At 41.3% G+C, this 72,089-nt stretch overlaps 2 protein-coding genes and 1 long non-coding RNA gene across 4 annotated transcripts; 2 read left to right on the top strand and 1 right to left on the bottom strand.

Annotated features, from left to right (window-relative positions):
• The first annotated feature begins 954 nt into the window (after positions 1-954).
• On the top strand, positions 955-13,564 carry GCM1 (glial cells missing transcription factor 1). Its single transcript, XM_067565529.1, has 5 exons — positions 955-1,053; positions 5,337-5,589; positions 7,912-8,024; positions 9,527-9,655; positions 12,774-13,564. The coding sequence occupies exons 1-5, from the start codon at positions 955-957 to the stop codon at positions 13,524-13,526; spliced, it is 1,347 nt and encodes a 448-aa protein (XP_067421630.1). The 3' UTR covers positions 13,527-13,564.
• A 20,833-nt stretch (positions 13,565-34,397) lies between these two features.
• FBXO9 (F-box protein 9) lies at positions 34,398-71,864 on the bottom strand. 2 transcript variants are annotated; one of them, XM_067565459.1, is made up of 14 exons: positions 71,681-71,864; positions 65,545-65,622; positions 64,536-64,685; positions 61,642-61,699; positions 49,584-49,683; positions 46,514-46,644; positions 42,333-42,447; positions 41,019-41,137; positions 40,629-40,719; positions 39,485-39,580; positions 38,514-38,607; positions 37,208-37,362; positions 35,719-35,823; positions 34,398-35,443 (listed from the first exon to the last, which is right to left on the bottom strand). In XM_067565459.1, exons 1-14 carry the CDS (start codon positions 71,681-71,683, stop codon positions 35,422-35,424), a joined length of 1,317 nt encoding a protein of 438 aa, XP_067421560.1. In that variant the 5' UTR covers positions 71,684-71,864; the 3' UTR covers positions 34,398-35,421. The 2 variants fall into 2 exon arrangements, with proteins under 2 accessions (XP_067421560.1, XP_067421561.1); XM_067565460.1 differs by having other exon boundaries at positions 34,398-35,823.
• Positions 48,220-50,909, top strand: LOC137164597 (uncharacterized). The gene is made up of 3 exons (XR_010923137.1): positions 48,220-48,549; positions 49,587-49,695; positions 50,786-50,909. It is a non-coding gene; the product is annotated as an uncharacterized lncRNA (long non-coding RNA).
• Positions 71,865-72,089: the final 225 nt, after the last annotated feature.

The raw sequence follows: 72,089 nt of genomic DNA, 5'->3' as shown, positions 1-72,089 counted from the left end.
ATATATTTCACCACTCAGCATGCTGCATCTGATCCTTAGCTGGTATAAATCAAAGCAACTCCATTGAAGATAATGAAGCTATGACAGTTTCCACCAGCTGATAATTTTCAGATTTACCTTCTCTCTCAGAAATCGTAATGGTTTCACCCAAGAAAAAAGAACTGTTATATGTGTGTGCTCATTGCTGATGTGGTGGTATGCTTAGCTGACACTGAAATAACAACTGGAAAGCATAAGGAACTACATCTAAAAGATATGGGATACCCACAATCATTTTTAATTAACATGCCAGATTTTCTTCTCTTCTACTAGTTGAGATAGGAAAGTGCAGGAAGCCTGCCCAGTTCCATCCATTTTTGTGCATTCCGCACCCTTCATGTAATTGATGGCCTCATGGAGATGCATGCAATTTTTGAAATGGCAGAGGACCATTTCAATGTAAATGACCTGACAGAGTCACCTATTGCACCTCACCTTTGTAATATACAGTATGAGAAAAACCTAGTGTGTAACCAACAAGAAAAAAAGAGGCCTTTGCAAGCGCTAAGCTTTTCAGCCATTCTGCCTCTGAAAATATAGGGCCTGATTCTGATCTCACATACAAAGAGGAATAGGAGTGGAGTTACACGAACATAAATTTGGTCTCAAAGGAGAATGAACAAAACAAAACTATCGATAAACTCCTTGTGTGCTTTCAGTTAATGAGGCCTCCATAAGATCACATTCTATCTCGAAGCTATATTTTCCATTGCTTTGTCTGCTTGCAAAACTTTTAATGGAACAAGTTTTTCTGGCAGAAGAACACTGATTTTTATCTTTAATGGGCAGCCTCTCTATCATTTAGCTTCAGGAAACAGCTTCCTCGTTGTAAACTGCCTGAGAGTGGTGACAGCTAGTCAATTTCAAAAGAAGTCAGTGGAGATTTGCTTGCTAAATTTGGGAAGGAATTCAGAAATGCTGAAAGCTGCAGATGATATTATGGAACAGGAGGACTCTACTTCTCAAAATGGAGAAATGACAAGCTGGGATATCAATGACATCAAACTTCCTCAGGTACGTGGGTATGTTTTAGAAGGTATTTTAGAAGTTCATCCAATCATAGAATGCCTTCTGAAACATCCATATTTTATTATCTTTCCTCATTTGCCACTGCCCTAGTATCCGTGGTCTAGATGGCAAAATGAGATTCTCTGTTGAACAGCTAGAAAATTATTCTATAAAACATTTAAACATTCATACATTTAGCCTTGAATTACACCCTTGAAAGAGCTGTCTGTGTGTTATAAGAAATAGTGATACTGTAGTTTCACTAGCTTTATAGTCCACTGGTTGGATGAAGCAGCCATTTAGTATTTTATTTGATCTTCTTTGTTGAATGTCTTATTTACTGCATACCATTCAAACCCTGCTCTGAATACATAATTATTAATTTTCTCATTGGCTTAGGACTATAATATCTGAGTGCTGCATAAACACTAATGTATTTATTTTCACAACATCACTCTGAGGTGAAGGGATGTTATTATCCTATTTTACAGATGGTACCTGAAGCACAGAGATTAAGGTCAAAGGTGTCCAGTAACTTTGGGTGCCTAGGAATTGATTTTTCAGAGTACTTTGCATTACATAGTATTTTATATGTTCAAAAAGCACAGATGCTTTTCAACTGATTTCAGTTGCAGCTGTGAGTGCTCAGCACTTCTGCAAATCAGAGCCCAGGTTCCAATTGGGAGCCCTGAAAAGGAGTGACACGATTAGTGTCCATGTGTGAAATGTTTTGTTTATGTGACTTGCCCAGATTCACACAGAAACTCTTTTGGCAGAGGCAGGGATAGAATTCAGTTGTCTAGGGTGACCTGCCACTGTCTTAACCACAAGACCATCCTCCTGCATGCCTTTGCCTCATTCACTTCACACCTTCCAACTTCTGCAACAAATGAGGCAATGGACAACATCCTAATTACACCACTCTGATTCATTCCCAGAGCACTGCCAGTCTGTGCATTGATGACACACGGGTTCGGTAGCAAAAATAAAGTCATTCAAGATGATGTCATAATGCAGAGGTACAAGGGGGACAAATTAGGGTTGCACAGACCATTTCCTAACTTCTGAGTGCTTCTTTGCAGCCTTTAAGTTCTTTTAATGTAGTGTTGTATGTATGTAATTTCCTGGGTTTTAAAGAAGAGCAAACTGAAAGAAGTGAAACTCCATTATGTGGCACCATATTGACACCAACATGGGTCATCAACGTTCTTGGAACATTCAGATCCAGACCTCTGCCACTTGAGCCAACAGAATAATTTAGGACACTAGTTGGTTGTCATCCTGTATGTGGACCAGATGCTAGAAGGGCATGATGGATCTGTTACTAGAAAACCCACTTTGGCTATGGGTTTCAGAGATAATTGTTGGCAGCAGATGAATAGTGACCCCCAAGCTCTTTATCCCAGTCCCAGTTTCCTTCTTTGTGCTCCGCATCTGAGTCCCAGTCTTTGACTATCTCAGCTTCAAGTCTTGATCTCCCTTCTTCGGCTTCTCATCCCAATATCCCCCCAGGCTTCTTGTCCCAGACTCCTTGCCTAGCAACTCAGTCCCTCACCCCTCCAACCCCAACTCCTCATCCAATCTGTCTTCCCCCTACTCCCACTCACAATCAGTCCCCACCCAGTCTCCTTGACTCAGTCCCCATCCACCCCAAAGGCTCCTTGTCCAAATCTACTCCCTCCTCCCATAGGTCTATTTCTTGTCCCATCTGCATTCGTGTCAGGAGGATCCCACCTCCACACTGCTTAGGTGCCAGCAGATGGAACACAGAGAACACAGAAGAAACAGTCTCCCTGTTCTCAGTTCCTGAGCCTGAAGCCACAGCAGCTCCCAGCAGCTGGAAGCAACAATTGCAGGGAGAGTCTCTATCAGCCACTGGATCCCTGATCTGGAACATGCTCAGTGCAGATTAAATCTTAGGAGAATTTAGCTGTCAAACTCTTACAAGTCTCTACTGAGCATTTGTGAACTGAGTACAGCTGGCCATAACTCAGGGTTTTCAGTTCCCAAAAAGTTTTGGTATTTTGGAATTTGTTTTTTTTGTTCTGAACTGAATCAAAAACAATTGTACCAAGGCTTTTGTGCACCAACAAAGCCTGAAAATTTTCATTTCGGAAGCACAGAAACATATTTCCAAAATTAAATATGTGAAATCGACATTCTTGTCAGTTTCACTGCTGCTAGCACAAATAGACAAAAATGTCACTTTCATTCAGCAGCTGCCTGGCTCCCACCAGGCAGCACCACCATGCAGTTTGTCACAGAGCTGGAAAACAGGGTTTCCAGATTCCTAGGCCAGCTGGCTCCTGGGCCTATCCACTCAGGTGTCCAGTAGACCAGGGAGCCAACTGGCCTGGGAATCCAGAAACCTTGGGCCCCCCCCCCTCCCCCCAGCATGCAGCTGTCTGCCTGGTGGAGCTACCCGACAGCCATGGACACTGGAAGCAAGACGCAGGATTTCCTGGCACCCAATTCTTCAGCAGGCAGCCTGGAAGACCTGTGGGCTTATCTACACAAATATTTAGTTCGTGGAAAGCTGGGGTATAAATCAATCCCTCACAAGCCAGCTGCCCGCTAAGTGTCCATGAATGCTGCTATTGCACGTTAACAGTTCGATAGTGAGCTTTGACCTACCCTGCTTTGAAACAGGAGTAGATTAACTTAGCTTGAGCTGGGGTTCACAGGGCTTCCAGGCTCCTTGCTACGAAGCTGCGAGCTGAGCTGCGGCTCGAGTCGGGGCACCCAGGGCTTTCAGGCTGTCCGCTCCAAGCAGGGAACCTTCAAGCGCTGACATGATGGGATTGTCTAGAGCCTGAGCTGGAGCCCAGGTTTTCAGAGTTCTAGGAGCCTTGCTCCACAGCAGAGAGATGGGCAGTACTGCTACAGAGAGGGGAGCGTAGCTGCCAGGAGAGCTCCAGCTGGGGCTGTTAGTCTCAGGACTTTTGTGCTTGGGGCTTCTGGAGCTGCCAGGCTGTCTGTGGAATGGGGAACCTGGAAACCCTGCGATCCCCAGTGCAGGGCAGTCTGCATGGCATGGCTGCCCCAGCACTGTGGACCCTGGAACGTGGGCTCTGCAGCAGCCCTCCAGGAAACCGGGTTCTGAGTAAAGTTTTGAGTAGTTTTATCAAATCTGTAACAGATTCAGTGAAACATTCACTCTGCTGAGCTGCAACTTTCTGATGAAATCTAGATTTGTCGGAAAATTTCTGGCCAGTTCTAGAATCAAGATTTTGTTCAAAGGAACAGAACTTGTCAAATTTGGGGAGTTTTTTCACAGGGATGGCAAAGAAATATCCCTGGTGCTAGTCTTTCACAATAGATCTCCCAGTCGCAGAGCTTCTGTGCTATTTTTGTGGATCGTAGTCTCTTCTGACCTTTTCTCCTTTCTTTACTTTCATTAAACTCAAGGGAAAAAAACCAGTGCTTTCCTGAGACTTAGTTCATGTTGTCACCAGTCTATTTCCCATGAAGGCATTAGAGTGGTTAGTTGGTTCTTTATAACCTATTTACATTTTCTTCTTGTACTGACTGTAGCCATTGTGTCAATGTCTGGCTGGTCCCTTGCTAAAATGTCATTATTTTTATGTAGTTTTATATTTGTTGTTTACCATATAGATTTTGCTCAACCTGTACCAGAAAAATAAGGTCTGACTAAAATGTTATAGATTTTTTATTGGTTTTTTGTTTGTTTTAAGTTACTATAGAAATCTGATGTGAGAATTAACAATTGACCTGAACAAAAACTCTGGATCTGGAGGCCCAAGAAACTTTCGGGTAGTCTGGATACGCTTCAGTGCTCATCCTCTCTCTACGAAGAGTCAAGCTGAACCAAACCCAATGGTTGGCTCTGATTCTAAACTTTGCAGCACCGGCCCATCTGTGGTGAAGTAGGCCATGGAGCTTATAAGAAATTAGCAAGCTAATAATTGTCTAACTTTGAGGGCTGTGAAGGGTACTTTATTTAAAGTAGGTGGCTTACAGTTATCATGGCACCCGGCCTTCCACTCCTGAGACTGCTTTGCACCTGGCTGGGCCCTGGAACAAGTTAGAGCAGCCTGAAGGCCAAAGGGCTGTCCTGGCAGCTGGTGAGATCAGCGGAGCAAAGGGGAACTGGTCCCTTTCCCCGCCATCCCCAAGCCTATACCGAAGGAATCCTCCTGTTACTGGCTAATCTGTATTTAGGCTTGCTTCACATGGCCAGAGTGACAAGGATCTAGTCTATTGTCCTCATACTAAGAAACTACTTTCTTTCCTAGCCTAAAATGTGGCATTCTTTGGGTTCTTAACAGGATGTGAAACAAACAGATTGGTTTCAGGAATGGCCAGATTCCTATGTAAAGCATATCTATAGTTCGGATGATAAAAATGCTCAGAGGCATCTGAGTAGCTGGGCAATGAGAAACACCAATAACCACAACTCTCGCATCTTAAAAAAGTCTTGCCTTGGAGTAGTGGTCTGCAGCAATGACTGTTCAGCCGCGGATGGGAGGAAGATATATCTGAGACCTGCTATATGTGATAAAGCCAGGCAAAAACAGCAAAGTAAGTATGACTATGTGGAGATGGCAACACCTACCTTGGTTCGCTTGTTATTAATACTTTAGTTAATAAATTATCACAAGATCATAGACATTAAAACTGGAAGAGACTTATTGATTATCCAGTCTCTCTCACTGCCATTGCAACAGTATTCCCTATTATTAAATATAACTTGCATATTTCGGAAGAATTTTAATGAGTATTGATACCTTTTTGTTTTCTACTGCATTTGGCTTCTCAAAACTTTCTTTTGCAGCTGGCTAAGTTTTAAAAGTCAGCATGTACTGTCCATTTTGCTTTAGCTAAAACTTGATATCCAGCTTGGTTCAGATGAGTTTGTAGTATATTAATCTGCACAGGAACCTCACTTCCACAGGAAAATATTTTTACTTAAATGTGACCTCCAAAGGAAAATAAATGGGCTGATTTTTTTATGATGTAGAAAATAATTATTTTTCTAAAGAAAAGGTATTTGGGTTTTTTACTTATTTTTGTGTTAGAAATTCAGCTCCTGTCTATGTCAGAAGATTTTATGATGACTGGAAAATTACTGAAAAAGTGACAACAAAAGCTGAGAGATTAAAAATTGAGTAATTCAGAAGGGAAGAGATTTTAGCTGGACTTGTTAAAATTCTTTTTTGATTGTTTCATTTTGTTAACGGTGACTAATGAACAGTTTGGATAAAGAAAGATTTTGTTAAAGACTTCAGTTAAAGCTAGGCTTGGAAGGATTCAGTTTCATTGGTAAAAGTCAGTAAACATTGATTTCACAGTACACACACTAATTGACAAAAAAAAGCCTTCAATAATAATCAAAACTTACAGATAGGCAAAGTAAGAAAAATGCCGGTTGAGAACTTATTAGAGTTTGATTTAAGGATATTTACTTTGCATATTTTTACATGTGATGTTATGCCCCTGATAATTTTGCACAACTGTGAAAATTTAAACCAATAAAAGAATTTTAAAAATGCATAATCTATATTAGCTGTCAAAATTTACTTACAAAAATAAAAATCAAATTCTGCCAAATTTAGTTGAAGTGATGGACCCCATAATAAATGTCCCTGTGCTCCCAAATAGGTCCCCAGCCAAAGCAGGGAAGATCAGGCCTGGTCTACACTCTCACCGGCAGTATCTCCCGTCGACATACTTACATTGACGTACCACGGTGTCTTAACGGTGCTGTGTCGACGGGAGATGCCATTCCATCGACACAGCCTTACTCCTTTCAAGGAGGTGGATTACCGGCATCAATTGGAGAGGCCATCTGGGGATTGATTGACCGGGTCTACATGAAATTCCTGATACTTCTGAGTAGAGCTGGTTGAAAATTGGCATTTCTGTTTCTCACGAAATTCTGACATTTCAAAATTTCCTTTCTTCCCAAATCACAATGAAAAGACAAAATTTCAAAATTTTCCACAAAATAGAATTGCCAAAAAAAACCTGGTTTCAGAAGTATCTAAATGACTTAATCAAAATTTCTTGTTTTGATAAGGTTGAAGTACTTTGCTTCAACTTTATCATTTCAGAATATATTATATTAGTTGAAATGAGGCACTTGAACGCACAGTCAACCTGTGGGAACTCATTGCCACGGGATGTAGTGAAGGCCAAAACTATAACAGGGTTAAAAAAAAGACTTTATGGTCCATCAATGGGTATTAGCCAGGATGGTCAGGGAAGCAACCCCATGCTCTGAGTGTCCCTAGCCTCTGATTGCCAGAAGCTGGGAGTGGACGACAAGGGATGGATCACTTGATTATTGTCTGTTCTGTTCCCTCTGAAGCACCTGGCATTGGCCAATGTCAGAAGACAGGACACTGGGCTACATGGACCATTGGTCTGACCCAGTATGGGTCTTATGTTCTATGATAAATTTTCATTGAACGTTTTGATGAAATTGGTGCAGTCTGATAAAATGTTTATTTTGTTGAATCAGCATTTTCCAGTGGAAAATTGTCCTATCAGAAAATTTTCAACCACGCCTACTTCTAGGTAAATACCCTCATTGCTCAGCCTTTCAGCCCTTTTTTTATACTTCACTGAAAAACTGAAGTAGGGCAAAAAAATACAGTTTTTATAAATATCCTTTGCAGGTCACCTTGAGCTATAAAACAGGAGAAAGGTCACTATTTGCCAGTGTTGATTTTCTAGATGTATGAAAGGTTTTTTTGCACAGTTCTACTCAATGCATCTTCTGAGCCCACAAGCACCAAAAGGTAACAACCTATTGCCAAAGAACCATTTTCACAGAGAGGATTCATCTGACTGTTAGATCCTCTGCCCAGATGATAATGTATCCTCCTCCTCTTGTTCCAGGGAAATGCTGCCCAAACTGCAGTGGACCTTTAAAGCTTATTTCCTGTCGAGGCCATGGCGGGTACCCTGTCACCAACTTCTGGAGGCATGAAGGGCCATTCATATTTTTTCAGGTTGGTGGAAAACGGTTTGTATTTGACCAATTTAAAAAGGTATTAAATCAGCTTAACTAAAGACATTTATTTGTCCTAACAAACAAGGATCTTATATCATCGTTACTTTGTAAGGCATCATACTTTTCACATACAGCCTCTTCCAAAGCACATCAAATCAATCGGAGTCTTTCCATTGGTTTCAGTGGGCTTTGGATCAGGCCCACGAGGGTATGTCTACACTGCAGCTGGGTAGACAGACATGCACTAGGTTTGCTTGCGCTAGTGCACTAAAAATAGCAGTGAGGCTGGTACTGCACAGATGACGGCACTGTCTAGCCACTCGAGTACAGACCCAAGGGGGAAGGCAGGCTTGTACTTAAAAGCCACACAGTTGTTTTTAGTGTGCTCGCTCAAGCAGCGCTAGCGTGTGTCTATCCAGGCAAGGAGACCCTCTCCCAGAGGCAGTGTAGACATTATCGGATAAAGGCCTGACCCTTCCAGCTTCAGAAATGCTGGGTTACGGTTACAACCTTCCCAGGATCCACCGTCCAGGAATAAGGATTTCTTAGAACAGTAAGGAGTCAGTGGCAAGCATTTGTCTGTGGTAGCCCATCATATACACACTGTACTTCATTAGCATTTATACCAATCGCGCAAACATTTAGATAATGGGCCAGGTCATGACTGATGTAAACAGATTTTTTTAAAGCTTTACTCTAACCCTTTGAGAAATGTTCAGAGTTGGAGTTTTTATTTTGTATGTATTTAAACCCCTGTTACCATAATACATGAGTTCCTCACAACATTTAATGTATTTGTCCTGACACTACCCTGTGCAGCAAAGTAGTGCTATTATCCACTTTTTACAGATGAGGAACTGAGGCACAAAGAGGATAAGTGACTTGCCTAAGGTCGCAGAGGAAATCTGGGGCAGAATGGGGAATTGAACCTTGATCTCTCAAGTCCAAGTTCTGGACTATCGTTCCTCTTCTCCAGCTCTTTGTACCTGCTGGGGATGTGATCTAACATTTACTTTTAACAACTATATCATATTGAATTTACAAACATGCTTATATCAAAGATATAGAGGTGGAAATTGATTTTCTGATTAATCATACCATATATACAGTATATTCTTAGTTTTGAAAGATATATGTATGTTATTTAGAGAAAAGAACTAATGGAACTGGCTTCTCACACATACTATAGGGAGGGAGGGACGCTTCCCCCACACACTTTAGTTCTGACTGGCAGCAACCCTGCAAGTCCTGTCTCTCTTGAGAAGAGCCCTATCTGTAAATGTTGTGCAATTGTTTTGTGATTTCAGCAAATGTCCACCAGCATCAGACCACCCTCTTCTGTTTTGCTGAACTGAATATACCACAGGAGGTGAAAAGATCTAATCCACTGGGCCACCCAGCCCCTATGTGGGATTTAAATATGTGCCATAAGTCCTGCCCTCTTAAAGTTACTGCATGGACTTTGTTTTTAACTTTAATTTATCCCATTCCTTTCTAAAGTCCAAGGGGGCCCATGATCACCCAAGACCAGAAACAAAACTAGAAGCAGAAGCAAGAAGATCAATTCAGAAAGCACATACAGCTTTTTCTCCCACCTCTCCAAGACTAAAAAGATGTCGGGAGGCTGAGGTAACTTTTATTATTAACCTACAAAACACAGAGGGCTCAACTGTCCCTTGTCCAATGTGCCATGCTGCTCAGGCTACCTGGACCTTGGGTCTGGGAGACAGCAACCTCTACACATGGAATAAAAACTATGGCCAGATTCTCCCCCCCTTAGAAAAAGCCACAGGAGAGGAGACATCTCTCTTTGCAGCTGCCCTCTCAGAACTCTCCCCCAATGGTTGTGTTGTGGGGGCTCTCGCCCAGCAGAATGAGCTGGGATTTTACCAAAATAACCTGCAAATCCCCATGATATGTGTAGCTATCAAGGATCCACTAGAGGCGTAGGATTATCGATATGGAAATTGTGCAGTAACTCCAGGTTCCCTTGTGCCATCCCCACCTCCAGATATCTATCTGCCAGTGTGATGCTAAACGGGAGTTGACTTTCCCCACTTGCTGTGTAGATCCTACCAATGATGTAGAGGAGGCGTCACAGAGAAGTTAATGCCACCTCAGCTTGAGTTCAGGTTTCTATGAATTCAGCAGGGTTGGTGGGAGTTAATGTGCATTCTTCAGGCCTTGGCCCTTTCTGGCCCCCTTCCCACATGGGCCTTTCTACACAAATATGGAGAGCTCTCTGCAGAGCCAAGAGGATGATGTTACAGAGATGGCTGCTCCCTGCCCTGACTGTGTGGCAAGGGTGAGACCCACAGGCACAGAGGGCAGTGTCCATGCACAGATCTCATGAGTGTAGTCTGGCTCTGAGTAAGGAAATCGGGTCGGTCAGCAGAGCTATCCCTGGTGTGAATTTATCGGCATTCTCTGGGAGAGGCCACTTTACAGATATTGCATATCACAAATCCCCAGCTGCATCTGCCGTTTGGTGGGCTCAGGTTAGTGACACCACAGGTTGGTGTGCTTGACATCGATACTCCTTCTGGCTGCTGAAGGAAGGTATGAATGATTTTCAGAGGGAGCTAACTCCCTCCTGATCTCTCAGGTCTGTATGAATGTGTGTGGGGAACTGGGGAATCCTTGAAGCTCCAAAGACTCTTAGCGGAATGGAAGCACAGATAAAACAGCAAAGGCTAAACCAACCAGAATGAAACACTCCTGTGGAAGATCTAAGTTAGTTTTAGTGATAATATGCTGGGGGAGCGGGCATGACAAAGTGGAGTTCAAGAGTGACTCAGTGGGAGATACTGACTTCTGAGGAAACAGGAAGAGAATACATGAAGGCAGCTAGTGTCTGATACAAGAACAAGGGGATGTAAATTTTGAAAAAGCAAATGAGTCCTTGTGTAAAACTCTGACAAATACTCTGTTCAGAAACAGCTATTCTCCTATAGTTTCAATTCTGTCCTTATTTGCATAGGTGCAGTTCTCACCCATGTAACGAGTTTGGGTCCCATTGCCATTTTTCCCGTTTGCCTGTTCTAACTCAAGCAAAACTCCCACTGTCCACTTCTCGATTCTTCTCCCATTAAAGTCAATGAGGGTTTTGACTCTTAAATTCAGTGGGAGCAGGACTGGGCCCAAGACTCCATAAATACACGTTGTTTGGGCCAGATCCTCCACTGGTGCAAATCAGCTTAACCGCTCTGTTAGTATTCTGGCTCCTTGTTCCCCTCAAGCTCATTTGTTTTTGCTGCTTTTTCTCTCCTTGAAATCATGATCCACTGTCACATGCTGACAATTCCAACAAAAACTACCGGTAGTTGTGAGATCACAGAGGATTTTGACTTCAGATGAAGAATAACTTGCTGAAGATGAAAAACTCTCAAAGAAAAGATCTTGTTATAACATGCCAGGAAGGAGAAGTATAGAAAATATCTGATTTAGAAATAGAATAGTTTTAAATAGAATGTTTTCAAACTTTTCCATGTGGCATCAGCTGGTCTTCAACTAAGGCAGGGCTGGGCCCTAAAAAATGTACAGTCGGTGGAATTTCTTCATACAGAAAACTCCAGAATATGTCAAGGGAGTTTTACTATGGCTGGATTCATCAAGTCATAAAGTTTCAATAATTAAAAGGATGCAAAAGTTAAATGACAAAGAACAGAGGACTGTAAGCACTAATCATTAAATATACATAAAAGAAGGTGTTCTGCAAGGAATTAAACCTTGTAAAATTATAATCCAATAATTAGAGTATTTAAAGAGATTGCAAAATACCCAGAAACTATGCTTAGCAGAATACTTCTAGTGTGCTGCACCTTCGTTGAATGAAACTGACATTTGTAGAGCTCAGTTTTAAAGAAATAAAAATGTCAATTAAAAATAAGGGGAAAGACTTTTACAAACATCTGAAGAATAATATTTATTGGGGTAAAAAAAAAATCCACTTAAAATGTAACAAGCATTTAAAAACATCCATCCTATCCAATTACAGCAAAGCTCCACAGAAACAAGTAAATGGGATTCTGTGATAGTAAATGTATTAAACAGCAATTTCGTTAACAAATATTATTTTGATATACTCTGGTACCTGCTTCTAGGTATATTTTCTCATAAGTCATTGAAAGGACTTTGGAGGCTGAACTATCTATCATACTTATATGGCCCCATCACCATCGCATCCGAACACTCTACCTTTAATGTATTTATTATTACAATCCCCCTCTGAAGTATTATTATCTCCATTTTACAGACAGGGCAGAGTGATTATGTGACTTGCCCAGGGTCACATAGAAAGTCTATGTCAGAGAAGAGAACCCAGATCTTAAAAGTCCCAAACTAGCATCCGAACACCAGCCATCCTCCTCCTTTCTCTGAACTCTGACTTTCAGTTGCTGTTTATCATTACGGGCCCCAACCCTGTTCCTCTATTATGGATAAACAGAAACTAGTTCAAAGGAAGAGACACCAGACTTGGATGGGTTTCTAGACCTTTCAAGCTGAAATATCTCTTATACTGTACCATCAGCCTACAAAGATTCACCATTATAGATGCCTACCATTAATTTAACACAAGGAGAGAAGAAGTATGAACTCAGATACCTTTGATATTCTGACTGGATCTGTTTTTCTTGTTTGTATTAAGAGAATTAATCGGTCTGGGTTAGTTACAAAGGGTTTTTTCTTTCTTTTTGGTTTTTTTATTTGTTTTGTTAATTATTACATTTCATTTTTATTTCTTAAGTCCCTGACAGGTGAGATGCAAAGTCCAGAAACTTTGCCTTTACTTCTTTCCAGTCAGGAAGACTACATATCACCCTGTAGTTTTAATGGACATTTAATAGACAAAAACCCTCAAGAGCAAATAATAAATAATTGTTTGTCTCTTGCAAAAAATCATGGTTTTGGAAGATCCCCTTACCTCACAGAGCACTGTCAGGATATAGGCTCTAACAAATACTATGAGAAGTGCAAAGAAATTGGCAGCAGGGAGTGTGATAGCAGAGATCTGTCTGGATCTTCTGTCTGCAGTATGTATGCTGACTATGGAGAACTACAACCCTGGAATAAGAACACTGCCCTCGAAAGGAATCCATGTACTGACAAGTGTTGCAATGATTCTGCTTTATCTTTGACTGATCTGCATTGTGAAATCGTTTCTTCACAAAACTGTATGGACTCCAGTATCCAACATGATCCTAATATACCGCCTACAACAAAAGCCAGCTACCATCCGTTGAGGTCTAACATAGGCCTGTCTGGAGACGATTTTTATGAAGGGAAATTGTGTGTGAATTACAACAGCAGCTACATCCCTTCCTCTTTGTACCATCTCTCTCAGGAGGAGCCCTACCTCATTATGAACTCTGTACATCACCATCAGCAGCCTTCACCACCCATGAAAAGCAACGAATGGGACTTTGAAGAAGAAAGAAAATACACCAATCTGGATTACTGCAACAATGAAATGTTTTTTAGTCTCTATCCTTTAAGATGATCATGTTTATAATTTCCCCTCTTCCCAGCACCTGTAAAAGTGGGCCAGATTCTTTGCTCTGTGTAAAGTGAATGTAAAATGCTGCCTTTCTGATTGGGTACTCCTTTACCCCTTGCTCTACACAGGCATAAAAGATTGCAGACGGGCAGATAAGCAGGCTCAGGGAGCACAGTCACCCTGCACCTCCCTGGAGGCCTTTCCTCTTCCTTGTGCAGAGGGAAGGGGAGCCATAATCCAACCCAATTCAGTTTATCCCCTACACCATTCCCTGGGGTTTTTTATCTATTCCGTTTGTGGACCTGTCCATTCATGGTACCTCACTGATCTCTTCTGTCACTCTTGAACTGTTCTTAACATTAGCAATTTCTCTTTTGCAAAACTTGCCATACTTTAGTTCAAGGCTGCAACAGTCCTTGAATATGTATGTCCCTTATTCCACCCCACATTTAAACTATGGTCAACTTGATTTTAATAGGGCGCAATCTGTGGGCAGCACTCATGAAAAATCAAGCCAAGTGTTAGGTGCCTAAATATGGATTTTGCTGCCTACCGTTAGAGGACCAACTTTGAAAATTTTGGCATAGATTTCTTTGAGCTTCCCTTGGAACTTGTATCTTTTCAGCAGTTTTATAATTTCTGTAGCTCTTTGGATTCTGTTTCATTGCTCTCCATTCTACAGCAAGGTGCATGGTATGCAGCATGGTATTCCAGAGCTCTGGACTAAGATGGAGTTTAGCAGTGATCACTAGATGACACTGCTCTGGACCCAGATACTCTTGAACTCTGCAGAGTTCAGATCTAAATCCACATTTCATGGTTGGCTCCTATTAATATAATGGACTGAACCAAAACCCTGAATCCAAACACCTTTGAGCTTAGAGATCCAGATCCAAGATTTGTAGTTTGAGTCCATCTCTACTCTCTAATCTAATAAGCAATGCCCGGACGATATGTTATGATGTGAGATACTGTAAATTTTTATTGGTACTAGCCTGGGTCAAGAGTATTACAAAATAAGTGGCAGTAAAAATTTTATAGTATCCCATACCATGCGATACTTGGTGTCTGTCAAACAGGTTCAGGCTAATCATTTGTCTTTTGTTTGCATGTTTCCTTTCTTTAGATTCTCTTTGCCTTTCCCACTTTGAAGTATGGTAGTTGCTATGGAAATGATACCCTCAGCAGTAAGGGTGGAGTTTAGTGACATTTACAAGAGCAGGATACAGTATATTTATAGAATGTTTCAAAATGTATATTGCAGTTTGTGAAATAGAAGGGTCTGTAGCAGCTTTCATGACCAGGTATGTTGTATAAATCTAATATATAGCCCAGTGTGGTAGTCATCTTTTTAGGTGTTGGCTCATTCAGCAACCTCCTCCTTAGTTGGTCAACCATCATCACCCCAACATATAATTTTGCACGTTTTATTTTTATTATTCATCAAGTCTATCTGAAGATTTCTATGCTAAATTTCATTCAGGATAATGACAATAGCCACATTTATATTCAAGTAGATAAAAAAATTTAAGAAGGGTTATAAAAACCTCACTCTGAAGGACATACCCCAACAACTAACTGATGAGGGTTAGGAAGGAACGTCTCTTGAGCTGGTTATTCTACAGCTGTCTCTGCTGGGAATCTTCTTCAGAAGCTTCTACTGCAAGCCCTTGCCAGAGACAGAATACTGCGCTAAATGAGCCACCGGTTTGATGCTGTATTGCAGTTCCTTCTCACATCTGCTATATTTGCTAAGTCTTTAGTACTACTGTTTTACTATAATTAATACTTGGTACTGATACAGTTCCTTCCATCTGCTGTTTTCAAAACACATCACAATATTAAAGGATTAGATTTCAGAAGATGCCTGAAGGGAAGTATTATTATCCCCATTTTACAGTTGAGGAAACTGAGGCACAGACTGGTTCAGTGATTCCCCTAAAGTCACACAAAGACTTCCCAGATCTGCAAGCTTCCAGTCCCATTCACTCAACCTTTTCATACTCCTGAGATCTCCTGGGTTGGCAAAAATTCCATTTTCAGTATGATCAGAACATTGGAGTAGTACGCTGACAACTTTGTAATTACTGGCTCATGGTATGGAAATACCAGTCCCATGGGTGACCCTGGTAAAGCACCATTTAATAGTGATATATTTTGCAAACAGAAACATGTATTTCCTTGTTTCTAATTCCTTACAACCAACTCCTAAGTAGTTGGTCAAGTACATTTAAATTTGCCCACACTGATAAGAGTCCGGGGGGTGAAAATGGGAGCAAAATCTTTATTATCCTGCAACTAGAACAAAACATACTAAATGTTAAAATTGTTCTAATGATATACAATAGAAAGAGAGGCATCATGAAGACACCTGTTTGGTTTGCATTCACCAGGGAAGATCACAGCACAAGCCCTCTACAACTTACTGCCTATTACAAAAAAGTGTTTTAAAGATGCATGGGACAGCCACATTGTTAGTAAATGCAGGCAGCAGAAATACAAGGAGGTTAGGGACATGGATGTTTTTCATGGGACAAAGCTGGGTTCCAGTTTACTGGGTGCTTCTAAGATCAAAGCATCTAGCTACAGAACTACGATTGAAGCTTTATTAAACATGGTTATGTTGAAAGAAAGCTCTCCCTGCGCTGAAATCCCATAGGCTTATCCAAGAATGCATTGGATTCAGTGTAAAACCTAGGACGGCTTCTTTGGGTTTAGTCACTTCTTTGGTTGCTCCAAAGCAAGTTCTGGTCAGGAATACACAGGAGCTCTTCTAAGGACATTACAAACACTATCTCTATTACCACAGCACACTGTGTCACGTGTTGCATGCAGTCAGACTATGAGTATCTTATAGATGCACAAATCTTTCACAACTTTTTAATCTTATGTAGCATTTAAAGATGAGACCTTAAGGACCAACGTATTAGAGGGATCTATCGATCCTAGATGTTTTTATGATGCCTACTACTATATTATGAGTGTCTCACAGTCTTTTATATGCTTATTCTCAAAATACCTCTGTGAGGTAGAAGTACCATTATCCCCATTATATACATGGGGAACTGAGGCACAGAGAGACTAAAGCCTATATCCACAAAGGGACTTTGGCATCAGAAGTGACCCTAGCCATTTTGCCAGCCAGGCAAATGCCCCATATCCTACCCCTGAGCAGCTGAGGGGAAAAAAATACACATCCCAGCCAATCAGACTGGAGCAGAACTAAAACAAAGAAAAAGGCTGAGTGGAACAGTAATTCGGTGCCCCCTGGAAGTTGGCATCCTCCCCTAAAACCAGTCCTGCTTGGCACTGAGCACTGTGACACCTAACTTGTAGGCCTCTTGAAAAATCCCTGAAATCCACAGAGGCTGGGTTAGGTGCCTAGCCTCCCTATACAAGGCATGGGGAGAGAGAGCCAGTTCACAAAAGCCAGCATGCTAGGCAAAGACCCTTCTAAAATAGCCAATGGGAGGTGCTGACCGGAGAGGGTGTGTTCTAAACCCCGCCCCTCTCACCGAGCTGCTAGGTGCCTACGTCTGGATTGCAGGGAGGCACCTAGCTCTGCTTGCAAGTCCACAAATGGGAACCCCTCTCCTGGAGTCAGGCGGCGAGGCACCTAAGGCATTTCTTGCAGGAGAAGGAGGTGGTGTTGCCATTTTCCTTTTAACTTGTAGTCCAGGGGTTAGAGCACTCACCCAGCATGGGGGAGATCCAGGTTAAAATCCTCCCCTCTGCCTGATACGTGGTGAGGATTTGAACAGGGGTCTCCGACACCTCTCAGCAGCAAGTTCTAACCACTGAACTATGGGTTATTCTGGCGGGGAGGGGCTCCCTCAGTCTCTCCTGTTAAAGCTGTTCCATTTTGGCTCCATCATTAAATAGTCATTGGAGCAGGGGCACTGGGCACTGGCGCTCCCATCTCGCCGGTGGTGCCCTAACCACTAGGCTACAGCGTCATTCTCATTCTCTCTCCCTGGCCCAGGGAGCACACCGACCAGATCAGGCCCTGAAACACGATAGGCAGGTTTGAGGATCCTGCTGGGGCTTTGGTGAGAGATAAGCACCCTGACGCCTAGAGCAAGACAGCATAGAGCACGCCCGGAGGCAGATATGTAGGCCCCTAAGGGACTTCTGCACCCAAAATTTAGGCTGTAAGTGAGATTAGGCTTCTACAGAGTTAGGCAGCAGCTGAGCAGGGATTTTGGTGGACCACACTGGTGCCTAAAAGTAGGACTTGGATGCCTAAATCTGGGGTTTAGGCACATAAGTCCCTTTGTGGATCGAGGCCTAAGTGACTTGCCCAAGATCATGTAGGAAGTCTATGGCAGAACAGGGACTTGAGGCCCCATTCCTAAGCTAATACTCTAACAACTGGACCATCCTTACTCATCTGGTATCTATTTTGCACCTGAAAACAATTGCAGATGCAGCTGGATGCAATCAGGTGATTGGATTCTTAAATATTCCTAAGTGCATTTCTGAAATTTTTGGAAAGAAAAAAAAGTATGTATCCATTTGCTGCTTACGGAAGGGAGGCCATCAGCACCGGTGTACTCTATCAGGTAGCTTGATCAGAATATTTTACTCATCCCAGCCTTTGAAAGACTGGCTTTTTCCATTCCTCCTGGAAATTGTGCTAACCCCCAGTTCACGTGGTGGTTTATCTTTTAGGTAATTGTGCACAGGGGATCCGGATGGGACCATCAAATGTGTTTCACTTTGCAAGCAAAGTTTAAAGTGACCCCTGCGGTGTGTTTCAGGAGTGAAAGGGGCTGGTTCCAAAATGAACACCAGCTAGTTCTTGGTGGGAGGGTGAAGACTGGAATACGGGGTTCTGAGCAAGGTAAAGGAAAAGAAGGCTGGGACGGTCGCATAGTTTTTTAAAGTGGAAAGGACAGAAAAGGCCGAAAGTAATTGAAACATAATCACTGGAAGCAAAGTAGAGAATGGTTTTTATTGCACCACGTAAGAGCATTCTCAGTGGTTAGGATCCTGATCCTGCCAGATGCTGTGCACTCCAGCCCTGATTAAGCAAAGCACTTAAGCACATGGTTAACGCTAAAGATTTCAAGAACTGCTGCAGACTCCAAATACAATGGGGCTTTCTTGCAGGAAGATTCATCTTACCAAGGACAATCGAGTAATGTTGAATATCAAACCTACTCATTCTAATGGTTCATTGCTCAGGAAGACATAAGCAGGCCACTTTGCCTCCTGACAATGCAGGTGCCACTTCCTGTGGCATCTCTTTGTAGAGCCAGGTGTGATATTTAAGGTTGGCAACTCGTCCAAAGCCATTGTGTAACATAAATACCTGACAGTTACTGCAGGGGATAGAGTGAGTGTCCTAAGCTGCTCTTTCTGCATTGAATATAAAGGGAGAAGGTTTTTCATTTATTACTAATGGAGAAAAAATGTTTGTATTAGAAAGGTTGATGGGTTTCTTTTAGGCGAATCTGGTTTGCATTTCTCAAAATCAGTCACATCAGTGGTTCCCAAGTTGTGGCCCGGGGGCCAAAAGTGGCCCGCGGGGGCTTTCAAAGTGGCCTGTGTCTCCCCTCCTGCTGGCTGAAGAAGGGAGCCGCTGCCTAAGGACCCAGGTGGAGCACGTTTCCGTGGGGCTAAAAGACCGGTGCAGGCTCCTTGCTGCACCCAAGGGGATGGGAAATCAGCGCTCCCCTCTGACTGGCTGTAGTAGGGAGCATGGCAAAGCGCTCCCTCTGGGTCCATAGGCGCTGGGGTCCCTGCAGAAGCCAGAGGGAGGGGAGATCAGTGCTCCTATCCCCCAGCTCCAGCAGAGAGCAAAACACTCTGCCTGGGTCCGTAGGTGCTGTCCCCCTGGCAACAGAAGGGAGTCACTGCCTAGGGACCGAGGTTGAGCGCACAGGGCTAGAGGACACGTGTGGTTTCCCTGGTGCAGCCAGGGAGATGGGAGATCAGCGAGGACTCCTTCCATCTAGCTGCAGTGGGGCAGGAGACTGGTGATCCTTCAGGGTTGTGAAAATGATATCTCTGGCCCTCAAGCCAAAAAGGATGGAAACCACTGAGTTACATTATGATCTGAACTTGCCATTGTGTGTATTGGTAACTGTATGATAAACAACGTATTATTAAGTCTACTGTATCTGAGGCTTGCCCAACATACGTGGGTCTCTGAAGACAACTAGTCATAAATAAAATGAACTGCAGCGCTGGAAATTTCCATTCTTTGCCCATAATGTTTTTTGGGGGGGTGAGGAGAGAAGAGACTAAAACTGTTAGGCAAGGGTCCAATCCCCCAAGGTCCTGGAAGTTTGCAATACATTTGCAATGAAGAGCAGGTTCCTCAGATTCCATATACATGAAGCACGAGTACCATGTCAACCCCAAGAGGAAGTTGTTCAGGCCAGAAACTCTGTGCACTGAACTGTTGACCTCATGTGAATCTACCAAAAATATTATAAATGGCAACATCTATGCACAGAATTAAGAAACAATCAAGTGTTTCTCTCACCGACTCTGCAGCTTCTCCCCTAATCTTTATGGAGGCAGCCCTGTTGGCCCCTGGAATTGTATGCTTATTCCATCACCCCCCAGGCACACTTAGTAAACAGCTGCTAGGTGTGAACAGCTGGGACATAATAAATGTCTAAGATTAATGTACAGTAGTGTGTGTCATTAAAATTATTTTGAAAGCCTATAGGTTTCTCCTGTCCCCGTTGCTCAAATCCCAGACACAGTAAGGCGGGCGGGACTCTAGCCTAAGGAATGATCTGAGGCTGGAATCCCAGTAATCACCCAGTAATCTGTTGGTGGTGCCTGGTTCCCTGGAAGGTAGAAACTCCCCAAGAGAGCTCAGCAGAAGCTGCAGTGAGTGCGGGGCTTGTTACACACCCATTGTGGCAGGACCTCTCTGACAGCAGCAGCAGGTGATTGTTTGCTGAGGGGAGGGGGGGCTTGCCTGTTGGGAAGGAGGTGGATGGAAGGCTGAGAAGAAGGCTGGAGGGCACTGTGTAGGAGACAGGGAGATGATTGGTTTGGGGATCACTGACCTCTGCGACTAGGCATGGTGAAATCTTTGCTGGCAGGTGTGAGTGAGAACTGGAAAGAGACAGTGAGTGTATGGGCACATACTGGGTGAAACCTGGGGTGAAGAGTCAGGGCCTGGTTTAAGTGGGTATAAAAAAAAGCAAGTCATTGAAGTTATGCCAATTTACAGCAGCTGAGGTCCTGGCCCTGTAGTTCCCCAACCATACAAACTTCAGCACCGCCTCCAACCTCACTCTGACCTGCCTCATTTTCCCCACGGTAGGTGCTGCTGACAGCCCTACACTTCACCACCAAATTGCTCCCTGACCTCCTGCTTACACCTCAGAGCCCCGTCCTCTCTGGCAGGAGACGTCTCCGGAGGAATGGAAGCTCCAGGCCCCACTCTTCAGGAGCTGATGTCAGTAGCGAGGTGGGGTAGGAAGAGCAGCAGAACTGACCTCCTTGTCCCATGCTGGGGAATAGTTTCTGGGTCCAAATAATTACTCTCTGGCTCTTTCTGCAGAGCCTAGCTGCTCAGCCAAGCATCCTCTGAGGTATTCAGCACGTGAATGCTGAAGGCAGGAGCCAGGCCAAGTTGCAAAGATCTGCAGGGAAGTGTGGGCCATGCACAGGTGATACACACTGGTTCCCTGATAGTGTGGCATTTGCAACCCCAGCAGCGCATGCTGGAAGAGCAAACTGCCGTATGATATTAAAAAAAAGCGAGGTGCTACAGCTCAATTGCTGAGAGGAGTAAATCAATGAAATAAACCAAAGTAAAACTTAGCTGAAGCTAATTATTTTTGGAAGCCTAATTAGCTGGCAGAGAGCTGCTCCTTGGCAGGCTGGGTGTGTAAGTTAGGACACAGGAAAGGCAGCACACCTTTGGAAAAGGCAGGGAAATCAGAGACTTACACAGTTGATGTAAGTGCTAAGTTCTGCTTTTTGTTTGGCTTTTAAAGTTCCTTAGTTAACAGTAGGTTTGTTGCTACTTTAACCGGAGGGGGCGGGGGCGGTGTCATGAGTCATAAAACAGCCCTCCGCTAACCTGACCATAAACATACAAAAACCTAAATCACAGTGGTGTTAAAGTTGCGGCCACACAACAGTCTTCTTGACTCTTCCTGGAACGCGGGCCTTCACAACCCCAAATGTGAGACGACCAGCCCAGGCTCAGCTAAAGGCTCTCCCTCCTCTTCTCCCCATAAGTATTAGTACTAAAAATTAAAAAATCCCAAACCAAATCTGCCCCTTTAAATGATGTTTCTCACACAACCCAGCCTTAACCTTGCCTTCTCCTTGGGCTGATGCCAGCATCTTGTGTCATTCTTTTGGGAGTGGAGAATATTTGCCTGATCCTCAGGAAACTAATTTTAGGAAATCCCCTAGTGCATTGTTAGCTGCACAAGTACAGTTAAAGAGGCTGGAAACAGGAAGAGCGGCAGCTCAGTGTAATGTCTGTCAACCAGGAGCAATTACTTTCCATATCAATGGTCTCTTTAGGCCGTATTGAGGGGCCTGTTGCATAGCATGAATAGCTGAGCTGGAGTTGCGGAGGGCACAGGGTATGTTTTATTAAGGTACAGTAGACGCTTGTTTGCAGCAACAGCTTGTTGAGTCGCTACCGCTGACAAGCAATGTTTCCCCTGGGAACACTTTCCCTACCGTGAATTGTCCACGCGACAACAGCAACATAGCCGCCACCTCACAGCAACATTGGTGACATTATGACGTCACAGCCAGGGGCAGAGCTTGGGGGGCATGTAGGGGCATTGCCACCCCAAATTGTATTTCTCCACTCCCATCTGGCCCTTCAGCACAGCTGCGGGGCACGCAGCCCTCTGTCCATTGCCCTGCCTGACAGAGCCTGCACGGAGAGCACATGTAGGGGCAAGCTTGAGGGGATGGTCTGGAAGAGAAGGATTTTGTGGAGGGGGCAAGCTGGGGCAGGGGAGCAGCAGAGGTGCAGCTGGAAGGGTTCCTCCTTCCTCAGCTTCATGCACTGAGCTGTCCCCTTCATCTGGCAGTGAGGTGTGGATATGCTGTATTGCAGTGGGGGGGAGGGGGAGGTGTCAGGGAACCTCCCTTACCAGGGCACTGACATGTTGCCTTCCCCCCTCCCATCTCTGCTGTCTGTGCTAGGAGCCACTCCTCCTCCATCGCACACGGTGCTCCGCTATCCCTCACCAGGGAGAAGCATGCAGCACCCAGAAGGTGCATCCTCAGCCTTTCCCTGGCAGCCAGCCTTGCTCAGGTGTTTTGCCAAGGGGGGGGGCACCCCTGCCAAACTCAGGGTTCCCCTGCCCCATTCCCCCCAAACTTGGGGTTTCCCCACCCCCCAGTTTTCTCCCCACAATGTGGCCCCCCCACCCCTTCTGAAACACCCTTGACGCTCCATATTCTTTCGCTTTCAGTCAGATGACACGCCCCACAACAGCTGCTGGGGAGCAACATAGCAAAGGCGCGCCGATGTGTTGCTACTAATGACCATCTGTCTCCTGTATGGTGATGATCCCCGTTTCTATTGCCATTTCCACAGAAGCAGGGTGACGGTTGTGTTGTGTGAAGCAGCAGCTTACCAGAGCTTGTCCTAGGCTGTGTAAATGTGTAATCTGGCTTTTCCTGTCACACTAACATTCTTGCTGAAGCTTTGTGCGGCGCTGTTCATAGATTCCAAGGCCAGAAGGGACCACTGTGATCATCGAGTCTGATCTCCTGTATAACAAAGGCCGGAGAACTTTTCCAAAATGACTGCTGGAGTATATCTTTTAGAAAATCATCCACTCTTGATTTAAAAATGGTCCGTGAGGAAGAATCCACCACAATCCTTGCTAAATTGATCCAATGGTTAATCACTGTTAATTTATTCTCGTTGTTAAAAATTTACACCTTATTTCCCATCTGAATTAATCTAGCTTCAAACTTCCAGTCACTGGATCCTGTCATAGCTTTCTCTGCTAGACTGAAGAATCCTATATTAAATAAGTGTTCCCAGTGTAGATACTTACCGATTGTAATCGAGTCACCCCTTAACCTGCTCTTTGTTACGCTCTTTGAGTTGATCACTAACCCATGTTTTCTAATCCTTTAATCCTTCCCATGGTTCTTCTCTGAACCCTCTACAATTTATCCACATGCTTCTTGAACTGTTGACACCAGAACTGGACACAGTATTCCAGCAGCAGCCACACCTGTTCCAAATACCAATGTAAAATAACCTCTCTATTCTTACTTGAAATTCCCGTTTGTGAATCCCAGGATTGTATTAGCTGTTTTGGCCACAGCATTGCTATAACAGGGCAGTCACCCTCTTGAGCACCTCCGAGCAGTGGGGTGCAGAGTCACAGTTCTTTCTCACCCCTGGTGCCCCCTGAAGGCTGACCTTGGCAGGTCTTCTGTGGTTTGACCCTCCAGCCAAGTCACCATGTGCAAATGAACCCCTTCTGGGGTACTAAAGAGTGCAATAAACTAAATGGTCTATTTGACCATGCTAATGTCTTCAGACCCAGCTCTGGATCCTTAAAATTCAGCACTTTGTTCGGGCTCCCAGATAAGCCCGGTCCCCTTTTGGGGTTTATGCCACTTTACCTGTGGGGGAGCCCTGATCTGCCCTTTACTCTAGGTTCTCTCCCAGGGACCCTGCACACAGCAGCCACATACTGCTTATGCCAATCCCTCATTGCTATTTCCCTGGGCCTCTTTCTACCTGGGCCCTTATTTCCAGCCCTATCTCAGGTTCTCCTGTAGCTCCAGACCAGAGAGGCACACCCTTCTTTATTTCTCCAGTCCCAGCTGGGAACTGACTTGCCAGGCTCCTGCACCTCCTTTTATCTGGGCCTGCTGTGCTCTGGTTGGCTGTTGCTAGCCCTTCTGGTCCTTGGAGGACCAGATCTCTCTAGCTCCCAAGATGGCCGTTCTAGTGAGGTCTCTCTAGGCAGGACCTAACTTTGTTGCTCTTTTGCTTCCACCTTGCTGTTTCCTGAGGTGGGGTGAATCAGAACAACAGGGCCTCCAGCAGGGAGTCAGGAAGGCCTGGCACATCCCATTACAGTTGCACCAGGAGCTCATGTTCAGCTGATTATCCACCATGATCCCCAAATCTTTTTCAGAGTCACTGCTTCTTGTGATAGAGTCCCCCCATCCTGTAAGTATGACCAGCATTCTCTGTTCCTGGATTTGCATTTACAGTTATCCATATTAAAACACATATTGTTTGCTTGCACCTAGTTCAGTAAGCTATGCAGATTGCTCTGTGTCAATGACCTAGCTTCTTCCTTACTTATTCATCCCACAGTTTTTGTGTCACCTGCAAACTTTCATCAGTGATGATTTTATATTTTCTTCCAGGTCATTGATAAAAATGTTAAACAGCATAGGGCCAAGAACTGATCCCTGCAGGACCCCACAGGGGTCAATGAGGATTTCCCCATTTACAGTTATATTTTAAGATCTATCAGTTAGCCAGCTTTTAATTCATTTAATGTGTGCCATGTCGATTTTATACCTTTCTAGTTTTTTAATCAATATGCCATGTGGTACCAAATCAAATCTCACAGAAGTCTAAGTATATTATGTCAACACTATGATTTTATCAACCAAACTTGTATTCTCATCAAAAAAAGGTATCAAGTTAGTTTGACAGGATCTGTTTTCCATAAACCCACGCAGATTGGCATTAATTACATTTTTGTCTTTTAATTCTTTATTTATAGAGTACTGTCTCAGCTGCTCCATTATCTTGCACGGGGTCAGTGTCAGACTGACAGATCTATAATTATCCAGGTCATTACTTTTTAGATATTGGCACAACATTAGCTTTCTTCCAGTCTTCTGAAACTTTCTTGGTGTTTCAAAACTTATGTTAATGGAGTACTTCATGGTTTCCTAACGTTTAGGGATTTGAAGTTGTACATTCCAGAAGGCGATGGGGAGGAGAAGGCAGTGTTGTGCAGCAGTAATCTTACCACCAATGTTTCTTGTAAGTGAATACATATTTAGCGCTTTCCTTGTAAGTCAATCCCTCTGGCCATTTTGCTATTGAATCCCTTGCTGTTTGTGGTAATCTTGCAGGGAATACAGTGCCCAGAACTGAATGTAACATTCCCAGTGTGGTTGCACCAAAGTGACCTACTTTCCTCAATCTCGTTCGCAGAGGTTAACTTTACCATAACAACTGACTCAAACACATCAGATAACTAGGAAAAACATGTTTAGGAAGTAAAAAAGAAGTATCCAGAAGTAACAACCTGTCTGGTGCCATGCACAGTTAGATGATATTTCATTTACACCAGCAAGGTAACTGAAGAGAGGACCACGTCAGGGTAGAATATTGACCGGTCTCAATACTCCGTTGTCCTTCAGGCAAACGATACAATATGATTTTGTAGTTTTTCCTCGAAACAGTCTCTCCATCCCCTTCATCATTGTGCTTATGATATTTATCATCTAGTCTTCTCTTGCACTGAGAGGTGAATGGAGATTTCTAGAGCACAATCAGAGGAAAATATTGTTAGAATCCTGGGACAATAGCTCAGTTTTGTGACAAAATTCTGCAGCCGTACAACTGCAAAACACAAGCAGTCTAGCACTTGAAGGCTAGTTGAGAGACAAGCGTCTTAGAAATTCACTTAACCTTTCTGTGGGTCGAATGTTCCAAAGTACCTAAGTCATGTAGAAGCACTATTCTCCCTGGAAGTTAAGGGGGATTGGCGCCTAACTTCCTTAGGCTCTTCTGAAAATCCCAGCCTGTGCCTCAGGTTTCTTTGCTGGACTGATAATACTTCCTACCCACCCCTGGGCGCTGTGAAGCTTCACTCATTTATATTTGTCAAATGCAAAGAGATCTTCAAGGTCAGATGGGGCAACAGAGCAAGACACATTTTTAGTGTAAAATAATCAGAAATGGTGTTTCTGAAGCTCAAAGATCACCAACAGATTAGCACAAACAGAATGCCCTTAAAATGAAATTTTACACTAGACAATGTGGTAATCATACACATTTACTGTCCAGTGTATGCTCTTGCTATCATAAAAGACCTCTTAATTAGAGCTCCTTGAAAACAAAGAAGAAAAACCTGATTCAGAACCTCCCTGTATAGTTACATACCCAGACAAACCTTCATCTTGTCTTCTGTAGTTTTTCAGGTTCTTCAAGATTTTTTTTTAATCTGTCTTTAAAAGACCACACTACAGAAGAAGGGAGCTAGCTTCAGATTGAGCAACTTTACTTTTTGGCAAACTTCTTATTCGTATCATACAGACAGTTAAAAGAACAACATTCCCACTGTTAGTACCATGAGAGCTGGTCAGGAATTTTTCAATGAAATATTTTTTCATCACAAAATGCCTGTTCATCAAAACTGACACTTTTCACGGAAATGTATTGGTTTGGTTGGAAAGGTTTCTTGAGTCCCAAAAAGAATTTCTGGAAGGGAGGGAACAAGGGTGGGGTTGGAAGGAAGGAGGGAAGAGGACAAAGAGAGAGCGATTGAGACAGCCCACGTTAGAATAGCCAAGAGCTTGGTGGTCAGGGCATCCACGTGGGATGTGAGAGACCCAGGCTGAAGTCCTGCCATAACCAAAAGCAAATTGGCTATTCTGGGGTAAGTCAAAAGGTCTAATTTTCATTCCATTTTGCAACAAAATCAAATCTCAAAAACTCAAAAATGTTTTTGCAAAACTGACTTTTTGTTTTCTAGTCAGCCCTGAAAATTTTTGCTGGAAAATGAAGTTGGATTCAATATATCTTTATCTTAATGTTCTTTACTTTAACTCACCAGATTGCTACCTGTTTAGACACTGTTCATTATTAATAGGAACAACTAATAGTAGCTTTATGATATTGGACTCTCCCTCTTTTATGATATTAAATTGTAGGAGTTGAGGGGATGTAAATCCAAAGCCCCAGTATTCATGTTTGTGTTTTCTTGCATTGACATTGTTGAGGGCTGATGTTGCATTGCCCAGAATAAAGTCAGGCTCTTTTAATTAATTTGACCTGCAAGCTAGGCATAGAAGATGCCAGTTCAGGGCATCACACTTTAAGAATTATGTGAATTAATTGGAGAGAGTTCAGAGGAGAGCTACAAACATGATAAAAAGTTTACAAAACCTGACCCATAAAGAACGGTTTAAAAAAAAGATTGAGGGGAGCCCTGATAACAATCGTCAGGTATGGAAAGCGGTATTATAATGAGGACCGTGATCACTTGTTTTCCATGTCCAGTGAAGGTAGGAAGCACTAGAATAGGTTTCCAAGAAAGGCTGTGGAATTGCCATCACTGGATTTTTTAAGAACTGGTTAGACAAACATCTGTCAGGGGTGGTCTACGTGACTGTGACTGTACCCTAGTGTAGGTGGTTGGGCCTAGATAACCTCTCAAAGTTCTTTCCAGCCCTGCATGTCTATGATTCAAAGTGATACAGGCCTCTGAAGATCGTGACAGGTGTGAAGATATTGGGACAGGTGGTAACTCTGCCTTGGGTATTCACTGATTGTGGGGGCAGTTATCTGGGAGCTTTGTGGGAGAATACACCTAAGTGCATTAAGAAAATGGAAACACTTGAAGGAGCAATCAGCCTGATAGTGAATCACCCCAGCAACGTGTACTAATCCTTAAAAGAGACAAGGTGGGTGAGGTAAGATCTTTTATTGGCCCAACTTCTGTTGGTGAGAGAGACAAGGGTTTTTTACATAGAGCTCTTCTTCAGTAAGGAAAACATACTCAGTGTGTGTCAGCTAAATACAACGGTGGAACAGCTTGTTTAGCATAAGTAAACACATATTTCAAGGGACCATTCAAGGTGAAGTGGCACTTTAGTACCACTCCAGTCATAGGGAGAAGAGAGCTGGTGGATTGAGGGCGGAAAAGGCAGCTGAGTAGGGGTGTTGTTAGTGGGTTATAGATTGTTGTACATCCAGTGTCTCTGTTCAGTCCATGATTTTTAGCGTCTAGCAAAGTTATGAATTTAAGCTCCCAGATACCGCTTTTAAAGTGTTTTGCAGGGTGACTTTTGGGGGAAGGATTTGACAACCAAGTGTCTGGGCTGGCGGTCCTGCTATTAATGTGATGTTGTGGGACCAACATGGTTACAACAATATTATATACTAATCCTTATGCCTATTAAGCGTTTACCCATGTTAGAGAACAGCAATGAAACTTAGCGTAACTACAGCTCCAGCTAAAATTGTTCCTAACACAGTTTGGCATTAGTCGTGCTGGGTCCTTGTGTTCACTTGGATCTTTCAGACACAATTCCCCACCGGTGCTACTCCACCACTGCTAGTACCAGCATAAGATGTAGTGAAGCCAAGGCTCAAGTGTGCTCGCGCATTTTTTACCATCTCTACTCTGGGCATGGTCAGATGACATGGTGGTAAAAACCTGAGGCCTCCTTATGATCTTCATTGCTTCTACCACTGGTGAAAAAGTTTGAATTATGTGGCTGAGAAAGTCTAGTGTAGACTCTTTTGGCGGCCTGCTCTTCTGCTCCCATCCCCCGCTGCATTAATTTTTAAAAACTTTTGCTGTGACAAAGGATTTCTATTTATTTGCTCTTTTGTATTCTGGTTCCTCAGCAACTCTAGCATCTCTTCCCAACTATGCTTATTGGACCTGATTTGCCTCTTACGCTGCAATTTGACAATGGTGTCACCCCCACTGCCTTCTATGGCAGTTTCTCATACTTTATACTACTGCAAAGGAAGAAATGTGCATTAAGACTGAGTTGGACTGACCCAATACTTGTTGAGCCATATGCAAAGTAAAGCATGGAGACCTTAGTGATTTCTGTAACTGGCTTAGCAGGAAGGCTTCTGGGGAAGGACTTGGCAACCTGGGCTGGCAGTCTGGGCTGGGAGCTCTTGCTATTAATGTACTTAGAAGAGGATTTGGGCAGATGCAGGGAGTTGGAGTGTTTTATATTTATTCCCTCCAGTGAGGAGGGCTGATAAGTGGGGAAGATGGTAGTTCTACACTCAGGGGGTTGCAACACCATGAGTACCCTAGTGATGCATCTTGCTATCGAGCGGAACACTTGGCACCTGCCTAAGGTTAGATCAGAGGCCATAACTTGCTGTGTTTATCGTTGTTAGTGGAATATTCAATTATTTTCAAAAACGTTGTGGGGGGGAGATGAACAAATGCATTTACACTTTCTCAAGCACAAAACAGAATTTCAAAGTTTGGTGCGCCACCTAGTGGCAGCGAAACAATATGCTCGAGTTTCAGTAATGGCTCAGTCGGGAAACCACACTGAGGTCAGTGTCCACGACTGGATTGCAGTGGATGATTAAAATGAGACACTGCCAATTTTAAAGGCGTGTATTGTAAACAAACGAATTTCTTTGCCAGTAACTTAGTTATTACAGATACACAAACGTAAACTTTATATCAGTCACTATTGATGGGGTCTGTTCACTTTCTGCACATCTCTTAGCCTAGCCAATCAAATAGCAAAGAAGACAGTCTCACTTTCATGACCTCAGCGTGCAATGTTTGAGCTGTAAACAATCTAGGGGGTATTTAGTTGTTTGTAAACAATCTATGGCTGGAAACAGTTCTTTTAGATTACATTTAACTGGATAGTAGGGTGTCTGCTCTCCCCACTCTCATACCTCAGTACTTTCCAGGCATTGAGTCGCAGAACACCTGTGTGGTAGAGAAGTATTATTATCCCCATTTGACAATGGAATAGAGAGGCATCAACATTAAGTGCCTTGCCCAAGGTCACACAAGAAGGCTATGGCAGAGCTGCCTCTAGATTCCCTGTCCTGCAACTTAACCACAAAATCGTCCTTCTTGGCAAATAATGGCCCATGACCTATAGCGCCTAAGCCTTGCTGCATGGGAAGAGGTGACACGTATGTTTTCAAATGCCACCATCTTTCAATGGATGAGTTTTGCTATCAATAATGCTGTGAAATAGTGTTCCTTTATTTCCTTGAAATATAGCTAGTTACCTTTTTGACAGTGTCCCTTTTAAAGAACAGATTTAGACTCTTTCTGCCTGATTCTGTGCATTACGGTAAAGGGTTTCTAAAGGTATTTCAAATGAAATAGACATCTAAAACTATCTTGGGCTAAATCCTACAAAACCAGCAACATTCATTCATGTCCAAAGACTCCATTTAATGGTAGCTTCCAGCTTTTCTCTCCCAGCTGAAGCAATGGAATTGCTATTTCCCAGGCCTAGCAATTTTGAATTGATTTTAAAGGCTCAATTAGGGTCTACATAACAGCCCCACGGCTAAATTCCTAACAAGATAAAAGTTTACAGCACAGCATCAGCTGTTCTATTTCTTTTAGGTCAATTATTGTGTAAGAGGTTATTTTACCATGAAAAACAGCCAGACTTATCCTGGGGCTGCAAAGCTGCGATTCAGAACTAAATGGAGCCTATACAGTACTAGCAATTTACATTTTACATTTAATTACATGCATTAGTTACCTTATTAAAGTAGAACTAATTTTTAAAATCTTACAGCTCACTGGCTTTTAGTTTTCTTTTTCCATTTATTTCAGCTTGGGCAATGAAAATAACTAGTCAATTTCACTTTTGTTTAATTATTTTCATGTTCTCTTGCACTGGTGAGCTGTTGTAAATTACATACATTGCAGGGGAATATTTTTGGAAGGTTTTTTTTTTTTATCAAAACTGATTCCACTGAAACTTTTTTTAAAAAAATGATGGATCCATTTCTGTGGATCTATCTATTCTGTTGCTTGCTTTTAAAAACTTAAATTGGGCCCAAGTAGATTTGATAAGCCCTCTGGTAAAATGGTTTCCTATGGATGTTTTTCATTGACAGGATCTATGGTTTATCCAATTTCAGAAAGCTTTTGCCTCTTCATGCAATAAATTTGATTTGTGATACATGATACTTGAATTAGGCTTTGAAATGAGTATATATTTTATGTACAGGTAATAACTTAGAACCACTACCCAATTCTTAACATTTCACAAAGCTCTACTCAAGTATTAACTAACTAACCCTTGAACATCCACTGAAGCAGGGTAGCACTGCACATTTTACAAATGGAGAAACTGAGATAAAAGGATGAGATCTTCAGAAGAGCTCAGCACTGGCCTAATTCATATCCCATTGATTCCAACAGTAAGTGGCCGGGCTGAGAATTTAGATGGACCTAGGCCTGAATTCATAAAAGGACTTAGGTCTTGTGATGCCAAGCATTGCAGTGCCTGTTAGGCGCCTAGAAGAATCACAGGAACACCACAATCTACAAAACCTGAGTGAGGGACCTAAGAACACAATCCACAAAGCCAGCATGCGGGCAGGGAGAAGGAGGGGCAGCATAAGGCAGCCACAGGTAGTTGTGGACAAATGTGCCCTAACTCCCCTCACATGAAGCTAGGTGACTAACTCTGAACTAGTGGTCCATGAAGTGGGGGAAGATGGACACTTCACTGCTTAAGTCATGTGTGAGGCCTGAACTGGTAGGCCATCCATGTCTACACAAAAGAGGTGGGGACAAGGGTGGTGCAGGATGTCCAGTGGTTAGAGCACGCACCTGAGATGGGGGAGACTATCAATTCAAGTCCTTCTTCCACCTGATAAGCAGAAAATATCCTTTCAACAGGGATCTGCCACCTCTCAGGTGAATGCTCTAACCCAGAAGTTCCCAACCTTTTGGCTCAAGGGCCTCAGATATCATTTTTACAACCCTGAAGGGCCACCAGTCTCTGCCAACAGCTTCCCCTCCCCCCACTGCAGCCAGAGAGGAGTTCAATGAGGAGGGTACATGTCCTCTAGCCTCATGAACTCCACCTGGGTCCCTAGGCAGTTTCCTGCTGCAGCCAGGGGGACGGGAGATCGGTGCTCCCCTCCCTCTGGCTCCAGCAGGGACTCCAGCGTCTATGGACCCAGGTGGAGCGCTTTGCCTTGCTCCCTGCTGCAGCCAGGGGGAGCACTGATCTCCTGTCCCCTTGGTTGCAGCAAGGAACCCCGCAGCAATGCGCTCCGCCTCGGTTCTTAGGCAGCGGCTCCCTTCTGCAGCCAGTGGGTGGGGAGTGGCAGGCTACTTTTGGACCCCGGGTTGGGAACCACTGCTCTAACCACTGGACTATGAGCTATTGCGATGTGGGTTTCCTTCAATCTCTTCTACCAAAGCTGTTCCACTTTAATTAATTAAATATTGAGCCATCATGCATGATTCTATAATGAAGTGCAATGGTGCCTAAATCTGGGGATTAGGCACCCAGGCACTTTTGTGGATCTGGGCCCTCACATTGAGGGCTGTGCTCCATCCATTTGACCACACTATATCTGTCTTCTAAAGGATATGAAGTATGCTGACTGTATAACAGTGGGACTACTAATTTATTTTATTCTCTATTAGATCTGTCAGAAATAGGGAAAAAATGCACTTTGCAGTAAACTGTGAACAACAGCTAAATTCAAGCGTGTTGGAGAAAGTTCCCAGACCAGGTCAACCAGTTGAGATTCAGTTTTCTTTGCCCCCTGTAGTAAAGAATTAAGTATAAGCTTCCAGGCACTATAAAAATCCATGGTCTTGTTCCTTTCTTGTTCAGAACATTTTTCTGTAACAAAATGCTGAGAAGTGTAGATTTCCTTTAAGATATTGAAGGCACGTGTCTTTGATCAAAGCACCAGAAATACATTTATAGGCATATGCAACATGTTCTTTATCACTGTTGTAACAGTCCTCCCTCTGTTACACCCGCTTAGCATATCTTGTCATAATTCAGTTGGAAAACCCATTAGGGGATGACCCGTCTGGGTAGTATGATATTCAAATAAACTTGAAAACTACGTGTCCCTTCACTATGTTGACTATATTTACTATTGACCCCAACTGCTTATTTAGCACAAAACCTTGAGGGTCAACTGTGTTGAAATACTAGCTGTAAGAGCATATTGCCTTAATAGCTGGAGGCTATGCAATGGGACCTTAGAAATCTGTTAACAGAAAAAAATATTAATGTGTGGAATAAAAATATAGGACCAGTGAGAATCTTTGCTCAAGTTACATATATTTTTAATACTAGCATGTGAACAAATATTAGTAGCCTTTGATGCTGGCAAACCACCTTGACCTTCCCATATTACAAAATGAGGAGTGGAGGGGGCAGAACTGGCCATTTTCCAGCTAAATGGGGAGAAGAGTCCTGGGGTTTTCTTGATACAGAAAAAACTGAGAACTTCTGATGTAAAGTTGCACTAGTGATTAGATTCTGAAACTACACCAGGACCTGATTACTTTGCAACAGGACATCTGCCAGGCTTGACATTGCCCCCAGACTTAAGCCTCAAATGTATATGTACAAGAAATCTAAAACAACAGATCAGAAGCAGCAGGCAAATGTCAGATATAGTGTTTTTAAAGCCTCCGATTGTAAGCCTCAGATTGATTTTATTGTACAGGCTAAAGACTCAAATAGCATCAGGTTACATACATAATTACACAGTGTGTATGTGCATCAAGCTTGAAGTATCACTAAGCTACCAAATCAAGAATTATTGTTGTTATTGACTAAAAGTTGGTATCATCTTTAACCTTATTCATACAAGTCAAACACTGATAATTCTTTAAACACAGATGGCATTTGCAGACCAGTTAAAGATAATCCCAAATCAGAGGTTTAACCATACCCCTAACAAAACAATGGATAACTTCATAACAGGCCCTCCTAGTTTATGTACTTGATGGAACTTCATTAATTATCTTGAAGACCAAAAACTTTTAAAGCAACTGACATTTTTACTTCTCTCAATTGTGCTATAACACAATATATTCCTTACTGAATATAGTGTATAATATAGGCGCGTTACTGAATGTAGAATGTTTTACTACGTGAAAAAACTGAGAACTTAAGAAATAGCAGTTCATTTTGTTTGCAAAATGTTAATTTATTAATGTATTTTAACTGTGTAGCTCCATGCAAGGGTACCCTTTACAAATTATGGAACAAGTAAAGTTCTTTCAACAGATTTTTTGTACTTGCATCCTCTAATTCCTAGTCAGTATTTTGAAATGAGCAGTTCAGAAGGTAAATTTATAAGGAATTCCTTTAAGAAATCTTACATGAATTTAGTAGAACAAAAACATTTAGAAGCTTTAGTTGTCTGAGAACCCAAAGTACATATTTATCATAAGCAGCATACAGTATCTGCACCAACCCCCCAAGCTATATATGCAGGAAAAGCCGCATACAGCACCTGCACAAAAATCCAAGAAACATATTTTATGATAAACAACACACAGTACCTGAAAATCCGTAGCAGCCCCTGAAGTTAACTTAAGTATGACAAATGCCCAATGAATTTACAGTTTCTGTAGCAGGGCTAGATGAAGGATTATTAACAAAATGCAAACATGTTTGAGTCCTGTTCTCATTTGCACAATTCAATCTGAATTAAATTCAGCACACTGGTGACATCTGCACTGTGACACCACCCCAGCAGAACCATGCATTCCAGGAGCCCTTCCCTGGACCACAAAGGAGAAAGCCAACCATTTCCCCCATATGGCTGGCTTACTCCTGACAGCAGTCTGCCATCCTGAGATGGTAGACTCTAATGGGTTAATATCACCATGGTTCAGCTGAACTTTATGGTTGAACTTCTCACTTCTTCTTCAGGTTTCTTTGCTCTTGATTTGCTTTTCATAAGACTAATGTTTGCACTTAATTTGTCACTTCTTAAAGGCAAACAAAATACATTTACTTTAAAGGAAAAATTTATTTTCTCGAGTCACACACAAACAGATGTAGGACAACTTATTTCACATTTTGAGTCTTCACCAGAGCGTGCACACACTAAGTCACATGTACAATAAGTGTTTTTCTATTACAGTTCTTCCTGGACTTAAATATCATTAAGGTGCATAGGCAGATGAAGACTCATATTTTAGAGAGAATGGTTCATAAATCTGTATGAAAAAAATGACATGGTAAAAACATTTTTTATGTTATCAAAGTCTTTTCACAACATAAATGTGTTTAAAACAATTCATAAGCTTGATTTCAAAACAAAAACCCAGCCACCCTAAATCAAATAGAACATATTACCAGTATATATTCTTCCAAAAAGATTCCCAGAACTTTAAAATAAGTTTCAAATATATACACATTTATAACTTAAGTGCTCATTTGCTCTAATCTTTTATCCATGCAAGAGTTGTAAGAGGAGAGATGTGTTTCTTACAGAGGCTTTTCAGAAAATGCAGTAAAACTCTTCACTCGTGCAAAGAACAAAGGGGTGTACATCTTGTCAATGTCAAAAGCGGAGACTGCAGTCTCACCAGTGGATCTACAAAGAATGTTAAAAAAGTGAGTTACCTTTGCCAAATACAAACTGCCATTTAAATCCTTTAATATTGTATTTAGGGGAGTGATAAAGGGTAATCCACCAATATTTTCATAATGCGAAGTGTGTATAAAGCCACAGACACACAAGCTAACCTCGTAAATATAATGCTACTTTATGTGGAAAGCATGATTTGTATTTTGGCTATCCAGTACATGATCAAGATAAGCAATGGCATTCCACACCGCATTACTTTGCACTTCTGTTATAGGATTCAGAATTTGGAATAAAAGGAGGAGGGGTAAGCAGCCATAGCTAGGAACGTTAAAATGTAAAATGAAAATACCACCTTCAGTGAGAACCATGAGTCTAAACTACAGTAAAGTGGTATCATACCTTATTAGCCTATTCAATGCTCAGTGGGTTACATTCCCAGTTCCCTAGCACATGCGGATAGCCTCCTCATCTATAGAAATTGATTTGTGCAACACTCTTGTTCTGCACCAGTGTGAAATTTGTTCTTGGGGAAAAGTCTAGAATATGGGCTATGCGCCCTGATTTGTGCATTTAAGTGGGACCTAAATGGTGTGTAGACCTTGTGCTGATCCACAAGTGAACTCCTGCAAAATACATCACAGTGTAAGAGTTACAATTTTTCAGGATAAGTAAGTCATTCATATTTTCAACCTGACACTTCCCCAAAGTGGGATTTTGTTTTGTTTTCCACATCACAAAGACAATTATTCTGCTCGTTCCTGATAAATTGCAGGCTCACTGCATTAAGTATTGGTCCTATGCAAAACCTGAGCAGAAAAGCTATTTATGGAGAAGTACGGAAAGAGTTGGGAGGCATCATTCTCCCCTCACAATCCAGCATGAGGAATATCTGGGTAGCCAGGCTGCTACTATAGTCAATAGGCAAGACCAAGCCCTCTGTGCCACCACAACTTGAAGGTGTGGGTTAGTGGGTATGCCACTGGCCATCTGCCCAGATCTCTCACAGGCAGACACAACAGTTAGGTGCATTATTCCACAACACAGAGGGGTTTGGAAAGTATCCTTGCAGAGGCTCTTTGCAGCATTTCTTGCATTCTGGGATTCACAAATCTTACCAAACAGTAAGAACTCCATGCCTTCATATTTAGGATTCTTTCCCATACTTTACACTGCCAAAAATTAGTGATACTTTCAGTTCTTAGAATGAAAAGCGTACTAACAAAATACCAAACCAAGACCACAATTATTTTATTTTCAAGTCATGTGTTTAAACCACAGAACTCTTAACATGTTTTACCGTTTCCTTATTTAGCACTGGACAAACGAATGCTTCTTGCCTTATTACAAGCAAATTTCTTTCCTCACTTTTATTCTAAGTTTATTAACTTACTTGTAAGTTATGTGACAAGAATGATGCATCCAAATAAGCTTGTTGAATCTCTGGTGGCCACTTGAACACAGCTGTAGTCCTACATGAAAACTGTGCTCTGTTTCTTGTACAGGAACACGGCGGAAATACCTGTATTTGTGGTAGTCAATTGGTTTCTGTACAATAAACACAAGGTTTAGTGACACACAAAGAACATACAGCACTACCATGGTTTACCATAAATAAGGGTGAGGACAGATCCTGAAACTGCAAAAACTCCTTGCCTTCATATTTAGGATACTTTCCCATACTTTACATTGCCAAAAATTAGTGATCTTTTAAATTCTTTGAATGAAAAGCATGCTACCAATGCCAAATCAAGACTATAATTATTGTACTTTCATGTCATTTGTTTAAACCTCAGAACTCTTAGCACATTTTACCGCTTCCTTATTTAGCTCACATCCTACACTGTGTCTCATACGTAGGAAACTCTAGAATTAAGTAATAATATTATTTGGAAAAATAGTGTTTAACTTATACCAAGCTACATATGGAGGAAGCTTTCGTGGAAAATAAATTTTCTCAAACTCTATACAAGGTTTGAGAAAAACCCAGACTAAGATAGCTGGATGTACAACACCAAACCCTTGTGATTATTTTGACACTACTTACTATAGGTCTTTCTTTTTTTGGAAACATCTCTTGTTGAAAATAAGTTTTTAAAATGATTCCCAGTTAAATTCATGACAGGTATTATTTAGATTCATTTATTTAATGCTGCAGAAATAAGTCTCACACGGATGAAAGGTGATGTCAGAAAAGAGTCCTTGCTGCTCCCCCCACTTTTTTCTTCTTCCTCTGGCTTAACTGTCATGCCACCATCTTGTGAGTTGGGGATACACACATCTTTTTTAATTTAACAAGGCTGCTATAAATTAATACAGGTCTTGTGTAGCAACCAGGCTTGAGGAACAGTTTGCAGAAGAGAGTTTACTGAGGGAGAACTGGTGTTCAAAGGTGAACAAAGTCATCTTACAGCAAATGGGCTTGGCATGATATGTTGATGCAGAGAGACTGCTTTCTTGCTTTAGAAAGTTAATATATTATTAGAAGGAGACAAGTAAGTTGTTAAATTACCACACACTAGAGCACTTGTAAAATATATCTGACATCACTTTGCTGCATCAAGTTCATTAGTGAGTCTCTGGTACACCTCCATGTGCTCTTTAAAGACACAACTGTGGGAAAGCCTTTAAGAAAAATAATCCCACTCTCCTTACCTTCTTGTTCTCTCATTTCTTAGTTTTTTTATTTTGGTACCCACCTCTTCCCTCTTCTTCATTAATACAGCAAATACTTTGGTTTGATTGTCCGTATCCTGGGAGAGGCGATAATGGCCAAGCAAGATTGCATCAGTTCTGGAAGGTTAAAAGGGATAGCATCAAGCATGTATTGTTAAAAACTAGTATTCTTACCTAGGTTACAAAAACACCCTGGTATTAAGTCTGATAGTTGTAAGAACTGGTTTTCTGTTCATTACTGTTTTGTGTGACTATTTTAAGGATGTGAGCTTTTGGGCCCGGAAATGCTTTTTATTTCTGTGTTTTGTAAAGCATCAGGCCTGTTATTGCTGATTGAATAATAATGTTGTTCATAAAACTGTTGTATTTCTCTTAGCTAGGACAGGGTAGACAGACTAGTCAGTTTATTTTGGCCAATTTCTAGTCATTTTCACTTTCAAATGACTGCAATAACTCAAAACTACATTGTTTTGGAGATGCAAACACATTTCCACAATAATTTAACAAACTCATTGGAACATTTTAAGGAGGAAACACCTTCCTTGACCCCGTGAAACGAATACATTTCCTTGATTCCTTCAACTCCCTTCTAAATGTTCATGTCTGTTCAGATAGTCTTTCACTGTTTGCCATCTTTTCCCCACTTTCTTTTCTTGAAAAAAATGCTGAAGTCACAAGATCAATGGTGTAAATCTTCATGGCTCTTACATCTATTCCCTCAGTTTGCCCAGACATTGTCCAAGGCCTTGATCTTACACTCAGATGTCCGATTCCAGGATCGGAGTCTTAATTAATAAGACCCCCTATAAGCAGGGACTCGGTGGTTTTTTATTTCCCTGTAAAGAACTATGAATATCTATGGCACAATAAAAATTGCTCTTATTTTTACTAATTCTAAATTTAGAGGCTTAAATGAGTGACAAGTGTCCCTTTTCTGTAGGGTAAAAAAACAAAAACAAAGAATGATGCAGATAAATGTGCAATTTCAACATACCTTGTATTTTTAGTCCGTAAACGAGGAACAATAGATTGAGGATCTTCAGGGGTTGTTAGCATCATTACTTGACCGTCTGGGAAGAATCTCATATATCTGCAAGAATACAATAATACAATATAAACCTGGAAAAAGAGGTAGACATTCTATGTTTTCTTATGGGAGCCCTTCACATAAAGGTGTAGAGCTTAGGTGCTAATTCTCAGCATTTGAAAACAGATTATTTCACGTATTTCCAAAAGCATAGAAACAGCTCATGAGAAACCAAAAGACCTGGTCTGGGAGACCACGTGACCAAACTATGCAGACTTTTGCAAGGGCGCAGAAGTTAAGACCTTTTGTTCAGAGAAAGAATGTATGAAAGGAGCTACTGACCAGAAATCAGGATAAACCTTAGATAAACTTTGGGAACCTTTTTCCTACCCAGCATCCACTGAGATAAATGTAATTAGCTCTTAAACATATTAATCTGAAGAAGTCTGTTTGATAGTGTTTCTGTACCTTAAGTATCAGATTTGAGATGCCAGGATCAGATACCAGATCTAGAAAGACAGGTTGATGCTTTCTAGATCTTATGAATGACCCTGAGATTCACTGGTATCCCATAGCTCATTTTAGACTCAGGAGGAAACAGGAGAGTAGAACAACTAGCTATGTGAATAGCAGAATAAGAAGGCTAAGAAAGACAGCGAATGAATAATTGGAAAGTGTTCAAAGGCAGACTGAAAAACCCCAGTCTTTAAATCTACCTGCACCTGGTTATGAGTAAATTTAAAGGCAATTCTTATTTAATCACTTGTTTTTTCTTTGCTGAGTACTATTCTGATGGACACAAAGGCAGAAATGATTTGGGGAGAGGGAGAAATCTGTGGCATCTTTCAAGCTCTAGTTCTACCGACATGAGCAGAAGGTGCAACTGAGGAGGAAATCAGTTTCTCAACCTATCTCCATTGACCAGATCTAACAGTATTCCTTACGTCCTGGATCATGGAAATACTTACACCCAAGTAACTTTACACACATAAGTAGTCTCACTGAACTCAACAGAACTACTAGTATTTGAAGTATTCAGATCTGAATTTGAATGAACAGTACTTGGAGAGAGGGAGAAATACTTCACTCACTCAGTTTACTACAGTTCTACCTGTAATATTCCACTTGGTGCCATGCCCTATAGAAACCATCAAGAGACTGCTCTCCTTGACGTATGTATGTTGTCTTGCTGATATACACACCTACAGAAATGAAGCAAACAAGAAAATAAGTACCTAAAATGTAAGCATCTTTTAAAAGTGCATAAACATACAAGATTAAAAACTATGGATGTATAGGTTTTCAGCTACATTTTTATTACCTAAAGAGGAAGAAGTTTCTTTTAAAGACGATCTGCTTATTTAAAACCAAACTGAATTCAGATAAGGCCTAACATTTGTGGCACTATATAATTAGATAGAAATAAAAAATTATGTGACTTTTTTCTAGCAAAATCACACTTCGTAATGAAGACATCTCAGTTTCCAAAAATACTCCTTACCATCAAATCGAACACGGGGCCTTTCCAAAAACATTTCCCTCCAGGAGGTATAAGGAACAAGTTTATTGCAGCTTCTGCCCCAAACCCTCAAACAGGCTTGGTGCCAGATTTCAGGATCCCTAGTGAATACACAAAAGCAAAACCCACAGTTTACAGCACTTTGCTGAATTCCGATATCAAGGAACAAAATACGAGTGGGAAACTTTAAGAATGTAGTGGTAGATGGGGTCTGGATAGAGCTAAAGACACTTTTCTTAGACTCCTTAATTACTAAATTAATTATTAATCCACAAAGAACTTGGAATCATTCAGGTGCTAGAAAGTCATTTTCTCATCACAAAGTACAGCATATGATAATCACAATAAAGCACAGAACATGCTCTGTATGTCGCCCTGGCACAGCTCTGTGATGTCTACATGTTGATCAAAGTCACGCTACTATAATTTTGAGACTCTGCAACTCCATTTGACAATATGTCCTGTCTTTTGTGAGTAAAGGTATTCCGTGCTTATAAACACCATTCAAAAATCACCAAGACATACTAGTTTATATTAGACTAATAGCTTCCTTCTAGCCAGACATTTATACAATAATCATCACTGGTATATTCGAGCACTTGATTATTAGGAGTTTAACATGGGACTTCTTATGAATAAGGAGAGCAGGATTTACCCCAGTTTAGAGATTTAGAAGCCTAAAAGCAAAAATATATTCTTAACACAGGCAGCTTTGCTCTATGGATTTACTAGAAGTCTTCATATACCAATACTAATAATACCAAGTTCTTATACAGTGCTCTTTTCATCAGCAGATCTCAAAGCACTTCATAAAGGAGGTAAATATCATTATCCCCATTTATAGATAGGGAAACTAAGGCACATGGAGGCAAAAAGACTTGGTCAAAGTCACCAACAGGCTAATGGCGGAGGCAGGAATAGAACCTGGGGATCCTGATTCCAAGTCCAACGTTCTTTCCACTAGGCAGGGTTTTTATACACAAAAATATACTTTTTGGCAATTGTAACTGTTTATATGACAATATACAGTGTCTGCTCACGTTGTTAAGGTAAATTTAAACAGTATTCTCAAGAAAATGACAATTTGATTAAGGTAAGTACCACCAGGAATTTTCTAATTCCCACTCTGACTTTTCCTAACTAAATAAATGTCTACAACTATAATTTTATACTAGTAACCATTTTAAACATTAAGCTTAAGATCTGTCTTATTAGTTCAGCACAGAAAAGCTCCTTGTTCTCCAATCTTAAAATCAGAAGGTGAATCTCACTCTTTGAATAAAGTTTCAACTATACCTGGCACAAATGTAAAATCCTCTACAGACCAGAGAGAGCTGCTCTAATGACCGTAGGTCCAGATCACTGGAAACCACCCATCGAAAAATGTACATTAGCACTTCCATAGGTAGCACTGTAAACAGAAAATAATTAAGTGACCAGGACATTACAATAATCATTTCCCTGATCCTATTTTTGATAGCTACCAAAATCCTGTTCTTCACAGGAAATTAGAGAACAAGTTTGACCGGGACTAATCAACCAAAAACCTTACATAAAAATACATGATACACGGTAAAGAACTTCACATAATATACAAAGAAGACATGACATGGTAACAAAATATTTTTAGATGTGGTCTTAAAGATTACACAGCTACATATTCTTTCAGGGGACAACAGGTATATCAGTTGGTTTTATGAAACAATTATTTCTCCAGAGGCTTTAATATATAAAGAGTTCTGTGTGCACATCAGACATATAAAGTAACGTTTTATTTCTTAAACAACTTTTTACATCTTGTGTGAAAACCCAAGGTGTGATGCACTCAGGCATCAAAAGCTAGGCAAGTCAGTGCTTGGATGGGACACCAGTAGGAACATGTATAACCTGCAGGAAATAGTGCTGATGAATCAATACTGTCAGTACTGAGCCAATGGAACCCAGAAGGTGTCAGATGGCATAGTATTGGAGGACTTCTTTCCAATGACAAATAAATAAATCAAGATCCTGACCACAGTTACAGACAAGTGAGATCCCAGGAAAATTCTCATAAGAGTAAAAGATATAATAAGAAAATCCTGGGGTTTTAGCCAGAATTCCATCTACTAGCATTCTGCTTCCCTAAATTTTCTCTGCAGTTTCAATTGGATATAATCTTTTTTACTGCTTAAGCTTTACTGTTAAGAGAATTGCTGTATGCTGTTGAACAGCTGCTGCTTTCTACTGCCAAGTACTGAGTGATTCCTAAATAACCTTAACACCTATTTCACAAGGTAACTGTGAGATTTATTTAGTCTAAACTGATCTGCTATCCTTTAGTAAAAACTCCTAGAGAAGTGTAGCTTTCATCAGTGACAGATGCTGTAGCTAAGATTGAATTATAACAGTTTTCATATGTTAATTGCTTTTTGAAAATTTTTCTTTTGAATTGAAATTTTCTCATATTTGGTCTCAGTCCAAGGTGCCTTTTTTCTGGCAACTTGGCTTTAATTTAATAGCAGATACTTTCAAAATACTATTTGAAGCATATGCAATTAAAAAAACAGCCTATACTAACAACTATAAAGCTCATGCTCCTCTACCAATGATAGCTGTACACACATCCATGCTCCCAGTATGCATGCACAGCAGTACAGAACATAAACAGGCTTCAGTCAGTCTTTGACAACTTAAGTACTGAAAGATGCATTAGCTCTAACTCCTTAGAATGTAATGTGCTGCTTACACAGCTAAGATCTTAAAGAAGCTTAAAAATCCTGAGCCTTTGGCAAATTGGTGCTTATTAACTCAAACAACACAGATGGTTATCATTGGATAGTCATCAGTCAGCCAAAGTCTGTGAAACTGGGTACTTATATTCCTCTCTAGTTTAGCAAAACCTAGGAAATTAAATGCAAAAGTTTAAGATTGACATGCAATTTAAATTAAAGAGACTGAAAATGCAAATATCTTCCTACGGTAACATTAATGCAGCCCTGTTGTAAATATACAGTAATTTTTATTTTTTTCCTTAACCATATTCTTTAATATGTTACTGATTGGGTTAAATGTACACCCTACATAGTATATACAACATGGCCGAGTGAATGTGTATCTTAACTTTTGACTTTCCAGACTTCTTTTTATTCAGAACTATACAGCCGTAACATTGCATTAATGCTGGTTTCGCATTTCATTATAGAATTCTTGCTGCTTGCCCTATCACAATGAACATTTTCACCCACTGTAGAACAGCAGTTCTCAAAACTTTTTAAATTGAGCCTCTGGTGGACTTTTGTGTAACGATTGCGCTCTCCTTTCCCTCAAACTCCTCCCCCCATTTCAGAAACAAAACAGGGCGGGGAGTGGGGAGCAGAGGCGCAGGAAGCATGCCTGGCGGTGGGGGACTGCCGGGAGCAGTGCTCCGACTGGAGACGGAAGCAGCTGCACAAAGTGCAGAGCGTGGAGCTGGACCAGCTCTGTTGCCCGCTCCTCCAGCAGTGCCATGCCCGCTGCCCGCAGCAGACTCCCCCCGTCTCTGCTCCTCTCCTAAGGGTCCCTCACCCCCACCACCTGCCTGGGCCTGCCCATGTGAGGCACCAGGGTCCCCACCGCTGCCTGGCCTCGCTCTCAGCCCAGCTCCCCTCACCCAGCAGGGGGAGATGGCTCCATCATCATAAGTTTGGGGGGTGCTGCCCCCCCAAGTCTTCGCCAATGCACCCCCCACAATCCATCTTGCACCCCCTTAGGGGGCCCACCCCCCAGTTTGAAAATTGCTGGTCTAAACAATGTGTAATATTAAACTAAACTGTGCATATGAAGTTTCTTTAGACTTCTGGTTAAGAATGTTGTCCATTTCATAAATACCTTATTTGTCAAAAAAATTAGTCACCTATACTCTTCATGGGAAATAAAAATCTAACACTTGTGTTAGATAGTAGAAGTCTGATCTTCGCCTCTTGTCTTGCACCAAGAACTAATCATCACTCCAAAAAATCCGCATGCTACTGCCATCCTTGATTAGTGTAGTGTTCTCTTATTATCTGGGTCTCACTTACATTCTAATTTCTTTCTGTAGGCCATACACCACTTAAGAAAAACAACAGGAAATACACCTGAAGCACTCTTTGCTGGCATCATAACGTTGTAAAAAGAAGTAAGCTGTATTAGTTCATGGCAGAGACAGTGGCTTAGGTGTTTACAGCATCTTGTAAATTGAGATCCCGAACCTGGCTTTTTGGTGTTAATACAGTATATAAATTAATGAACACAAGAAATGGGGTCATCCAAATTTTAAGTTCTCTTTCACATCCAGGCTGCTTTTCTCCCTGGACCAGTGGGATCTGTGACTGCTGCAGAAATTATCAATAGTGATCCCCTCACCTCATTAACAAATGGATTACAGATCAAGATTAAAAGAAGTGAGGCCAAGATTTTCAAAAGCTGACTAGTGATTTTGGCAGGCCATAATGAGCTGCTTCATAGAGGTCTGATTTTCCAAAGGTGTTAAGCACCCACCCATCCTCTAAAAATCAGACCCCTCCTTAAGTTCCAAGCTGGCCACTCCAAAATGGAAGCACCCAAACATCACTGGTCGCTTTAATAGCGTGGCCAATGTTTTCTAATCTCCATGTGAATGGATTCATTTATAACAATTGTGAAAATGTTTGCTTTCATTGAAAGGAACTTGATGCTCTGCATCGGCAAATATAAAATATCTACTTCCCATAAAACAAATTACTTTCATTCACATTTACATAACTGTAGCAGATTCATGTGTACTAGAAAATGTGAAACGGTTTCATTTTTCTAAACATAAATTCACTGTTAAGGAAAGGTAAATGGCAACTTTAAAAAAATATGCCTGAGGCACAATAATATCAAACATTAAGAAATCCATATTTAGGCCCCACTCCTGAAAAGATTTATGCATGTGCTTACTTTTACATGTGGGGAGCAGTCTCAATGAAGTCAATGAAGGGCTACTCACAGCATGTAAGACTGAACACCTGCTTATGTCTTTTCACAATTGCAGCTTAAGTGTTAAGACAAGTCCTTTCATATTATATTCCAAAATAAAATCAATATTTCATCCTAATATTCCGCTTCCTAATCCCAACATACTGAACATAACTGTCATAGGTAAGGAAGACAAGTAGTGTATGAACATTCTTCCAAGGTGGGAACAAGCTAAGTGAATTTCAAAGTAAAGTTCTGATCCTGCAAGCCACTCTGCATAAGTGTGCCTGCATGGAGCAGCCTATAGGAACAAGGCCAGAATATTTATGAAGAAAGAGCTGTTAAACAAGTTGATGAGCTTTCTTTCCATACATCTAGTTATAATAATGAACAAATAGATACCTTGAGTCATTTTCAAGAAAGTTCTTTAAATTTAGATTTTAGAATAAAAAAGACAAAGCATTTTATTAAAGTTGAGCTCAAAAATAAACCTCTAAGAATTCCTTCCTCACAAAGTTATGATATAATTAATCTCACACCTGAGATATGAGTCTGACTGACATCAAGCTCAGGCTGACAAAGTTTGATTGAGGACTCCTGAAGAGCGAGCTGCTGTTGAAAGTAGGACAAAAGATCAGCCATCTTGCCATCATCATCACCATCCTCAATGCTAAAGTAAAGAAAAATAAAGCAAAATCTGAGACTAGAACAAAACATGTCAACAAGCATCTTTACTTAGTATTCATGCTGATCTTTTCTTCTCATTTGATATGATTTCTGCTTTGTGCTTTGTACTTTGTAATTACTTTAAGTATTTCTTAAGATCAAAGTATAGTCATTAAGATTAGACTATCATCATGTGATAAGCAATCTAATTTACTAAGAAAAAAAATCAGGTTTATTTAGGTTTGGTTAAAACAGGGATGCCTTTTTAAGAGCGTTTGATATTAACAGAAATATTTCTGTAGTTATTTTTGTTTTAAATCACAAACCAAACAATTTCTCTGTTTGGATTTTACATTCACCTGCAGTGTTTGCAACACAATCACGGAAGACCTGTGCTCTAGTCCATGAGCACCAAAATATTAAACCATTTAGTTTATTTTTGTCATCTAAGATGAGCAGCACACAAGAAATAAAACAGCAGCATTACCAGTAAAAAGTAAATTGTATTTTTATAAAGCTCATTACAGTAAGGATTTTTTTTTTTGGTGGTTATTTTACTTTTTTAAACTGATAGCATCCCTTTGTGGCTTTCCTCACCAATATATTAATTAATCTTTTAGAAGAAGGGGTTTGGACAAATCTTGTTATTTGGCACTTGTCAATTAAATATACTAAATTAAGGAGATGGGAAATTAGATTTTAAGATGTTAGTGAACAAGATGGCAACAAAGATACTATAGGCCAGATCCATAAAGGGACTTTGAAACAGCAATGTTCAGCATCGCAGAGCCTAGAAAATCATAGGAACGCTACTGTGATCCACAAAGCCTGAGTTAGGCACCTATGCTTCTATACAAGGAACAGGGAGAAATAGATGCCCTAAGCTCAAAAGCTTGTCACTCTCACCAACAGAGGTTGATCAAATAAAAGATATTACCTCACACATCTTGTCGCTCTAATAGATTAGAATGTCATTCTAACTCTCTCTAGCCTAATTAATATATAATTATTCAATTATTGGAACTTCAATATAGGAGACAAAGGGGCCTCCCTCATCAGAATATCCCATAGCCCAGTGGTTAGACAACTCACCTGAGAGGTGGCAGATCCGTTTCAATCCCTTCTCCCTCTCAGGAGGAAGGGTTACTTGAACTAGGGATTTCCCACATCCTGAATGAGTACCTAATCACTGAGCTAATGGTTATAAGAGAAGTGCACCTCTTCCCCCAGTTTGTGCATATTCACCTAAGGGGGTCCAATCCAGTAGGCACCCTGTGAGCATGCTCACCAGATCAGACCCTGCATGTGACTCAGGTGGCCCAACTTCTTCACATCTGTAAATCAGAGTCCATACTCAGAGACAAAAGCTCAGGCACTGAGTGAGTTCAGGAGCTTACAGGGTTCAGTGGCAGTCAAAGGGGAGTTCTGTGGATTGCAGTGGTACCTAAAAACAAGACTTAGGCACCTCAGTACCTTTGTGGATCATGCCCAATGCTTTTTTATACCGTGCTAATTAACACTGTTTAATATGGTATAAAATGACATTAGTGCAACATAAAGATTAAATCTGAGTTCTCTGTAACAGGTGGAACCATTCTACACAGGTGTATACAAGTAGCCACTCAAACCACATGACTCTCCCTAATCTTACTCATGAGGTGCTGAGTATATTATCTTTGATGGCCCTTAAGACTGACAAGCTCTCTGTGAGAACGTATTGTTTGTGTAGAACTTCCAAGAGCTTACTTATGTTTCTTTTTTGTATGTTTACTTTAATTGTAATCTGGATGGGTTTAATAAGGGAAGTGATGGAAGGAAAAAAAAAAGCTGAGAGACCTGGCAAAGGATCTTTAAAATACTGTAAAGAGAAGACAGAACTCTGGTTGGGCCCTCTAGGCCTAAAACTCAGGTAAGATGTTATGGAGAAATGGAGTGATAAATTGATAAAAGTCCTCATTACTGGAAGAGATGGCAAGTACTACAGAACATAGTTATAGTAGCTTGTTATACTTTTTTGCTTGTGTGACATAGAGAACGTCTGTAACTTTATAGGTTAGAGAGCAGGAGCACCAGTAGTACTACAAACATTTCTAGACCAGCATATACTTCTGTAAATGCTACTTTATAAAGCAAATAAGGGGGTACATTAAGAAAGCTGGCTCCATGCCTTGTATCACCTGGAGTTGGAGAGGGGCAATTTAAAAAAAAAACAAAAAAAAAAAAAAAAAAAAAACCAACCCTATTGGAAAGACTGCATGGAAGTTTATGTACTCATCACTTGAACTGATTCAAGGAGAGTAGCTCAAAAGGAAGGGGAAAATACTAGGAGTATGCAGGAACTCTATAAAACTTTATTATGTAATCTAGTATTTTTCTTACCTTACTGGTGTGTGATGTTAATGGAGGGTCACTTACATACCCAGATAGTCCTCTGCTCTCTTATGCTTACTTTCCTCTAAGGCTATTAGTGAACTGCTATATAGGTACAAGCCCACAAGTGCAGAATCTTCTGATACTACACTGTAACTTTCAAGAACCAATCTACTAACTACTATTAGCCTAAATATGATCCTAACTGTATATCTTATATATCTTAAGTACGAAGTAATATGGTGACTTCTGTATTTTTAAATCACCCAGTTACTATTTTCTGCTAAATTTATTTTAATACTTTGTTTGAATTGATTCCAAACAAATTAAGAACTGCATTTCATTTTACTTTTTGGTATAATAAAATGTCTTCCCAGGCCCATTAAAGGATCTATATAACTTTCAATAATGCATTCTATTAATTAAACTGAAGTTAAATAAAAAGATGCTTCTCAAACATGAGCTGACTATATTACAAATAAATAGGTGGCAATTAAGTGTCTTTGGATTAGAAACAAAATGTGTAAATTTGTATACTCTTGTGCTGCTCAGTTGTAAACTTTTCATACTTACTAGCTCTTTCCAACACCATCACCCTCTGGAGACCAAGAATAGGTGATCTTAAACTCTATATCAGGTACAAGCTGCATGGCTAGACGATAAAACTTGATGGCTGAAAACAAAGGTAATATTTACAATTTGGAATACATTTAATGCCTATTCTAGTCATCAAAAATTGTGCTTCTCCTGAGAAATGACTTTAGCTGCAACTATACTGTAACTAAGGCCAGGAAGGCTCTGTAGCATTACACTTAAAAAAATCAGTTTTTTATAAGTGGCAAAGTGGACACTAATCCCTTCCCCCACAGTTGTTTCTTTACTAGCAAATTTAACCTAAACTGATTAGAATAAAAATGTCAATCTTAGCAGGGAGGTTGGACCTATTTGACACACTTATCAGGGCTTCAAAATCCACATGCCCATTTTGTGGAGGAAGCCTTCTCAGATACATGTCATCAGCTCCTACAAAATTAATTTTCATTCAAAACTTCCTATGGGGGTGTCAGTTAAGGCTTGATAGATAAGTATGTTTATACACTTAAATTTTATAAAGTCCTGATTTGTTTCCAAAGGTGTTAGACACTTTATGGCCCATGGAAGTGAGTAAGAGTGTGGGTGCTATGTCTTTATGGTTGCAAAGAGCTTTGCCAAATATGAACTGAGTATGAAAGGATGACAGCAGTGCACTGGAAGTCTGCAGACACATGGTGTTGGTATCAGATGCTTTCTGATCAGTCTTTCAGATGCTCATAACATTACCAAGCTACAGCATAGTAAATATGGCTACTACTCAGAGCCCTGTAGGGACCAATGACTTGGACAAGAATCAGGTCAATTTCACTCTGCTGCTCAGTGGCAAAGCAGCAATGAAGGCAGGCACTGGAGCTAGTCACTGGGAAGGACATCTCATTTGAAAGTACAGAGGCAGTAAGAAAGCTGAAATATAGATGAGCAGAGGCCATCCCAAAACCTCTGCAAGCAGCCAAAATGCTCTGGACATTGGATCAGGCCCTAAATGTAAAAAGTATCATCTTCACTTTCATTTCGAAAGGTAAATCTTTCCATAGTTTAAGATGGCAAGATAAAGGGAGATAAGATGGAGAACTTACTGTCCTGTGGTGTGTGTCTCCTTCAGACAGAACCTTGTAGATTTATCTGCCTGAAACATTATTTTTACAATGAAAATGTTGTTGTTTTGTTTTTGTTTTTTCCAGCTGGGTGGATCACCTTCCTTGGGTGGCAGTATTGATTGTGGAGAGCAAGTCCCTTTCCTCCACTATATCTGGAGATTTGTCTCAATTTGCTACCTAGTATTAAAACATTTTATTATAAAATGGATTGTGCCCATTAACTGTAATGGGAGCTTTTTATTTCCATTATTGTGACTGAAATTATACAGGGCAGAGAACCAAAGAGATTGATATTGGCTACTATACTGAACTGGAATGGCTTCAGTTAGATAGTACTATACAAATAATAGATACAGTTAATGACCCATCCATTTTAAGACTTATCAATATAGTTCATAAATACCTGAATTCTGAGTCTCTACTCCTCTAAAACCAAGAACATATGTAGCCATGTGTGAATATTTTTCAACTAAATGTTGCTTCATTTAATGCAACTATGGCCAGAAATATTCTCTCAGCCTGATTCCTCAAGAATGAGAGCTGAATTAGTAGTTTCCTGGTCAAAGACACCCTTCCTTAGAATTCCACACCCCATGTGCACACTTGTAATGAGCTCAGGTCTAGTAACTCTGTATTGAATAGCGATAACCTGGCTATGTGAGGAGGAAAAAGGAGTCAAATATGAGGCCAAAGTAGTGATAAAACTAGGTACAAGAATATAGTGGAGCTAATAATGAAAAGGCCAGGTAGAGACAAGAAGCTTCAGGAGAAAAGAGAAGTTGTTTTGCAAAGAAATTAATGGTTCTGGGGGGGGTTGCACAGTTTTCATACGGCAGCAATCCATGCCACCAAGTGAGTAATCTTTCTCCATTGTTGTTAAGATTTGTCCTAAACTGGTTTTTAGTAATGGAATGTGTTGTAAACTAAATTTCTTGTTCTCAAACAGTGGAACAATTCTGTAGACAAAATAATTATATTTCTCTGAAAAATGTATACAAAGTTCATTAAGTTTTTTATTAATATTAGATTTTTTTTTAAAGTACACACATGCCTACATGACTTCAGACAATTTGACGTTAGTGACAAAGTGCCCAAATGAGTTAGAGAAAAATGTGATAAGCACCTAACTTACCTGGCCGTTTCTTTTTACTTAATTAAACTGAAGATCCAAATCATCACCCTCCCACCAGTAGGAGGTGTGCAGGAGGAAGTATGTGGGGGATCTCTCCCCAACACCAACATGGCACTTTTGAGACAGTGAGGTTTGGCCCCTGCTGGACCCGAACCCAAATTCAACCATGTGTCTGGCCCCTGGAGGGCAACCTGGCTCCCTGTCAGTGTGGCTACCCTGAAGCCATACCAACAGTATTTTTATAAAATGCTCTGGAATGAGAGAGGGAACTGATGGAGCATTCTCCATTTCTAGCATCCAGATAATACTTCTAATTCCAGATATCTACTAACTAGGGCTGTCAAATGATTAAAAAAAACAATTGCAATTAATCATGAGATTAAAAAAAATAGTCGTGATTCATCACCGTTTTAATCACACTGTTAAAGAATAATACAATACCAATTTATATGTATTATACATATTTTTGGATGTCTTTCTACATTTTCAAATATATTGATTTCAATTATAACACAGAATACAAAGTGTACAGTGCTCACTTTATATTTTTATTACAAATATTTGCACTGTAAAAAAGAAATGGAATTTTTCAATTCACCTCATAGTACTGTGTGCAATCTCTTTATCATGAAAGTACGACTTACAAATTTAGATTTTTTTACATAACTGCACTCAAAACCAAAAGAGTGTAAAACTTTAGAGCCTACATGTCCACCTACTACTACTTGATCAGCCAATTGCTAAGACAAACAAGTCTGTTTACATTTACTGAAGATAATGCTGCCTGCTTCTTATTTACAGTGTCGCCTTACAGTGAGAACAGGCATTCGCATAGCAGTGTTGTAGCCAGCATTGCAAGGTATTCACGTGCCAGATATGCTAAACATTCGTATGCCCCTTCATGCTTCAACTTGTAGGTTCTAAAGTAATAATAATTTTACATTTGTAAGTTGCAGCAAAATGTATTCATACACATTAGGACAGTGTGAGAGACTCTCATTAAAGAAGACAATATAGTCATCTCAAAGAAGACAATGAAACTAATGCCAGATGGTGGAGGATGCTGGAAATCTGCAAGAATGGTGTTGCAATTTTATTTATTTATTTAGCTTATTTTGCAGGAAATCGACAGGCTTCATTTGCAGATGAAAACAAATGCTTAACTGTGATTTATAAGTTGATTCTGATGAGATCCACTTCTTTTAAGGCATTATCTACAAGTCAATGGACTCCAAAAAGCAATTCCTTTCATCTATGGAACTGGATCTCTTTTTACCAACTGTAAAGTATTTATCCATTTGTCAAGGCACAGATATCATGCGATTTTAGCAACTATAAAAATATTCTGTGTATTGTTTCCTCACAACCTTGACTACCTGAGAAACGCTGCAACAGCTAGGTCAATGGAATTAATTGCAGCCTCTGGGAGAGGTGGATTTACTACAGCAACAGAAAAATCCCTTCTGTCATTGTAGTAAGTATTTATGCTGCAGTATCGGCACCACAGCTGTGCTGCTGTAGCGCTTGTAGAGTAGACATACTCTTAAGACTTTTTTGAATTAGGCTGTATTTTTTTTCTCCTGGACTCTTACTATAGGATTGTCTTCTCTTGAAAGGGTATTGGTATCTTGGCAGAAAAGGCTAAGAAAATATATTGGACTGCATTTGTCACTTACGCTGATTAGCCTATTTTTAATGGGAGAAGACAGCAGGAATGTTTGGAAAGATGGGGGTTTGATTGCGAAAAGCCAAAAGAACACAGTGGTATGGGCCTTTACAATGAAGTCTAGTTCATAAGTCAGCCAGTTCAGAATTTTAAAGGCAAGAGTTCATAAGGCAGCTATACAATCTAGTTAAAGTGCCACTAGACAGTACAGTTGCTGATATTAATACCTGAGCTAGTGAAGGGTTCTGTCGTTCAACTTCTTAAAATGCCATAGTACTTCAAAGAAACACTCCTTCTAAAATTAAAGTAGCAGGTAACCTAGTCTCCATCCTTGCTTGCTTCTCACCTTAACTCGGGTTGACCCTTCAATGCCACAGTTCCCAAGCTACGTCAGTAGCACTGTAACAGCTCATTTTACTGGAATGAACACAAAATTGGCTGTTACCAGAACTTCATGTGACATTACTATGCAAAACTGAAGTTCGTTATATCTGCATAAAGTGGCTTTATCCTATTCGGTCAGCATATAACCCACTACAGAATGGCTGAGAGGAAGTTTATTTTTATATGGTTCTATTAGCAATCTACCACGGAGCTGGAGTCAAAAAAAAAAAACCACACACACACACACACACCAGCTAGCCCTCTTATACTAGTTGAACTTTTGCTAGCTCTTAAAGGAAAAATGCAGTACCCTTCCACCAAGACTAGCTGACCAGGAGCTCATACCTGGTGGGGGCGAGGAGGAACATTCAAGGGGTATGGCAGACCCAGGCCAGCCCTCACAAGGGGCAAGGAGAGAGTGCCACCCAGCCCCATTCCGCCCCCAGCTGTGCTCCAGCTCTGGAGGTGGCCCCCAGCTTCTGGCCCCGGTCCTGACCTTGGCCGCAGCCATGGCCCTGCTCTGATTGCAGCTCCCTACTCCCCTCTGAGCCACAGCTCATCTCCCGGCCACAGCCCTGACCCCTGGTTCCTGGGGGTGGTGTGGACTGGGTATGGGGGGTGGGGTGGGAGGTGCAAGTCCAAAAAGTTTGGGGACCACTGTTTTAGGATGAGGGATGGCAATGAAGATGGCCTTTTTTAAAACTTTAGTAAGATGACTGCTTGATGTAAACTCTGACACCACTCACGAAATAACTTTGAGATGTCTGGTGCTCGCTGGCAACCTGGGGAACCCTACAGATAAGGCAGGAGCCTCCTCTATTCTCTCCGATAGAGGGGCTGCTAGAGTTCCCAACAATGATTTTCTTTACACACTTTCAGTAGGAAGTTACACAGGCACCATCAATTGGAGATCTTTTTCCTTTATACATGGTCACAATAACCCAGAATCTTTCTCTGGGATGGGCAGAAGGACACAACAATGGTGGCACAGATCAGCCTTGACCTGTGAGACATTGAGGGTGGATGGCTAGGGAAACAGTTAATAAAACCTCAGCCACACACCTTTGACACTTATTGCACTAGCAAAGTGAGGTCCTATTTGCACATCAATAGTATTTCTCTGTATGTATGAAATGCGGTAACTTTTGAAAACTGCACCCGATCAATTTCAGAATTTCAGGGAACATTGTAGGGGCAGAACTCTCTTGATTTTAGTGAAAATCAGAAAAGCCTGATTTCCACTAAAATCAGCATTTGGTTACTGTGAAGGGGTCAGAGCCCAGTACTAGCCCTACGAGAGCAGAACTGGGCCAGGTAAACCCAATCAACTAATTAAGCTGCAAAAAGGGGAGCTTTAAGACTAGCGGTAGCTAAATAGAGAGAGGCTCACCTGTGCAGGAACAGATGGAGTCTATAAAGGTAATGGGCAAACAGCTGGGGCTGACAAAAGGCAGTCATTCCTTGGGAAAAGGGAGGCAGATACTTGGGCCTGGTACACAGATGGAGGGGAACCAACATGTAGGAAGCAGTCCAGGGAAGGAGCAGTGAGGGCAAAGAGGAAGCCTAGAACTACTGAATTGAGGGTCCCTGGACTGGAACCTAGTCTAGAGGGTTGGCCTGGCTTTCCTTAATAGCCACTGAGGGAGTGGCACTAGGATGCTGTGGGTCCTGGAGCAAGAGAGGAGTTACTTACCAGAGAGAGGGGTGTCTACCTCAAGAGTCAATCCCCCCAGCAACCAAGAGGAAGGAAGTGCCAGGCCAGTGGTGAGTCATGCACCCCATCAGCGTTACTTAGGACACAAGGGTGAGGTAGTGGACTCGTGCGTATGATTAGTGTGCCCTTTGCCTTTTCCTCCCTGCCTTTGGCTAGCCCCCTCTGATCAGAACCCTACTGATTTTGCTGAAAATGGGGAAAACTGCCTTTCCAAAATTCACCAAAATCAACAGGGTTCTGACTAGCATGTGCATGCTTGTGTGTGTGAGATGGGGGGAGGTGAATGAGAGGGAAAGATAGTGTTCAATTCTGTCTACATATTGTATATAGATCTGTTTTTTCTATTTAAATTCTAAGTTCTTCAGAGCAAGAACCATCCCTTCCTGTGTTTGTATAGCACCTAGATATAATTGTGCCGTGTTAAGGTTTTGTAGTCTAGTATTTGAACACCTCCGCTGGGGCTCTAATCTTGACTGGAGCTTCTGGGTAATCATTTTTGCTATTTAACATAGAAAGGAGCAGTTACTCAAGTTTTACTCTGCCTAATCATAGGCACTAATATTATAGCCACCAGGAATAGAACTCTAACCATATGAAAGCTGAGGTCAGATAAATCAAGTAGCTGTAATGAAGACATTGCATTAGATAGGAGCTACACTAATATTATATGACAAGCATTATGGGCTATACAGAATCTTAATTTCTGCTTGCTCATGAGAAGGTGAACTAGGACAAACTCCAAGTAACTGAACAAATGAACTTAACTTACTACTGTATCTCAAGAGTCTGGAAAGTATTAAGTTGGGTCAAAATAAAGACCACTATTGTTACTTATTTATACTTGAGAACTTGCTGGGAAATCTGCAGTAAAGCCCTGCTACTGTCTAATATTAGAATCATGTCCTTGCAATAACCTAATCACTGTGTTTAAATGTAATTTTTAATTTTTAAATGTTTTAAATAGAAATGTCATGCTCTAGTAGATATCATTTACTGAAGGAATACAGAGAAAAACTTAGTCTGAGTTGATGTGCCCAAATTGGAAAGCAAGAATCAACTATATATCTAGTTTTTTAACCTATCCGCTATTTGGTGGTTTCATTTTTGTATCAACCCCACATGGCCATGAGAAAGTAATTCCTCACTATATCTGAACATAGTTTGGTCAAAACTGCAGGGGACTCTCAACATTTGAAGGCCAATGCCACACCCCATTCAAACAGTAATTCAGGACCTCACCCCTATTTAACAAGGGATTTGAGTACGTGCATAAATGCTTTCCTTAATCAGAGCCATAGTGCTTTAGCAAAAAAGGAATACCCTGTCCAAAATTTCCTTTTCTGACTTAGTGTAATGCAGTATCTTCTCTGATTTGATTAACATCAACATAAATTGACTGGTGAGTCTTGAATCTGAGTACTTAGCTCTTTAACTGGACTCTATTCAATAGGGTCTGAGTGGTTTTTAATGCAATGCTCTGCTGTCTCCAATCTGTGTGACTAGGCAGCTGCATCGTCTGTCAGTTGAAGCTATTTCAGGGTGCGAGGCTTCATTCCTATATAGAAGTCACTGATTAGGCAGGAAGGAAAGCATGAACTTTTTTAAAAGGTACTAAGTTGACCGCCTACAGACCCTTTTATGCATAGCAAATGTAGTACCATTGCAAGTTTGTCTACCAATGTCGCTCACCCTTTACCTAGACTGCTAAAGCAGGAGTTCTCAAACCTTTTTCACCGCATGGATCACTATGGTGTGTTTCATGGATGCCTCCCCCATTCATGATAGCATGGACATCTTCTCCTATTAACAATCCTAATGTCTTTGTGGCAACCACCTAGCAGCTGCTTACTGGGAAAAGTAATATAGTAAAGAAAAACTAAAAAGTGAACCAACACCAGCTCTCCAGCCTAGAAGCAAGTTTTCCAATGACTGGTGATGGTCCACTATCCTAAGTGATATACATGAGACTAGTTCAGTGGCTCTCCACCTATTTACCACTGTGGGCCACATATACAGCTCCCTCTGTTGTGTAGGGCCTTTCAGATGTTTACATTTGAAACTTCAGTGTTTCACAGTGTTGTGACCCAGAAGGCGGAGGGGTAAATGGCAAAAACTATTCTGGTGGGGTTGCGAGATTGCCACCTTCACAACTGCTTCCTGCAGCCAGAGGAGGTTCCTGGAGGTGGAGATGAGTCTGATCTCCCCTGTGCTGCTGGGAGCACTCCAGCTGGGGACTTCTAGCTGCCATGCTGGGGCGGAACAGGACTAAATCTTCTGCTGTATGGCTGCTCTCAGAGCCAGATCAGACCCACCTCTGCAAACCTCCTACAGCAGGAAGCTCTCTGGCTGCTGCAAACCTCCTCCTACTGCAGGAAGCTCTCTGGCTGCTGTCTTCAGAGTCCAGTGCTGAAGGCAATGCAGCTGTGGAGCTTCCTTCACCTGGGGGAGGTAATCAGAGATGGGTGGGACCCTCATCCCCAAGAGTGACCATGCAGGGGAAGTAGTCTTGTCCCTCCCACAAGCACTCTGTGGGCCATGGGTTAAGAACTAGTGCTCTAGTTCAATCTTGATCTCTTGTACTATACCTGGCAGTTCTAGCTATACAACCTCAGTACATGGATTACTTTGATTAGTATCAAAACTAGTTAATATATTAGCATGCTGTAGTCAAATCTATTTTCCCTAAGTATCTGGTAAATTATTCTACAGTACCTGATCAAAAGTGAATTACAACTGTAAAAATAAAGTACATTTTAAAACATATCCAGCTGGGTTTTAATTTAATGTGCAAAACTTAACTTGCAAAAAGTCTCCCACTTACAGCAAATTAATACAGTTCTACTGTGATAGATGTGACTTGGATATTTGGCAACTGTTTAGTGGACTGTGTTACCAGATATCTAAAAGATGTTACTAACTTTATAAATGGCTATAATTCTTATTTCCAAGCTACTGAGCAATCTAGCCTACCTGCAGTGGTCACTTACCAGTGTAAATGCTCTAATACAGGTTTCTCAGAACTTTCAGCACTACTCACCACCTTCCCTGTTACATTTTCACTATTCTCATCTCCCCCCCCGCCACATCCTGTTATGTGCAGATGAAATTGTTACAATAATCACAACTAATTACTAATTCTAAAGTTCTGAAGAGTAAACTGTGTCCTATACTCTCCCCTTAACAACTCATGAGCTTGTCTTGTATAGGGAGATTCCACATGAGGTTGAACTGCAAGTTATCTATCCACTGGTGCTAGCAACTATTTTTAATCACCAGAGAAATCTTACTTAAAGCTACAACACAAAAAGCTTTCAAGGTTTCTGCAGCTGAAGCGGGTAATGGCTGCATGCTAAACTCCTCTTAATGACATGCAGGACCCAGGCTGAGGTCTGTCCCTCTAGGGTGCAGTGGCACATTCAGCACTGTGCTAAAGCAGCCTTGTGAATGAAGAGATTGATGATCCACCTCTTTACCCTCTGAGCACCAGCCTAGTAATGGCACAACTGGGCCTGAAGTTCACTCAGACACTGACTGAATTTGCTAGTTCCTTCAAAGTCTGAAACCAGGGTTCAAGTGTCAGGTTCATAAATTTCCCGTGTCCAGAAGACCAATTGTCAAGTGTTAAATGCTTCTACCTTCTCCTGCAGGGAGAGAACACCCCTATTCTGCTCTCAGAGAAGAGTTCAGGTCATTTAGGTGATGGAAGATGTTTAAGTGGGTCACCTTCACTAACTTCATCTCTGGTGTCAGCAAGAGCAGATTACTGATGATTGAGATTAAAAATAATCCCTGCCCGAAAGTGCTCACAATCTAAATAGCCAAACATACCGAAAGGGGTGGGGGGGACAGCACATGTTTTATTAGTCAGGAAAACTTCAACTCTACCTCATGAGTCACCTCACTTACGTGTGAAAGTTACTAGTAAAAAGAACCGGTCATCAGAACAATGCACGAAGTCCATTCACTGGACAGCTTTTAAAGTTCACTATTTGTAACAGTTTCCTGAAGGTCTAGGTACCACTTTATAGGCACTCTTCATTGCAACAGTTCAGTGTAGGAAGTGACATCCCGGCATTAACTGTGATGGGTTGGATCTCTCTGATCAGGCTGCTGCACTCACCTGTCATCACCATGACACCATCTGTAGAGTTTGCAATAAACCAAACTACTTCGTGGTACAGCTTTTCAAGAGAGGAAGTCTTCAACAGAACAGTCAAACATCCCAATACCACAAATACTGAAAGCTGTGCCAGGCAGTGGCTAAACCCTCCAATTTAATTCTTAAGGGGTCAGCTTTCCTAAGCTTTGAAAGCAATTGCTCTGATGTAGTCAGCCATATCAATACAGTGCAAAATATCTGATAGGCACTTTTCAATTTGGTAGCCACCGTACATCCTATAGTTTATGAAACAATGTCTATTGCACGTGGAAATGAAACTTTCTGCTGTAATATGTGCCTTTAAAACAATGTGCCTTAAATCAACACTTGTTGACTTCTTTCAAGGCCTCCATGTTTATCTTTCAGAGTTATGACTTAAATGCTGTAACAATTTTGAAGGCTTCACACTCTAAGGCAACTTCAGGCTAGAGTGCACACTGTACCCTGGAATTCATGTACATTGATCCAGCAATTTTGAAGGCTTCCGTATTTCAGAACACAATGTGAAGCCATGTCACTTTTCTGCACTCTTCTTAGCAATCATTAGAATAACTGCCACTGTCCTTAATGAAACCATCAAACTTTAATTTGCTTGTTAGCCAGAACTGACCTCTATAGACTTGATGAAAGATGCAACAGTAAACTGAAGTTCAGCATCCTTGGGCCTCGGCAATTACAGCTGACAGGCTGTCACTCTGCATGCATGGCTTAGATGCAGCAGAGTGGCTGAAGTTTAATAGGACTTGTACTGTATTGTAAGAAGTAAATTCAGGCAAAATGTAATACTGTTGAGAACAGAGGCTTGAGCAGCCTCCTACTCACTCATCGTGCACCAGAATATACTGCTAGTTGGAGTTCTCAAATTGCACTAATATTGTGGCCTTAAAGGACTTTACTACGGGTTTATCCTTTAAATTTACTAAATAACTTTTGCAGTCTTACTATCTCACCACCTGTGAGGTCCCTTTGTCCCAAGTCACAGAATGATCTCAGACATTGTGACGCATAGTGTAGGGAACCCTGACTCAAGTTCTGACATCCCAGTTCAGCAAGGTACTTAATCAGGTGCTTACCTTTAAGTATGTGAGTAGTTCCACTGACTACAATGGGATTATCCACATGTTTAAAGATAGGCACATGATTAAGTACCTTGCTGAACTGGGGCTTAGGTTTTCAGAATAGTTAGAGGGAGGTGTACCTATTTCCACAACTGTGCCAATAAGGGCAGGAACAGGGAGGAAGGCTATCTAAAGATGGCCTAATTCCTTGCATCTTTCCTTACAAGGGAATTTTCAATTTTGGGGGCAAACCTGACACAGTAGGGATTACCAGATTTAACTGTCAGCCATTTAACACATTTTAAGAAGGCACCTACTAGAAAGCTTTGAACATGTTAAATGTGACATCAGTTTTAAAAATACAGAAGCTAGTTTATCATGACACTTCCACTTTAACTACAGAGCAATGAAAATAATTAAGATTATGAGCTTTCCTATTAAAGTTGTCGAGTGCACTGGAAAAATGCTCTGGACAAATTTCAATATTCTGAAACTTGTGTAGATACTGCTAAAGATGGCTGAACATTTCCTTGCCAAATGACAGACTTTTTTTTTCAGTCTGCCTGGCATTCATAATTTTGCTTAATCTTAACTGTAGTGATGAGCTGCTTTAGCAATACTGTCCGTTCTTTCATAGCAGGTTAAGTGCTTGAGCACCCAAGGATCCAGTTCTCAAATTACTATTTACAGTTCTCCAGCTATTAAGTTAATTGGGAGCACACAGCTATCACTATTTTTCACTATAGCAACTAATAAAATATTACTCCTCATGAACCAGAGAGTACGTTTATAGGCACTAGATTTGTAATCTAGGAATTGCATGTTACCTTCATAAAGGGCCCCATTTTGTTCTTGTTCCACAGCCTTCAGGAACAGTTCTCGTGCCTGTACAATAATTACATACATGGAAAAAAAACGTTACAAGCACCTAAGCAAATCCACTTACCAGAATTTTCATCCAAATTGACAACGTTATATTATGAGGTGGTAAGGGGAACAGTAAAAGCACAATGCATATAACTACCATGGAGGTGAAATTCAGGTTCTACTAAACTGAATTTCTGAGTCAGCATAGGGAGTGATCCTAATCTTGCTTACATCTGTTTTAATTATATGTAGTTTTAGTGATTTCAAATCAGGACATTAAGCCCTTATTATAAGGAATTGCATAACTTCTAACACCACTCTAACAATGGTTGATATAGCACTCCCATTATAAATTTATTTTCATAGGTTTCCAAACTAATTCCTTTTTGTTTTAAAAGGAGTCTGTGCCATATTTACCTGACCATTTAAATGGAAGCTTGTTTCAGGTATGAACAAGATTGCTAAAGCTTTATTGCTTTGCAAAGACCGCTAACTTGACAAATTTGCTAAAACGGAGAGAAGGGAGGAAAATCTTGATTAATTTATGTTTAAGTATCACATTTTTGCCTAAAGACACCTTGGTTCAAGTAACTCAGTTTTATTCTAAAAAATACATGGCAATTTTGGAGGTAGTGCAAAGCACTTGTGAAAGTAATGGTGAGGAAGAAAGCATCTGGCAGAAACTTGAGTCAAAGTCAGAGTTGACCTACAGGAGAAAAAGTGTGACAATTGCGAATCCAGCCTGCCACAATGAAGAATGGGGGACCTGCGAAAGAGTACTAAGTGATACACCAAGTCAAGAATATTGTGTGGGCCATACTGCTATACTATACTTTGAAAGAACTTTTAAAAACTGAGGTGACAAGCCAGAGCAAGAAAAGAAATGTATGCAAAGACGTCAGGAAAGGCAGGAGAGCTCCTGTTGTTCCCTTTTCTTTAACAGGAAGAGAAAAATTCAACTGAACTCCACTGGAACACTTCAGTTTTTGACCTAGTTCAGAAGCTCTTTAGCCATGTTCTAAGTATTTGTACATATCCATTACAAGAAGATACGACTGGCAATTGTCATGTCATTTTACGTGTGTGACTCCATTCAACTGGAACACAAACATATGTAACATCCACTGTTAAGTGATAGTGGCTCACACCCTTTCACAATACATATATTTGGTGCAGGAGGTAAAGCCATGCATGAGGAAAAGGAAAAAGGGGGTGGGGTTTTAAGGGAAGGTGGCAAAAGGTAGGGAAGAGAGGGCTAGATTCACAAAGGGATTTAGGTGCCCAATTGTAACACTTTGGCACCACTGGCATTAATAACAACCCCTGCTCAGCTACACCTAACCCTCTAAGTGACTAAACGGACCCTACGTTTTTGTAGTAAAAGACCCCTGGGTGCCTAAGTTTCAGCCTCTGGGCACACATGCTGCTGCCTCACTTTAAGTGTCTGGATGCCTAAGCCACAGCAAAATCCACAAAGCAGGGGAAGACAGGAGTTCCTCTGCCTATCTCATCTGCAGGGCCCAATCCAGTAGGGTGAGCTTGGCGTTTACCTACCAGCCCAGGCCCCACTCAAAATCTGGCCAGAGGAGGCGGTGGCAGCAGTAGTGCCCAACTTTATAACTTAACTCTTTTAGTGGTTACAACACTCACGCAGGACCTGGGGAGACCTGGGTTCAATTCTCCCCTGAGGGTGAGGCGGGAAGTGCCCTCAGTCTCAGCTGTTGAACTTTGTACAACTAGAGACACTGGAGCTGGGGGACTGGAACCTAGGTCTCCTCCTTCCAGGTGAGAACTGCAATCACCAAACTAGAGTCATTCTTGCATTCTCCCTAGCCCAGGAGAAGGTTCACAGCAGAGACTCCTAAGCAAGAAAAGGCACCATCCTGCAACCCCAAATTTAAACCCTTAAATCTCTCGGAGGAGCAGGGCTTAAGACACACCCTCTTCTTGGCATCTCCCATTAATTGGCTAAGGCAGCTCCTTGCTCAATATGCTGACTTTTGTGAATCCCATTCTTAGCCTACATCTACACTTACAGCAGAGTACAGACACCGCATACCCAGCTAGCATAAGTATGAATAGCACTGTAGTTTGTGAAGCACAGCATAAGTGACGAGAATGCCCTACACACCTGAACCCCCAGGATATGTGCCCTATGAGGGCACAAGTAGTGACTCCCACAGCTACAATGCTATTCTTAGCAGTGTAGTGGCCCAACACCAGAGGCTTTCCCTACTGCACTGAAAAGCTCCAGCAGCTCCCACCTACCACAGTCCTTCACTGAAGCATGTAGCTACACACCGCAGTGACAAATGAGGATACAATCTGCCTTTCACTGTTGCACGTAGCTACGTGTGTAGTGCCTGTACTCTACATAGCCTTAGGTACCTATCTCCCCTATGCATTATATAGGGAGCCTCAGTACCTAACTCAAAAATTTTTAATCTTACTGATCTTGTAAGCACCTAAGTTAGGGTATGTCTACACTGCTGGTGACTTAGGGATCGATCCTGGAAGTGCTCTCCGGTCGACACGATTAAACCACCTCCCCGAAAGGAGTAAGGTAATGTTGACAGGAGGGCATCTTTGGTCGACACAGCGCAGTGAAGACGTTGCAGTATGGCAATGTAACTAAGTCGACAGGACATACGCAACTTTACATAGCTTGCATATCTCCTGTTGACCGCCAGCAGCAGTATAGACCAGGTCTTAGACACCACAGCATCCCTTCATGAATCTAGCATACAGTGAGAAAGTTATTGGTCTGATCTTTTGCAGGTTTAAGCAGAAACCAAACATTCCATGCTGAAAGCTAAAGACAGCCCATTAGTAAAATAAGTGATCTCTTTCCTACCTTCTCCTCTTTTGCTAGTTCCTGCTTTCCTTTGGTATCTATAGCCTTTACTCCAGGCCCTCTTGCGCATGGCACAGCTTCCAAACCACTAGAACTCATGCCTGGGGCGAGTTCAAAAATCCACTGAGCTCGAAACATCTGGAGCTCTGCCTAAAAATGCAGAAACACTAACTCCTAATAGGTTCTGATTTAGCATCTTCTGTGCAGACAATACATCTCCTGTACAAGAGATTACATAGTCTCTGCAAGGTCCAATCTACAAATAAGAACTTTGAATATACCTTACATATACAATATTAACTATTTAAGGGTAAATATAAGGACTTCATTTAGCAAATTCATGTGCACATTAGAACTGGCATGTCCTCTAGCTTCACTTACAGTGGAATTACCACAAAAGTCACACATGGAAATACTAGGTTTATGGACAATTTAGTTCCAACAATGCAATTATTTCTGTTTGGGCCATTCAGTATGCAGAAGAAAATTTAGGTTGTTGCAAGAAGTGATGGTGATGGTTGTTTCTATTAATTTCGGCCAGAAATAACTATCTCACTGTCTACTTGCTCATTCATATATAGTTTAAGCAAACGTCAGCTCAAATTATTTTAAATTAATCTCAATGTTCTATAGAAAATTGGTTTATTATACTTGTTTACAATAATGTATTCAGTAGCTTTGGTTACAACCAAGTTTATAATTTGAATTTGTAGTCTGATTTATTCCATCCCTTTTTATGGGGAGGATAAGGTTGTATAGGAAACAAAGGTGAAGTTATGACACTTCCCTGATTGAAGTTTTCCTTCAGTATATGTTTGAAAGTATGCTTTAATAACCTTAATTCCAAGGTTTTTTGTATTAATATGTAAAACAAGTACCACAGAAAAAGTATCAGATCAAAGAATGTGCTTTTACTTATGGGATGGCTTAAAATGCACTATATCAGCTTTCTGCTATGGAATAAAATGCCAATTTGAGTTTCAAAATGAGAACATTGCTTTACACATACCTGAAGATTTGCCTCACCAGGCCTTTCATTGTCATCAGCTCTTATCAGATCAGAGTGACAATCTTCTTCAGCTTCTGCCTAATACAGAACAGTTAGACATGAATATGTGGCCAGTAGATGTACATATACTATGTGTGCAAACTGCACATAAACTCATTACAAAAAAACATGTTCCCCCTCAATGTGTCCCTGCTGACGTCAACTTAATATCGGGCTAAATTACTTTAAGCTGGTGACACTGCCTGTTCCACTAAGTTATTGAAAATGATCATGAAATGAACATTTTGCATTTCACTCTAGCTGGCTAAAGCAGAGACTAGCTAGCTGTCACTTGCAGTTTTACATGCTTCACCGCACTGCTGCAATGTTTGAATTGAAAACATCGTAAGGGAATAATAACTCCATAAAAAGACGACTTTGAAATTTCAGCCATGAAAATGTGACTGTTTTAGACAACTGACTGTACCTTGTAAGGTCTTCTCCCAGGTAAAATCAAGAGTTCAATGTAATGATGCTACTTATTTAACTTTTGTTGCTGAAAGGTGTGTTACAGAAGCAGTTTCTATATTAATTTAAAAGGATCACTGAGCAGTGAAGTGATTAACAATATTGATTCTGAAGCTTATTAAATGTAGCTAGCACACATTTCTTGGGGCTATCCTAGTTTGGGCTGCAAACGAACACCACAGTGCACCAGTTTGGTTGTGAAGCTACCATCCCAAACAGAAAACGCTAAAACTAAATACAGTTCTGATGTTGCTCTACTGATCTCAATGGAACTAGGCCTGCTTATACTGAAATCTGGCCCTTTAATGTTAGAGAAAGTTTGTCTGTACAATTCTTCAGAACTTGGATGGAAAACTTAAGCAGATTTCAAACATGATACAGTAGTTATAAAACACTGACATCAATACGTACTTCAAAACTATAGTGAATATTCCAATGTAATATAGTCACACTAACAAAGCAACGTACTTTAAGACTTATTACTGCAAGCAAAATGTTCACTAAAGGAATTCTACTAGTTAAGATACATTTCAGTCACACATTTTTCTATAGTCACTAAGCAGCCTAAATCAATACTGCCTTAGAATAATGCTAGCAGCAATGCAGGTGGTATTGTTACACTATGACCATGAAACAGATGACAGCTAAGATATGGAGGTTACACACTAAAGATGTTTCAATATCTGAGTGACAGAAACTGTAATTTTGATCTACAATATTTTTCAACAGATAATGGTCCAAAGTTACTGTGATTGTGGCTGAAATGTTTAGACGATGAAAGAAAAGAGTTCTTGCTGGAATCGGAGCATTGCAATGTTAGTGGTTACTCTGCCTACTCTGTTTTGTTATTCATATTGTACCTAACATTGTGAGATGATTTTTTGTGTGGCTATTTTTGTCAATATAATGGCATTTAAGAAGGAATATTATCCTCATCTTTCAGTCCCTTACGTGTGCAAGAGATCTTATGTATTAAGATATATGTATCTTATTAAGATATATCTTATGTATTAAGATATATGTATCTTATTAAGATATATCTTATGTATTAAGATATATTTAAAGTTGAGATAGTTAAGAGCTGCATCTGATCTTGCTGCTGACCTTATTAATGGCAACAGATAGGAGTACCCATACTAAGAATAATTTTTAAAGGTTGCAAACTTTTCAAGAGCCAATCTTGCTTTAGTACTTGTAAAACCAGATATTCACCACATAAATTGATTAGGGGAGATTAAACACAGCTAACCAAAATAGCAGTTTTACAGCCTTTTATGCTCTTATCTAGGATTTTGAAAGAGTATGGTGGTGTCCCCTGATCTAGATATAAACTTAGGTAATCAAAGTTTTCAGTCTAGTCTTATTTTTGTTAGGCAGAATGTGAAATGTTTATGCCATCATGCAGCCCTTAGTTGTACAGTTTTCTGTAAATATTCTATTCACCATTACTGAATTAAATGCAAGGATCTTTACTAAATCAAAGCATACAAGCTGAGTCAAAAGGAAACACACGAAGTGCAGCCTCTGCTCATGAACACAATATCATTTTTAAATGCCCTTAGAATAAAGCACCCGGGTTTTTTTGTTTAAATTTATCAGTTAATTTTTTAAGACTGTAGTTCTAATATTTATATACTGCACTTTAAGCAGACACTATTGCTTAGAGTTATAAGATGTAAACTATAATAATCTGACTTCTGTGGACAACTTGCAAAAACTTGGAAGATAATGTTGAATATAGATGATGTTGAATATAGATGTACTACATTTGATGATGACAAAAATTAAGAAACTGGAGTTGTCCATAACTTGAAAATGAAAGTCTTATTTACAATCTTTTATATTTAAGAAGTGTGAATCTAGTTCATTAGGACAGGCATATCCATTAATCTAAACAAAGCTAAACCACCCCCACTCCCACAGAGAAAATTCTAGAACAGAGGACTAAAAATATACAACTGCTTTAAGTAGATGCCCATTCGACAAAGGATCAAAATGCATGAGTAAGTTTGAATATCAATATGATAACTTCTACAAATCATATACCAACAGCATACAAACAGACTTGTCACTCAGTGATCAGTCTGTTGAGAGAGAAGCAGATTTGGTCTTGTCTAAAAGCTGTTGATGAAGGTGAAGTACCTCAGAAGTTGTATTCCATTCTGATTTAGATTAGAGGAATTACAAAAACTGTTTAAATGTATAGTCCTTCAAATGCCTATTTGATAGGATGCAAATTCACCTTTTAGCCTGAGTTTTAATCTGATTTTGGGGGAGGGAGAAAGATTTCAGCATTCAGCATTTTTCAGTTGCACAGAAGGCCTCCTGGATGTTGGTAGGATTCTCTGTCATGCCAAAGAGATTTAGCATTACTTTTTTTGTACTTATTACTGGGATTCTTGGCACTTCTAAAGGATACACTATAGGCTTCTTCAATCTAGATTTGATTTCCTTCACACACAAGTGCATACATTCAGGTCTCCATGAACTTGCGTCTACAGATTATTCCATCTGAAAGTCCAATGATCAGTAAATTACATCACATTGTTGTGCTCCATTTAAATGAAGTATGGCAAGACTATTTGTTTTACATAATGGATGAAAAGAAAGAGCCAGAAGCTCCTTTTGTTTTCTGGAGTGCAGTTGCAGCACTTGGGTCTCTTCTATCCCAAATTACTTACTACAAGTTAGCTGGGCTATCTTATTTGCAGATGCATTGATTTAATCAATATTTGAATGATTTGTCCCAGGACTGCTCTGATACCTTTTAGGATTTGCATAGCAGACTGCACAATCTGCAGCATGTCCAGAGTGAGTGGATAACATGGCATCTGTTTCTGCAGTCTGTGATCTTATCTTAAAGTTGCACTTGTTCTGAATTACTTAATGTACAGTACTAGAGGAAGGAGCTAGCAAGCAGGTTATCCAAAACATTCAATAGTCACAAAAAAAATACCTAGTTTGAACCAGACATTCATCTTCGAATGAGTGTTTCAATCAGTTGGCAAACACTGCTTCATAAATTTGGATTATAATGGGATTCTGCCCTGACTTCCTGGTAGATATTGTGTATTGGACTACAGTGCTCCATAACAGTTGTATCTCAGTATCTAAATAGTATTCTGTAAACTCAACAAATTCTGATATCTTCTAGCATGGGAGGGCACGATTCCAATAAAACTTAAACAAGTATCTGCCTGCTTTGACTAGACAAAGTGAACTTTTATATTTTAAAATTGACAATTGTCTGGAACAAAATAAAACAATTTGGATCTCAAGTTGGGTAAGGTAACCTACTACAAGAAGTCTTTGGTGGAATCATGATTTTTCCTCCAAGTTTGCGTCTGAGCCAACTGTACTTTCAATCTCCTTCGTGCGGAGAACGCAACTCCTTTCTCTGCCACTAGGATTTTACTCTGGCCAGTAGCCTCCTAGAATGTAATTCAATACTGTTCAGGAAGTCCTTACAGAAGAGAGAGAGTCCCATGGCCACTCATCTTCAAACCAAGCAAGCAAGTCTGACACTCTGTCTGAACTTCAAGGTCCTGCCCAAAACCAACTGTCAGAACTGCTGAGCCTTCAAAATGCTGTTATAACCTCTGAGTTCTGAATTCCATTGGTCTCCCCTTCGTCTGCACTCAAGTACTAGTCACTGTCAGTCTGTAAGTGTAAGTTTCTCCTCCTGCTTAGAAAGCCCAATGAATCTATGTAATGATTAAACTGTATTTTTCTGAAGTTCACTCAAATACTGTTTTAATCGCAGCTTAACACTTACGCTGACCACATAAGAAAAGTACTCTGCTTTTCTACACAAGCAACCTTTCTCCTACTAACTTCACATCATCACACATTCAGTTATACTATATCACCAAACAATGAAGGGAAGTAAACCCAGTGAAAGACTGTCAGGTTTGTTTACAAAGAACTTGCCACATCCGAAAAACTTGTTCACTTGCACTACTCAGTTATCAGTGTCTTGCAAATCAGAACTATACACTGCATTCCTGCAACAATACAGCAGACTACCAATTACTGAGGAAACTCCACTGGAGTTTAACACCACTGTTGCCAAGATCTGAACTAAGATCTTCACAGAACCAGTATTAACTGTACAAGGTGAGCCTCTCTGAATTGGTGTTACTATGCTTGCCTCATCTAAAACAAAAGTCACCTTTCACATCTTTCCATAGCTAAGACTTTAGGCAGAAAACACTTCATTAGTTTTCAAGCCAGAACAAATTGGATTTTTTTCCCCTCCGCCTATAGTGTCACAGACTTAGAGCCAGGAAAGTCTCAGACCATGCTCTGGCTATTATTTTCTCTGGTTAATATTTTTACCTTCCTCCATGTGTCTAACAAGTACTATAACATGAGTTTGGTTAGAAAGAGGTCTGTGAAGATTAAAGACTTTTCACAGGTGATTTCCTTACAGATAAGACCTCTTATGCCCACATATTTTCTCTCCTTAGACATGAGACAAAAACAAACAGACCTTGGATCAGTTTCAGCCAAAGGGCACATATACTTTGTCCAGCTCAAGGGCTCATGAGAAACATGCACAAGATGGTGGACAGTATAGCCACCCAAAGCTGAGGATGGTATTGTGGTTAAAGCACAAACTGAAAGCAGGTGAGGGGGTTTTTCTTGGTTTTGTAACAAACTATAAAACCTTGTCCATCAGTTTCCAGTAAAATAGAAATAATGATTCTCTGCTCTGCAGGGATACAAAAACTTAGTCCCTGGGGTAAAGTGTTTTGACTGCTACTACAGGCATAAAGTATTTGGGTGGCTAGATAATCAATGTCTTAAAAATTCACACGGAGGTGCAGCCCTCAGCACAAGAGCCCCTCTAACCCTTGCTTCACATAGAGCCAAGCAACAGGCTTGACCTGTGCAGCAAACAGTTCCACCAAGCACCAGCCTGGCCTGCTAGGCCCTTCAGAACAGCCCCGAGCCTTCGTGGTCTCTGCAATACATTTTATTGATACGGTCACATGTACACAGAGGCGTACAATTCAAATGAATACCCAACCATGTGTGGGCGCGTGGGGGGCGGTCCTGCTTCAAACTGGGCTTGCAGGGCCGCGCCACTGGTGACGTGTAGCAGGTGCAACAGCCTAAGGCTGCACTGCTATCCGGGGGGGGGAGGAGATTTGGCACCGGGCCACCACGCTCCAGTATCTCACACTGGAAGGAAGCCCCCCCGCCCACGGGCGCGTCCGGTGCTAGGGACCTTGCCCGAGAGGACACACCCCAGCCCCACCCGCAGGGGCCCGGAGCTGCAGGGCGCACGCCATGCCCCGCCCCCCTCAGCAGCGCGCGCACGGCCGACACACACACACACACACAGCCCCGCCCCGCGAGGGAGGCAATGCGTGAGGTCGCATGGGGGCTGCGAGGGAAGGGGAAAATCCCGCGCGGAGCAGCGGGGCCGGGCTTCCGTCCCAGCGCTAAACGCCCGCACAGCCTTGCGTTGCGGGCTGCCGGGGACGCCCCCTCCCTTCCCCTCCCGGCAGCCAATGACAGCTGAGCTGCCCCCTCGGTCCCGCGCCCTGCCCCGGGCCCACCCCACACCCGACGCTGCAGTCGCCGCCAGGGAGCAGGCTCGGCCGGGCCGGGCGCTGCTCACCATGCTGCGGTCGGTCAGGCGGCGCTGTCCGGGGGTCCTCGCCCCTTGCTTGGTCCGTGTCTCGTGCCCGTAGGGCGACTTAGCAGAGTTCTCGGTCGGAGAAGCGCACCACGCAGCGGGAGTAACTGCGGGCCCTGCGTACGGCAGCCATCTTCCCGGAGAGTGAGGGGGCAGGAGGACCGGGAGCAGCCGAGACCACGGCCAGACAGACTCCACGAGCACTGAGAGAAAGGACAGAGCGTCGCCCTCCCGACGCTCACGAGCCGCTGTACTATGGCGCGTTAGTTGTGAGGACTGCAAGTCCCAGCATGCACCACCCTATTCTGCCTGATTTCCCGCTTGGATCGAGGTGGCGCTTTGCCTTCTGGGTAATGTAGTCTCCGTGGGCTACTCTGCCGAAGGAGAAGAA

This window comes from Emydura macquarii, unplaced genomic scaffold (assembly GCF_026122565.2).
Source record: "Emydura macquarii macquarii isolate MOO-44397 ecotype Brisbane River unplaced genomic scaffold, CSIRO-AGI_Emac_v2 contig_2680, whole genome shotgun sequence".
In the NCBI taxonomy this organism is placed as follows: Eukaryota; Metazoa; Chordata; order Testudines; family Chelidae; genus Emydura; species Emydura macquarii.
This window is presented reverse-complemented; position numbering and strand designations above follow the sequence as displayed.

Excerpts from the sequence above, each read along its gene's own strand:
- GCM1 (XM_067565529.1), top strand. The coding sequence starts at position 955 with ATGCTGAAAGCTGCAGATGATATTATGGAACAGGAGGACTCTACTTCT. Across the intron at positions 1,054-5,336 it reads ATGACATCAAACTTCCTCAG|GATGTGAAACAAACAGATTG; the intron begins GTACGTGGGTAT and ends GGTTCTTAACAG. Across the intron at positions 9,656-12,773 it reads AAAGATGTCGGGAGGCTGAG|TCCCTGACAGGTGAGATGCA; the intron begins GTAACTTTTATT and ends TTATTTCTTAAG.
- FBXO9 (XM_067565459.1), bottom strand. Across the intron at positions 42,448-46,513 it reads CAGTCAGACTCATATCTCAG|TGCTACCTATGGAAGTGCTA; the intron begins GTGTGAGATTAA and ends TTCTGTTTACAG. Across the intron at positions 35,444-35,718 it reads GCATTTTCTGAAAAGCCTCT|ATTTATGAACCATTCTCTCT; the intron begins GTAAGAAACACA and ends TTTTTCATACAG.